The sequence below is a fragment of the Protopterus annectens genome, chromosome 15.part0 (assembly GCF_019279795.1).
Source record: "Protopterus annectens isolate FY-2018-M chromosome 15.part0, PAN1.0, whole genome shotgun sequence".
NCBI classification, from domain to species: domain Eukaryota; kingdom Metazoa; phylum Chordata; order Ceratodontiformes; family Protopteridae; genus Protopterus; species Protopterus annectens.
The window spans coordinates 727,489,120-727,561,208 of NC_056749.1; positions in this window are offsets into that span (position 1 = coordinate 727,489,120).

Here is a 72,089-nt window from a genome sequence, read left to right on the forward strand (position 1 = left end):
TTATGGTGAAGGATAGTGTTAGTAAAAGAGATTAAGGCAGTGGTGGTGGTGCTATGGTTTGGTCGGAAACCATGTTGAGTATTAGAAAGGAGGTTGTTAGCAAGGAGGTAGTCTGAGATGTGAGAGTGAATGCATCTCTCTAGTATTTTGGAGAGTGGAGATAGAATCGCTATGGGGTGCTAGTTGGTTAGTTCTGTGGAGGGGCCGCCTTTGTGGAGGGGAATTATGTGTGATATTTTCCATAGTGCAGGGATGTAGCATTCTGACAGAGATCAGTTAATCAAGACTGATACTGGGGTGGCCAGGGTGTCAGCTGCAATTTGTAGGAATTCACTTAGGAGGTTGTCTACTCTAATTTTGTGGGTTTAAGTTTAGTTAACAGTTTTCTATTTTGGAGCTAGGAATGGGAGAAAATGAGAAGAATGCACAGTTGATCTCTAGGTATGCCACCTGTCTGTCCATTTTTTAAAACCATGGCCCACCAGAAACATGTGTTACAATAAATAAAGATCTGAGTACACCAACATTCACTGTAGCTAGATGAGCACGATGTTGCATTTAAACCTCATTTGTATTACAGTACACCTCTCTAGTGTATAGGAACTAATCATTTACAAAGTCTGTTGTATCTTAGTGCATGTTTGGTGATGAAGCAATGTCAGTTGCTGAACAAGCAACACACTCATCTTTGATGGAGAAAGATCATGAGTCATACCTCTCAACTGCACAGATTTTCACAGAATGTCCAGGTTTTTGTCTCATATTTCTGGCCTGCTCCTCATAAAATGCGTGGTTTTCTGGAAAAATCACTGAGGACTGAAGTCATTAAATAATGACTACATTTCAGACTTCATATCCTTCAGGAAAAATACATGTGTCCTATTCTGGGCCCTTGTCACCCATTATTTTTGTCTTGGTCCAGAGTTCTTGTGTTGAGAGGTATTATCAGAAGACTTTGGGTTCTATTCCCACACTGAGTGTTTGGCTTAATTTTTCAAATAATGTTACTGTAGTGCAGTAAAATGATAGCATTTCACTCCCAAGGCACTTACCAAAAAGGGCAGGGGTAGCTTTATTACATAAACTTAAATGGAATGTTCAGTCATATTTATCGTTTAGATACCCCAGTCTTAAATTCAGTGTTCAAGTTAACAGTCACATATGCTGGACCACATTTCTTCATCTACCAAACCCTTTTGCCATCACCACAGTTGAAGCCTGTGTAAAATAAAATCATCCCATAAATTACTATACATAAATGTTCACATCTTCTCTTCCACAAATGTCAAACTGCACTAAATAATTCAGCTTTCTCAACAACATTTTACTCACATAATATCAAATTCAATTTCAGAGTATTAAGCCATTGCAAGCCATGTACTTTGGGAAAATTCTGCAAGAATAATGTAAGTCTTTCATAGTCTAATAATGCATGGTCCATCATTTCCTATACTTGCATATATTAAGCAATCTCAATGACTGTGATGAAAGAAAGGAAATAAACATGTTAGATGATCCATTAACATTGAATTAGATTAATTATTGTTAACAGAAGGATTATGTGAAAAGTAGGAGAATGTGTAGCCGGAACGCTTTTCTGACCATAAGGCTATATGGGCTGTAATAGGGAAGAATGCTTATATAAAGCGTAGGAAAGAGATGACAAGAATGCAGGTAGTACAGTCACTTCAAAGCAATTGAGCAAAGGGGGCGTGGCTAGCCAAAGTGGATAAACATATAATCCACAGCTCTGCACAGCAAGGTAAAAAAAATTATCATTACAGGACATGGAAGTTATTGATATACACTATCCAGAATGGAAAATTTGAATGACATACTCTGCTAGACCAAGAAAAAACTGCCTGATTATTTCAAAAATGCTTTCCAAGATGAACAGTTGCTCATTCTGTTTGATAGAATGGTGTTAGACCTCTCAGATGTAGAAGCCAATCAAGGGGCTGCCTCATAGCAACAGTAAAACCTAAACATTTTAGCATATGGCATAGATCAATGAACTAGTAAAGTGAATATCCCATAAGCTGGTCAGGAAAATGCACAGCGTGTATTAAACACGTCAGTAAAGAAAGTGAAACTTCAGATTAGCAAAGTAGATGATCTTGGGAGCCGATCCAGTTGTAGAAATAGGAGGGTTAGTAGAATAGTGGAATTAGTAAAAGACAGCGAGTTAAATATATATATATATATATATATATATATATATATATATATATATATATATATAGATATAGATGTATATATATATATATATATATATATATATATATATATATATATCGATCATTTAGAATGTCGACCCAAAATGCAGAATCTGGAATGCCGAAAAGTAAACCAAGGTGAAAATGAATACATCGATAACCTTGGTTCGATATATTCAACATAGCAGGAGGTGAAGTCAGTTACCCATGCTATGCATATTAATATACCGTTACAATTCACAGTCAACAGTACATTAATGCAACTATTTTGCAGGGGGGGTCTATACCCCTGCACCCCTCATGTAGGGGGCTGTGACCCCCCCCATACCCCCTGCGCATTAAATATACCAACTCCTAGAGTGCACTACAGTGAGGAAATGGGCTATTTCCTTGTTCCCCACTGAGCCACAATCTCCCAGCATATCGAATCATATATGATCAAGTGTAAAGTGTCACTCAGTAATTCAAAATTGAGCACTTTTGGTTCAATTCACTGCTGTTTTGAAAACAGTGATTTGACCGGGTGTCACTTGATACCCTGTACTTGAGAAATTTCAGTGTAAACCTATATGCTAATGGCCCTGGAGCCTTTACAATCTAAGCCCATAGGATTACCCTGGCATTGTGCCACCCGACTTTAGTTCCAGGTGCCTCTGTCAAGTAAAACCACTGGAGTGATCCCTGGGGGTGAATTTTCTATTTCCCATCCACTCATCAAGATTTCTCTTGAAGAGGGTCAGTGAGGTGCTCTGCTTGACATGTATGGGAAGTCTATTCCATAGTATGGGCAGTCTCTGGGTTATGAACCTGTCCCTTCAGCATGTTCTGTTGATTGTGGTAATGAGGTTGAGGTCTCTGGAGTGTGTGGTGCAGAGGCATTGGGATTTCTTTACATGTAGCATTTCTAACAGAGCTGGGTCAAACAGGTCTATATTATAACATCGAAGTCTTACAACTTCGAATGTTATAATATCAAACCCAGTAGAACAAAACAACAGAAAAGCGAACAGTCAGAATAGCAAATTTTTTCCCAGGGAAAAAAATTGCTGTTCCGACAAACATACACACAACACAAGCACACCAAAATAAATAATCCTCAAACGCACTCTTCACAAAACCTTACACTAAACCATACAAACACCACTAGCTATCCACTTACCTTAACCCAACCTTAACCCAAAGGTCCGTCACTATCGCATACTCACCTTACCCGCTCCCTAACCCTAACTCACCTACCCCACCCTAACCCTCATGTCCACACAATCACACACTTACCTGACCCACGCCCTAACCCTAACTCACCTAACCCATGCCCAATCGCACACTCACCTTAACCCTCACTCCACAGTCGAGGAAATAGTGAAGCTGCAGAAACTGCCCACTGAATACTTTCCCTAGGAAAGTATTCGGTGTTCTGCAGCTTCGTTATTTCCAGCATTCACTCTATTGGGTTTGATATTATAACATTCAAAGTTGTAAGACTTCAATATTATAATATAGTCTTGGGTCAAACATGGCTTTGTAAGTCACACAGAGATCACCTCTAAATAGGCCATAGGAGACAGAAAATAGTTGGAGTTTTTTTAGTCTGTCCATATAGGACAAATGTTTAAGATCTAAGATCCTCTTTGTGAGGTACTTTTGCAGCTTCTCCAGTTGTTGTAGGTGTTTAGTGAGGTACATGCCAAATGAGGCATTGTACTCAATGATTGGCCTAATGAGGGAAGAGTAGAGGGAGACAATGACCTCTTTCTTCCTGGATGCAAAACCCTTAGTAATGAGATGTGCCACATAGAAGGACTTTCTGACCACAGTGGCAATGCGGTGATCAAAAGTGAGGTTGCTGTCAACCTGTGTACCCAGATCTCTTCTAACACCTTCTGTGTTCAGTGGACAATTATCGATGTGGTAATTCATGGAAGCTGGGTTTTTCCCAAAGGGGGTGATGACACAAAATAACCAGCCCTGTTAGGTCTCAAACCCAGAAACCTATGCACCCGAGTCACAGCAGCATACCACTACACCAAATGAACTGTCTGCAATTTATTGTGTACAATATTTCAGGGATTTGGTTTTGTTATAAAATAGAACACAATCTTTAAGATAGGGATATAAGAAACTGAAAATAGTTTTATTTTCTTTCAGTGTTAATATAGCTTGAAGTTCAGTAATGCTAGTATGTTTTGGTAGTGAGAACTTAAATATTTTAATGATGTAATGGATTATCATGAATGGTTAATCAGTTATAAATAAATAATGAATTAAAAAATAAATGGACAACTAAATGATGTGAATGGGTAATTATGAAAAGGTCAAGAGACAATGCGGCTGTTTTTAAGTGCATGGTCAAAATGGTGGATGATGGTCTACATTAAATACAAAAAAGGTCCTTTTAATAGTGAAAGCTGAAGTCTGAACACAAAAACATACAGAGCATTGAAAGATTTTGAAGGTATGCAAAAAGCAATTAGGGCATGCAGGGTTGTCTTATGTGCAGCAGAAAGAGAATAAATAAAAATACAGAAGAAATCAGAGATATGATTAATAGTCAATCCCTGCGGTTCATTAACAATCATGAAGGCTTCTGGCAAAGCGTACATAATTTAAGTTCATTAGGGTGATAAGCAGCAGTGCTCATTGAATATACATGTGGCTCATCTTGCTTACATGTTCATAAGGACCTTTTTATGGCCAGCAGGTTGGCAACCATTCAAAGGTGCTGGGAAGCTGAAGCATGCAATGCAAGCAAAATGTCTTGCCTGTATCAAACTTATTACATGAGCAAGTGCAGAGAGCTTATACAAAGTAAGGGCAACATTATTGAAAGAATTAAATGCATGGGAAAATAATAGGAATAATATGCACAGAATTCAATGGGATTAGTGCAGTCAAATGTACTTATGCCACAAAAAAATTAACAGATATACTTCCATGTTGATGTAATAGTTATTAATCCTGTTCACAATCCTTGACCCATGTGCATAAATAAAAATGAACATGCTAATAAAGGTTGGGAGAGGAACACAAAGTAATAGTGTAACAAAGGGGAGTAAATGTGATATAAATGTTAATAAGATGCTGAGTTGAGATAAGAACAAGGTCAGTAGATACATCAGGGGTCATTTACATATACTGCAGTTATTGAATAACACACACACACACACACACACACACACACACACACACACACACACACACACACACACACACACACACACACACACACACACACACACACACACACACAGGGAATGTATGTGTGCTATCTGACAGTACTGCTGCATTGTCCACATCATCATACTTAAACAACAGTTTGTTACCATTTGCATCCATAACAAAGTGGTATACTACCTTTAAACATGTATTAGAAAAGCATGTGTTCTATATTCATGTAAATCTCAAAACAGTAATATAACACTCAAAACATACAAGTGACAAATGACAACACAGATCTGATGACGTTTCATTACTTCATGGTCTCCATTTATAAATGAAGGGCATCTAATATAGGATTATACTGGGCATGCTCACAAGAAATTACAGCCATAACAACAGGTAATCAACAAAAACACACAAAAGTGTCCTAACACAGGCCCAGTCATATCATAGGATAATATTGCATCATGCCATAAAGTAAGAAATGTTATGAAAGCCCTCATGCCCTGTAAAGCTTTACAGTGTAAAGAAAAATATGTAAATGTTTTGATGAAGGCATCAATATAAGGCATTATTATTTGGAAAATATATAATGACTGTGAGCAATCAATGACATACTCAACATTTGCTTCTTGTCAGATGCATAAGCATGCCAGGACAGATTTCAGAATATTACGTATTAGCCACTGATGTCACAGAAATAGGCATGCTGTCGATGTCATGAAGGGCTTACAGCTTACACTATTTTCTTTTCATAATGGGTATGGAACTCCTACCTTGGAGCATGAGGCCTTAAAATGTGGACCTCTGACTGTACCATAACTACTTCCTTTGCCTAAGCCACTTCTGACACAGTTGTCTGACATATGTTATCAGACGAGTTTAAGTACTTGGGATCAACAGTTCGGAGTAATGGTGAGTGTGGAAGAGAGGAGAAGAAGAGAGTACAGGCAGGATGGAGTGGGTGGAGAAGAGTGTCAGGAGTGATTTGTGACAGACAAGTACCTGTAAGAGTGAAAGGGAAGGTCTACAAGAGGGTAGTGAGACCAGCTATGTTATATGGGTTGGAGACAGTGGCAATGACAAATAGGCAGGAGTCAGAGCTGGATGTGGCAGAGTTAAAGATGTTAAGATTTGCACTCGGTATGACTAGGATGGATAGGATTAGGAATCAGTATATTAGAGGGTCAGCTCATGTTGGACAGTTTGGAGACAAAGCAAGAGAGACGAGATTGCGTTGGTTTGGACATGTGCTGAGGAAGGATGATGGGTATATTGGGAAAAAGATGCTAAGGATGGAGCTGCCAGGTAAGAGGAAAGGAGGAAGGCCTAAGATAAGCTTTATGGACGTGGTGAGAGAGGACATGCAGGCGGTTGGTGTGACAGAGCAAGGTGCAGAGGATAGGAAGAAATGGAAAAAGATGATCCGCTGTGGCGACCACTAACGGGAAAAGCCGAAAGAGGATGATGATGTTATCAGATTGCAGCCCCTACTTATCACAACACACACTCTACAGACCTCTGTACTGACTGCATCTGCCACAGGAGATAATAATGAGGCTTGCCACAAATAACTGAAATTAATGCATGAAGGAAGGCAGGACTTTTCATGATAATTTGTACAATATTAATTCATCAGAATGACAACAAAGATGCACCCGTGTTAATATTCACACAACTGTGAGCAGTCCATAAGAAAACACAGGAATGGAGATTCTGCCAATAGGGATGACTCCAATTAGGAATACAGACAAAAGTCAAAAGGAGGCTGGAACTTATTGGAGAAAATAGGCAATGGAACCAAGGTATTGGAGCAAATAATTACAGAGGGAAAGGTAATAGAATCGGAAAAGGCCAAGAATTTATTTGGACAGCAGGCAACAGATCACCTTCCCTATCAAGAATTGATATCAGAGTATAGGGAAACAGAAAAAAAATAGGGGGATCTTAAGTGAAAGACCAGCACTGGTAGAGTTTTTAGTAGAATTTAGAACAGAAGCTGCTGTTAAAAAGGGATAATTAGTAAAGCACATAAAATATTGCATGATAACTATAAGAATCAATCAGAGGAGGTTAGAAAGGATTGGGAAGAGAGACTGGATAAGCAACTCACAAAGAAATAATTGGGGGTATATATTTGTCTCCCAAATATGCAACAAAGTCTAGAAGATTAAGGATCTTTGCTTGGAAGTGTTTACATAAGCATTTTTATATCCCAAATAGACTCCAAAGAAATTTTCCTCAGGTCAATAGCAAATGTTGGAGGTGTGATGGGAAAGAAAGAGGTAATTGGGAACATATTGTTGGGAGTGTAATACGTTGACAAACATTAAAAGTTCCCTGCAGACTATACTTTCAGAAATACTGGGTGCGCTAACTAGTATAACTAAGGAAATTATTTTTTGAGCTAAGATACAGAATCAGAATTGCCTAGACATAGTAAGGCCTCACTGAGTCTAATTATGGTGGCTGCTAAAAAAACAATCACTAGAAAATGGAAATCATAGTCTATACCAACTGTTCTAGCAGTAGTGAATATAGTAACAGAGATAAAACAACTGGAAATTTGATGTTTAGAAAAAGATAGGAGTAAATTATATAGACAATGGGAATTGTGGGAACAATACATGCAGAATAACATTCTGGAGGAGGAATGAGGGCTAAAAGATTGCCGTAAAGGTAATGTGCTTGTGATGTAAACAGTGATGTAATTTAAATTGTGGCGGTTTTTAATTACAAGGACTTCTGAAGACGTTTGCTTTAGTGCAAACGAAAAGCACTTTAAGCCTTGTATGTACTTGTCTTTTATTTTCAGTAAATTTTGGAACTACCTTCTCGTCAGCTGTTTTTTGTTTTTACAAGTTTTTCAGTCGTTAGTGAATTTGAGGTCTAAAAGAAGGCAGGATTTGAATGGGCTTTGTAATGTTTGACTGACAATGACTGGCTAGATCATAAATGATGCATAATGTTCACAAGAAAAATATGTTAATATGGTTTATTTTCATTTATAGGTTCATAGGTTCATAGGTTGATACTAGGCTACCTGCCCTAGGGCATTTATAAGCCTAGCCAGAGTGCGTTTGGCTATCGCCACCCTTTTAGATTTGTATACTGTGCCTTTGAATAGTAGGTCACAGAATATAGCCCCTTTACGGTTAGATTATTTTGCTTCTGTCTAGCAGAGACCCAGAAGAGATCCCGGGGGTATACTTATGATCACCCATCCACTCATCAAGATTTCTCTTGAAGAGGGTCAGTGAGGGGCTCTGCCTAACCTGGACTAGGATTTTGTTCCAGAGTGAAGGGAGTCTCTGGGATATGAATCTGTCCCTCCAGCATGTCCTATTTATTTCTGTGCTGAGGTTTAAATCTCTGGAGCATGTAGCTCTAAGGGATTTAGATTTCTTGGGGTGGAGCATGTCCATTAATTCAGGGTTGGACATGGCTTTATATGTCAGGCACAGATCGTCTGTGAATAGGCGGTAAGCAACTGAGTAGAGCTGGAGTTTCTTTAGCTTAACTGTATAGAGCACCTGTTTGAGTCCCTTGATCCTCTTGGTGAGGTACTTTTGTGGTCTTTCCAGTTACTGCAGGTGTCGGGTAAGGTACATCCCAAATGGGGCATTGTATTCAATTATGGGCCTGATGAGTGATGAATAGAGTGGCACAAAGACCTCTCTTGATCTAGATGTGAAACCTTTTGTGATGAGGGGGGCTATATGGAAGGTCTTTCTAACCACTTTGGCAATGTGACTGTCAAAGGAGAATTTACTATCTACTTGGGTCCCCAAATCCCTAATTACTTCCGCCATATTTAATGGATTGCCTCCTATGTGGTAATCTGTGGGCACTTTGTTTTTCCCAAAGGGGATGACTATGCATTTTTTAGCATTAAGCCTCAGGCCATGGCTTTGGCACCAGTTATCTGTCTCTGTGAGACCTTTTTGGAGGATGCTTGTGTCAGCCGGAGAGTCTATTATGGCACCCAATTTGCAGTCGTCTGCGAACTTGGTCAGCCATAGTTCTCCCGTGTTTACCTGTACCTCAGAGAAATAAATACTGAACAAGAGAGGTCTCAGGACTGAACCTTGTGGGATGCCACTTGTGACTGGTTTAGAGTCTGACAAGGCACCTGCAATTGTGACCATGTGGGTTCTATCCCTGAGCCAGTTCGCAACCCATCTTGTGACATAGGGGTTGATATTTAAGCTAGTGAGCTTATTTATGATGCCTGAGTGGGGTATTGTGTCGAAGGCTTTTGCAAGGTCCAGGTAGGCTGTGTGGACTACCTTCCCTTCGTCTGTGGCCCTGGTGACTGTTTCAAAGAAGTCAACCAGGTTCAAGATGCAAGATCTGCCTTCAACAAAGCCGAATTCGGTAGGATCCAGTGTCTGAAGGTTCCTAATGTCATTGTTTATGAGTTCCATGATGATACGCTCCATAGCTTTGCAGACCAGGCTAGTCAGGCTTATAGGGCGATAGTTTCCGGGGTCTGTTGTGGCACCTCCCTTGTAGAGCAGGACCACCGTTACTGTACGCCATTCCTTGGGTACATATCCTGTAGTAAGGCTGAGTTTGAACAGTGACTTAATGTGAGGGTTAAGTTCATCTTGTAGCTCATGTAAGACGCAGCCCGGGACACTGTCCGGTCCCATTGATGCTGTGTTTTTTGCTTTGGAAAGGGCAGTTCTCACCTGTTCATCTGTGAGGTCTGGGAGGCTACACTCTGTTGGGATGGAGATTTGCTCTTTTGGGGGGGATGGGGGGGAGAAATTTGCACTGAACCTGTCTGCCAGGATGTTGGCAATGTCTGGGGGTTCAGTGTATTTTTTGTCATTTTACACTAACTCAGAGCATATCTGGGAGTTGCCGCCCAGGTTCCTGACATAACTAAAGAAGGCCTTGTGATTGTCTTTAGTATCTTGTGCAAATTTTTCTTTCGAAGCTGGCCTTAGATGATTTTATGAGGGATCGTTGCTTCTTGCTAGTACTGATCAGAGATGCCTTCCCTTTTTGGGATTTTGCTCTATCATGTAGTAGCTTCCTCCTTTTGTTGTATAGCTTATTTATGGCCGGGGTCTGCCAGACAGGTCTCCTGCCTTTGGAGGAGTGAGTCTTGGTTTTATTTGGGATAGCATGATCAATACATTCCTGTAGGTGTCCATAGAATGCGTTTGTAAAAGATTCTGTGGTTTGAGCCAAATTTTCCACTGGCCCAGGGGCTTTGAAGTTTACAACCTCGGTTTTGAGAAGTGTGAAGTTTGCTTTTGAGAAGTTCTTCACCGTGGTTACCTTGGCTGGGGGTGGGGACCAGATATGGATGTCCAGTGAGATTAATTTGTGATCTGACCTTACCAGTGAGGGGTATACCTCTGGTGTGGAACATAGAGTCCCTATGTTTGTGATGACCAGGTCCAATATGTTTTCCCTTCTTGTGGGGGTGGTGACCAGTTGTTCCATAGCATTTGAGTTTATAAATTCTAGGAACCATTGGGCGAGGGTGTGTGGGCTTCAGTAGTTTACCCAGTCAATGTTTGGGTAGTTGAAGTCACTCAATTTAATGGTGTTTGGAGAGACCTTCATGTTCTCCAGTGTTCTCAGGAAAGCCGAGTGGGGTTCCTGAGTTTGGGAAGGTGGTCTGTAGCAGGCTATAAACTGTAAGGCAGTTTTGCCCACTGTTAGTTGCACATGGATGGTTTCTGTTGCTTTGTGCAGTGCTACTAACCTGGAGGTGTGGGTATTTTTGACGTATATGGATACTCCCCCTCCTTTTGTGGTTTGGTCCGAGTTTTGTGGCCGAAAAGCATGGTATGAAGTATAACCTGGTAGTGCTGGGGTGCTTTCAGGAGCCTTGAACCAGGTTTCTGTTACTGCACAGACATCGATGTTCTCCATACTGAGGAGGGTTTTGAGTGCATGCTTTTTGATGTTTAGACTTCTGGCATTGAGCAGCATTACCCTTAGTTTCTTTTCCTTGTATTGTCTAAGGAGGTGGGTTTGTCTTTTGAGCCTTGCCTAGAAAAGGCACTATGGGGGTGGCAAGAGCCTTAGCCAGTATTTGAAAGCCCAGAGGTGACAGGTTAAAGCCATCCCTAGTGAAGCAACGTGGCTTGTCGAGCTTGTCATCCCAGGCTGACAGACACTGGATCCCCCTTGACTGACACCAATACTTTAGCCAATTGTTAAAACTTATCATTTTGTCTTTATACTGTGGCATCATTCTTGGTGAGGGTAATATGCTACTCAAGGTCAGGGTCATACCAGCCTGGGCCACATGACCAGAGAGCTCCTCTATGTCTCTTTTCATGTAGTCCAGGGAGGTACGTCTCGGGTCATTCACCCCAGCATGGACAATGATGGAGTCATATTTGTACTTGCTTTGGAGTGACCTGAGTGTGTGTGTTATGTGCTGGTTCCTGGCACCCGACAGACAGCTTACAGTGACATTCTCCTTGTCCAGCCTGGTGAGTGAGATGTCAGTGTGTCTAACTATAGAGTCACCTGTTACGAGTGTATTAGGTGTGTTGTTTAGCCTTAAGGGCTGTGTCGGTGTGGCACACTGACTTTGTGGACTAAGTGACACGTGGGTATTGTTGTGGGGTAGCAGTTGTTTGGGTGTCTGCTTTGGAGGTCTCTGCTGCTTAGGCAGATTTTTATTTAGAGCCTCCGGGTATGTTTTTGTGTATTTATGTGTTTGGTTTGCTGTTGCTATAGGTCTATGTGAGACTGGATTGGTGGTGTGTGTGATTACCTTCTCCTCCTGATTGACTGTGCCAGTCATGGGTCGAGAGAGCTAAGCCTCCAGTTTGGCAATATAGTTGCATCTCTCACATATATTTGAGTTTGTTGGGAGTAGGAGAGGGTTGTCTGTGTACATAAGGCAGTTGTAACATTGCCTTAAGATTCCCATATTCACCAGCTGGACTGGAGAGTTCACATGAAACAGACCTTTGGACATGTCAGGATATTTATGATTACTACTTTTGAATGATCTAGGAGGATCAGTAGGGTGTTTAGTATTTAGAAGAGTATAAGAGAGGTTTTAGTACTTTAAAATTTCTTCTAAGTGCAAGTGGAAGGCTATAAAGTGAAAATAGAGTGCTTCCTTTGAGATACAGATCAGTTCCAAGGGAAAAAGTGAAGAGCAGACTCTGTGGAGCCGGTAATAGTTTAAACCTGTTTAGGAGGCACTGCCCGATGCCGCGCTATGCGCAAAATCACGCAAAGCCGCGCTAAAGTAGGTTTTTAAACAGGGGAATTGAAAGAACTAGGAATTAGCCCAAAATGGCCAATAAACAAGATTCTGTGCTGAGATAACTCCTCCAGGGACAGATAGGCTGTTCAAAGCTCCCCAACCCCATTGGTGAACAAAGAAGCTTCCTTCTATCCAAGTAAGGATATGGGCAACACAGGAACTATTCTAAAGTCCAGAATACAGCAATACCTGTATTAGGGACTATTCTAGCTCAGAAAAGGCAGGAAACAAGGATTTTTTTGTTTTTTTCTTTTTTTCTAAACAGGTAACAGAAATTGCACAGTAAATACTTTACACAGGCTAACGCACTTGAGTGAGCAGCCTCAACAGTTAAATCAAACAAAAAGACAAACTTTAAAGTGCAGGTATTAAACAAAGGCAGAAAACAAGCTTAATTAAAGCAAAAGAGCAGTTTTAACTTGCTTTTCAGTGAGAATAGACAGTCGCAAAGGTAAAGGCAGTAAAAGTTACTTAAATCAGGTAGCAGTCACTCTTTTTCATCTCTCTGCTGCTAGCACCACTCTGCAGGACCACGAGGAGCTTTGCTGAGTCAGAACAAGCACAAAAACCGCGCCAAAGCGGGTTTTTAAACAGGGGACTTGAAAGAGCTAGGAATTAGCCCAAAACGGCCAATAAACAACAAGATTCTGTGCTGAGATCACTCCTCCAGGGACAGATAGGCTGCTCAAAGCTCCCCACTTCCACCGGTAAACAAAGAAGCTTCCTTCTATCCAAGTAAGGATATGGGCAACACAGGAACTATTCTAAAGTCCAGAATACAGCAATACCTGTATTAGGGACTATTCTAACTCAGGAAAGGCCTAAACAGGTAACAGAAAATTATATAAATGTATGATTGCCTATGTCATAAGTGATAATTTAATACAGATGTTTCAAGTTTAAAAAAATGCTTATTGGCCAAGGAGTTTTTTTTTTTTTTTTTTGCTGTTTTGTGAACACACTGTCCCAGACATGAACACCACTCAATCTGTGTAGATTTGCTATACAAGTCAGTACTCAATGCATGCACCACAGGAGCACTTGCACCACAACATTCACAAAACTATCTCACTACAGTGAAATTACAAAATCTGTTTATAGGTTCATACAAACATAGTTTTGTAGGTGTCTACTAGGCTAACAATCACAAGGGCCTTTTTAAGCCTAGCCATGCATCCCAAATCTTTGACAAGTTCTGGTACCTTTGATAAGTGTAAGTAGGGGGTTGGGAGATTAAACATTTACAAGCAGGAGCCTAGGAGATGAACCATTTACAGGTTGGCTGTGTCCATTAGATATATAAGTGCCAAACCAGGGATGAATTTCCTTTTCCCCATCCAATTGCCCAAGTTGCACTTGAATTGGGTTATGGAGGAACTCTGATTCACATGGATGCCTGTTCCATAGACAGGGTAGTCTCTGTGATACATACCTGTCTCTCCAGCAGGTCTTATTTATATCACAGGCAAGGTTTAAGTCTTTAGAATGGGTAATTATGGTGCTTTTTGTTTTGTGGATATGCAGGAGGTCCATCAAAGTGGGGTATGACAATGCCCTTTATGCCAGGGATAGATCTCCCCTCAAAAGCCTGTAGGAGACAGAATACAGGGATAGGGCCTTGAGGTGGTCTGCATAGGACATTTTACTTACACACTGTATTTTTTAGCGAGGAACCACTGTGGACATTACAATTGCTGGAAATGCCTGGTTAGGTACATACCAAAGGGGCATTGTACTCGATGATAATTCAGATGAATATCGGATGCAGTGGAACAATGACTTTCTTGGACTAAGATGCCATATCTTTGTTTATAAGTTTTGCAACAAAGAATGATTATTTCACTACTGTAGACACATGATGGTCAAAGGCTTTACTATCTATGTGTGTCCCTAAATCCCTGATTACTGGTTCAACTCTGAGGGGTGTGTTGTCAATATTATAGTTACCAGGGGTGGATGACTTCCCAAAGGATACTATTATGCACTTCCTGGCATTTAGTTTCAGTCCATGGCTCTGACACCAGTTGTTTGTCTCTATCAGACCCTCCTAGAGAACATTTATGTTGGTGTGGGATTCAACGACAGCTCCTAATTTGCAATCATCTGCAATATTAAAAAGAGAGTTGAAGTGAGTTAGTTCAGAGTCATTGGCCTCTCCTAGAAGGGGATTTTTGTGCCTATGGCAGAAATTCTGTGAGAAGCACTATAGAGTAAAGAGATACCTAGAAGAAAATGCAGAAAGAACTTGGACATTAATGACCCAATGAAAGAGAATTGCTACTTGTTACTTGTCATTTGCTAAATGACACTGCTGTTTTACTCAACAGAACTGTGTTTAATGGTACTTTAACTTGTTTTGACATTCTGTGAGATTATTTAGGAAAACCTGCATTTTTCTTTTATAATAATAAAATCATGATATTTTATAAGACTAATGGTCTCTGCTGCATTCTATCTATCTATCTATCTATCTATCTATCTATCTATCTATCTATCTATCTATCTATCTATCTGTCTATCTATATGGGCAAATTTAATAAAGCCTACACTTTGTTTTCCATGTAGGCATGAAGCCATGCTGCTTACACGGCTGGAACATTTTACGATTCAGTAAGTGCTGCTGAGCAGTGCACACGCACGTGCCAACAGGGAAGCTTCTTTGGCATGCAAATCACCTCATAAGCAGGTTAATCTCATGCAAATGAAGGTGGTAGAGCAATCTAGCAAGCAGATAGGCATCTCTTCATACCCCATGTCAGTGTCTGTAGTGTACACTGAAAAATTCCATGAACAGGAGTGTAGACAGAAAAAAGGAGTTGTAAAAATGTAGATATTTGGACAGAAATGTTGTACCACATACATATATAACTGAAATTATCATCCTGTATGTCAGAAAAATTAAAGGAAATAACTTGAATTACTTTTATTTGTCAATAATCTGGGCATGTTTGCATGGTGCACCATAGTGTGCAAACATGCTTTATAGAAAAATAAAAAATCTGGAAATAAACAAATTAAGTAGTATGTGATAGAAATGTATTACAGGAGTTGTGTGGACTCCCTACACTGATACATTCGTACTGTTGCTAACATGGTTGGGCTCTGAAGCATGTAGTTTCCAGGCTGTGAGCATGGATACCTATGCAAATGAGGTAGAGGTGCTGAATAGCAGAAAGGAATACTATTGTCTGCATATACTCTTTGTGTAGGCATAGACCCATGATGTTGTTTACGCAGAAGGTAGCTGACATAAGGGTGGGTGTGTCTACTGACTTTTAAGTTCATTTCAGCTAAGGGGGTGCATGCTTGTGTGGTATGCCACCTGGCTGAGCATGTCCCTATGGGAGGGGGGGTGTCTCCACTAACTTCTAAGCTTTGTTTACCCTTCCATGCACATGTTTGAATGGCAAGCCACCAGGCTGAGCATGTTTAAAAAAAATATTGAATTAGTTTTTACCCTTGTTTAATCTAAAATGGGACCATTAAATTATGTCAATTATATTGTAGGCAGGTGGAATGCATCATAGTTATCCAATCACACATTCTGCACCTACAGCAGAGCTATATAAAGTTGCACCTACAGAAGAGCTGTATAAAGTATGCACACACCCTACGTTCTGATTTTTCCTCAATACTCTGCACCATTGGAGTACAGACGTGGGGAATTTTAACTGAGAGAATGCTAGCTTGGGGCTCCTGCAGGTCTGCTGCACCAGTATGTGCTAGATGCTGAAGTCAATGCTGCTGCTGCTGACAACAGGCATAGACAGAGAAGAAGAAGAAGAAGAAGAGTGTTCAGGCCCAGGGTAACCTTCCAGAAGCTATATAAGCTGGAGATTGTAGAGCTCTACAGGGTGGACAGAGACATACTACAAAAACTCACTGACCTCTGCCACCATCAACTCAGACCCAGAGCCAAGAGAGGGGGATCGCATCTCAGTGGAAACAAAGTAAAGTGTAGCCCTTAGGTTACTAGCTACAGGTACTTTCCAAAGACCAACTGGGGACATGATGGGGTCTCAAGGCATCAGCATCCAGAGTACTCCACCAGTTCCTGGATGTCATGCTACCACATGCCAGTGAGCACATTTCTTTTCCCCTCACCTCTGAGGCGAGGGCCAGCAATATGCAACACTTCTACCATGTAGCACACTACCCTGAAGTACTGTGTGCCATAGATTGCACTCATGTATACATCAAGGCACTACCCAATGAGGATGGTAGAATCTACATCAACACAAGGGGTACCACTCCAACTGCCAGGTCATGTGCAATGCCCAGGGGATTACCATAAATGTATGTGCTGGCAGCCCTGGCAGTTATCATGACTCCCATATCTGGCAGACGTCACAGCTGTACCAGATATTTGCTAGGGGGGACATCCCACATGGCCATATACTGAGGTATGCCCTTGAACCATGGATTATGACACCCATCAGAAATGCACACACACTCACCAAAGAATGCCATAATAAGGCACACGCACAAATTAGGAACATCATGGAGTGTGTGTTTCAGCTTCTGAAGTCACAGTTCTGGTGCCTCGATAAATCTGGTGGAGCCCTGCAGTACTCTCCAGCCACACATGCACATATGTTCACAGTATGTGCTATGCTACACAACATTATCCTTTGGAAACACCGACAGCAGGATCAGCAAAGGGAAGGGATATACAGCCACCCACCCCTGTCTATGCCAACACAGCCAGTCACCAGAAGACTCAGAAGAGGAACCCCCGATGATGTCCCTGTAGGCAGGTATGCCTTGGCTTTGGCTAAGAGACAGTGTATGACACATTTACTGACAACCTAGGGCCCTAGGAACTGACACCTTACTCCTACTCACATACATATAGTAAAATTGATGTAAGGCATCCCACACAACCTGTACCTATCCATGTATTAGTTGTGTACTGCTTGTATCAGACAGAGTCAGCCATGAACTAGAGTTCTGCCAACTACTGTATTCGCAAGGTAAGTCCCTAACCTACACACTACTTCTAAGGATTATTATAATATGCTGTTGTATGTATGGATTTGCTGCCTTTATGCAAGTAAATATAGTGGGCTATTTGGACACAAGTAACATCTGCATTGGACTACAGTTACCCAGTCCACTAGTATGTGTTCCTTGACATTCACTTGTCCTCATGGTTAGAATATGCACTACGTCAGTCAAGGGAGATGTTAAACAGTGGGATCATATATTTGGGCTACTGTGTACCCAGCAGAACATCTGGTGTTGCTCCCCAACACATAATACAGCAGTTTCCCCATATAACCTCTTCAACAGTAGGTCACCATTGGTATGTCAGCAGTCTAGGCAAACTGAGGGCACTAACATAGAAATCGAGCACACACTGTATGTCTCACTTAACACAGGAATAGCAACATACATATGTATGTCTTTTTGTAATGAATAACTACTCTCTGGCTGGTAACGTGTGGCTCAATGGACAAGGGAAGTTAGCATGGGAGATGCAGTTGATGATTCAAATTTGGAAGTATCCACATCTGCTGCATGTGAGGTATTATTATGTTGGTGTTGTCACAGACTGTCAGTCTGTGCTTGGTGAAACATTATGAACCTCTGTCACATATTAATTACATCAGACAGCTGGATAATGACATGAACATTTTGAGTGAAGTGTAGCACTGCAGAAACAGGGACAGATGTATGTGTCTGTAACACACAAAATCCTGCACTGGAGTGTAGATAGTTGTGGCCTGGAGTCACTTTACAAGGACTGACAGGTCCACTGGACATGCCCTTGCACTTAGTTAAACCAAATGCAATCCTGTTGCCCCTTGATCAAAATGACCTGTTATGTATAGATATGTGTATAGAAACACACATATATGTATACATATCCATCTGTCACTATCTCTCTCATACATACATAGTATATGTATTACTATGTATGTTCAAATAGATGTATACCTATATATATATATATATATATATATATATGTGTGTGTGTGTGTGTGTGTGTGTGTGTGTGTGTGTGTGTGTGTGTATTGCTATATACATATATAAAAACATACATCTCAGTCTCTCCCCAAATATCTACATATCATACACATATACACACACACACACACACACACACACACACACACACACACACCTACATTTATATATACATCCCTGTTATATACAGAAATATGTGTTTGAATGTCTGAATTGTCCTATATATCCTAATAATGGTGAGTGAAGCTGTTCTATCACACATCTATAATGTTGCTCAAAGGATAGAAAGGAAGGGCTCAACAGTACATAATGCACTTATGTATAGAACCCTGTGCCTGCTGGGAGTCACCACATAGACAGCAACAGGATAGTAGGTGGTGTAATGTATAATATTGTCTATGCACTCAGGGACAGGGCACACTGTCCCTGCTTACATGTTTGCCCATCCAAGTGCAAACAGCCACATATGACACACGCAATAAGTATTGTGATCTGTAGTGTATAACTCTAGATAGGTAGGGGTTCTAATCTCACTGCAAGACACTTGATGCATATGTGTGTGTGTGTGTATCCCCCTGCCACACAACTGAAAAACCTTCATTGGCTATCAAAATCCAATGTTCATGCACATTTTGGCCTTGTAAGTCGCTGCTGGCTTCCAAACTGCCCTCTTCTACAAGGCCTGAGGACATCATCTACCTTAAGATTACCAGCTGCAATTAACACATCCAACTTAAACTGTAGCGCATACAGTAAGTACTATAATCTAGAGAGATAAGGGTTCTAATGTCACTGTAGGCCACTTAGTATGTGTGTGTGTGTTCATATGTCCATATGGCATAAATATGAGTTACAGTTTTGCAGAATTTTAGTTGCAGCAGGTGATGTTGTCCCCCAAATGCCTGATCACAACTTGGCCTGCTGATGTCATCAAGCATAATATGTTCTAAACTGACAGTACTTTCAGGCATGAAGTGTGTTGCATGCATCACATACAGTGATCTGTACTGTGTACCATTACATAGGTAAGTTTTGTAATCTACATAGAGCCAACTTGCACTATGTGTGTGCCATGCCATGCCCTTGGTCCTATCCTCAGTGTAGCCATGTTTGTGTTTGTAGCTGTTAAAGCAATTTACATCAGCTTGCGGAACTATAGGACATTTGAACCTCACTTGCATAATGGCCATACAGCCATCACAAGTGTAGACATCTGTATACCCTTTTTTACATGATCAGCCCATATTGCCCCGAGTCCAAGAGGGATACAGATCAAAGCCCTGTGGTGAAATGATGGTCACCCAGCCAGTCATACAGATGCCATGTGCTGAGGTGCACTGAGGTGCTCTGCTTGCCGTTAGCTAGGGCTCTGTTGCAAAGTTGGGTTAAAGTCTGCTAGACAAAGCTCTCCCACCAGCATGTATTATTAATGTCACATAATAGGTTAATGTCCTTACAGTGATTAATCCATGCACTATGCCACCTACAGATATGCAGCATTTACAACCAAGCATGGTCACACATTGCCCTATATGCAAGGCAGAGATCACTGCTGAGTAGTCTATATGCCACAGGCTACAATGACACTCATTTCAGATGATCCCTATTGGACACATGCTGAAGACATGGAGTTCCCTTGTGAGGAACCACACTATTTTGTGCAAGTGCCAGTACTGCTTGGAAAAGGTCATTACCAAATGGTCATTGCACTCAGATATTGGCATGCTGAGGGAAGAATACATGGAGGTTATGATTATGTCAATTATGGGTGACTGTGCCCTCAGCTATGACACATAATTCCCATCATACCACTTGAGAGATATGGTGATCTCAGGCAAAGTAGGTGTAAACCTGTCTGGCCAGGTATATATGCCCCTGAATATGTACATCACATGTTGTGTCTGATGTGCTACTTATCGGGTATGTAGGTGTTAGTGGTAGAATTAATACTACATATATATTTGCATGCAGTTTATGGCCATCACTATGTCAACAGACATTTGTTCGTCACTTCTCTCTTGTAGGATATTGATATAACTTGCAGACTGCATGAGTGCACACACTTTACAGGCATCAGCCAACATTGCTTGCCACAGACAGATGGTATTCACCTGTATTGTTGTTAAATCGATTCCAAGCAGTAGAGGATCCAGGGCTGAGCCCCGTTGAACACTGCTGCTTACAGAGCAGCTATTGGAGGTGGATTCCCCTATGTTGAGTATGTGTACAGTCAAAGGGCCACTAAGTGACCCCGACCATGATAGTATCATGGATGCCTAAGTGGGTGCTTTGTAAACAATGCCTGAGTGGGAGATGCAGTCAGATAGCTTGGCTCATTCCAAGGGGTTGTATGCCCTGATATCTCCTCACCCAGGTCCTTGGTCACTGCCTCTGAAATGTGCACCATGTTTAACAGTCATGTTCCCCCAGTCAGACATCCAAACCTTGTACTGCCAACTATGTGTAGATCACATATATGTGTGCTGATCAGATCCATGATGATTGCCCCTGCAGCCATACAGATATGGATACTCAGACAAATAGGTCTATAGTTCTGGTTGCCATTGTCCAGTCAGCTGGGTCTAGCCAGTGGTTTCAGTATGATTGTAAGGTTTTCCCAATGGTGTTAGTAATCCATAAAACATCCCATCTAGGATGCAGCCTAGGATGTTAGCATGTCCAATAGATGATGTGTATCCACCATAGAGAGGTCATTTATGACCTGCTCTGTAGATATGGAAACAATGAGACAGGTTGTAGGAATGTTATGTGTCACATGTGGTGGGGACAGGGGAGGAAAGTTGATGCAGAACATGGGGGCTATAGTTTAGCTATGGGCACAGACCCATTCTATATGGCATCATTAAGTATGAGTTTGCCAACAATCTGGGGCTGTCCTTTGATGTTACACATGTATCTACACTGTGTGTAGAGGTTTTGCTTTGTGTGCGTGGCTAATTTGGCACTTACTGTGTCTACACAGCATCACAACAACACTATGTGGTTGTTGAAGCTGAGGAGGTTGTGTCACCATTTTAGAGGGGGCACCCTCACCGTAACTGTCACATAGAAATGTCCATCTCCTATTGTACAGCCTGATAATCACAGCTGTCCACCAGGCAAGTCTGCTGTGCCATAAGAATCCTGTGTTCCTCCTGACAGGTACAGTCAAGTTCATGCAATTGTAATGCTGCTGCCATAATTCACGGGTGTACAACTCTGCATACTTGCTGTCCCATCAGGGAAGGGAGGTGCAGTCACACTATGTAAATCTTCCCACAGGAGGTAATAAATGGCTTTATTGAAATATATATCTGTATTGTCTGCAAGGGAGGGTTAGTGTTGGTAGTTTTAATGACACTGATCTGTGGTTAAATACCTCCAGGGATGATGACCTCACATTGGGGGCTGCAGTGGTCACCCATACAGGTAAACATATGCTGCAATATGATGGTTCCCCTTGGGAGGATGTCACGGCACTGCTCCTGCACATTGTACTTAAGGACATAAACTAACCTTTGGGCAAGTGAGCTGCAGCACAACTAAGCAACACAGTTGGTGGTCACTTAATACCACCCCACAACATGGTGTAATGATATATTTTGATAGACACGTATACATACAAATACACACAATGGGTGTCTGAATACATGGAGCTGCTCCTGTAGCCAGCTATTACTTGATTATATGCCCTTCCAGTACTGAATGGCACCAGCATTGTCTCCAGGACATCGCAGTATTTCACAAAATATGGATGTGTATCTATCCTTAATGAGTATTTATACACCACCTTCATTACCATGAACACTGTCATTTTGAGGTGTGAAGATGTGGATGGACATGTAGTCTGGTATGGCTGTGGTGCTGTCCACAGCCTTGAACCAAATGTCCTTGACTGCACATAGGTATGCATGATCCAGGGCGGGGACACATTCCGCAGAATGGGGTTCAGTGTTGCCATGCCCACGGTGTAGCAGTATAACCATGATGTTGCATAAAGATGGTGTTCTCATATCCAACTTTTTCCCTGAATAGTGCATCTAAGATGAATTGTGGAGGTGTCAGAAGCTGTGGCCATTACTCCAAATTTCAGGAGTGAGAGATGAATATTATCACCAGCATATCTAAACAATCCTATCTTGGTTTGTGATTTACTGTGGAGTTGACTGGTAAGAGAAGTTTTATTTATATTTATATTGCATTTGTTACAACTGTTTTTCACTGTTTGTAGGTAGGAAGGGACTGCTTGTTAACAAGACTTACTTTGATTTATATTTTGCTGTTTTACCTTTAATTTCACTCTTGGTTGTTAGAAAGGCATAAGTTTTAGACAGGCAACCTCTAGTCACCCCAAGGGGCCTAGACAGCTATAAGTTTACACAGACTGCAGAGAGGAAAATCCTGAGCATATCTAAACAATCCTATCTTGGTTTGTGATTTCCTGTAGAGTTGACTTGTAAGAGAAGTTTTATTTGAATGTATATTGTATTTGTTACCACTGTTTTTCACTGTTTATGGGTAGGAAGGGACTGCTTGTTAACAAGACTTACTTTGATTCATATGTTGTTGTTTTATATCTAATTTCATTGTTAGTTGTTAGAAAGGCATAGGTTTTAGACAGGCAAGCTCTAGCCACCCCAAATGGCCTTAATAGCTACACATTTACATAGACTGCAGAAAGGAAAATCCTGAGCATATCTAAATTCTGTCTTGGTTTGTGATTTATTTAGCTTTACTGTTAAAAAGAAGTGCAACTGTGAGTGATAGTGATGTAAAGGAAGAACAACTATTGTCTGACTTGTAGAACTTCTATGGTCAGAACAACTTTGCTGTACTTTATTATTTAGTTGCATATTGATGATGGATTTTTGTCATATAAGCTGATTTAAGTTCTCATTGAATTCTGTGGATACTGATTTTGATTTTTTTTTTTGCAATATTTTATTTATTTGAAGCTGAATATAGATTTCTTAAGTGAGTATGCAATTAAATTACTAATGCACAATTATCTTGTACAGTGTAATGAATGCTATGCATATTTAAAGGTAACAGCTGATAACCCTGGTGATCTGTGTTCCTCGAGTCAAAAGTTGGATGATTTGCTTACCATTGTTAGAAGGAAATCTAGACTTAATGATAATGATTGCACTTGTGCAATTGGCATGGCTTGGAGAACTGTTGTTTTATATATTAATGACTGGACTGATGAACTAAATAATGTTAGGCATAAAACAAATAGAGCACATTTAGGAAATGGTACATCTATTTTCTGCAAAGATCATTCAACCTCTATGAAACAAGATGATGCCCTTGACAACTTTGGAATCCTTGATGCAAGTATTCAGCAATCTGAGGATCCAGTTTATTTAGAAGGAAACAAAAAAGAAAGAAAGAAGTTCACAACAAATAACAAGGAAGAATAAGAAACTGATTAATGACTGTAAAAGAAAGAGAATACGTAGTAAAAAGGACACTGCTTTGTTATGTAACACACTGGTTACAGGGAATAATTATATTTTTATATCAGAAAACCTTCAGTCTACAGAAAAAGGCACCATTCTTTTAATGGAGAAAGTAGAAAAAAGAGGCAAGGGGAAGGTGAAATGAAAGAAATCAAAATTGAATGTGGAAGGATTGAAGGACATTATGGTAAGATAAACGAAGAGAAAGACAGATGTCGACCAGATGGCTCAAGCTATGGATTTACAATACCAGCTAGATGAGAATTTAATACACAGGGAAAACAGTGGGATTAATAAGACTAATAGTGATGAAGATCTATCCTTCCTAACAATTGACAGAGCAGAAATGACTTTATTAGAAGCTGAAGATTCTTTAGAGCTGGCCAGCAAAAATATTCTTGTAATTGGAAATTCAATTATTAGAGGAACTGATACGTATATTTGCAGAGATAATAATGAACATCAAATAGTGTTATGCTTGCCAGGAGTAAAAATAGAAGATGTGAGACAAGCCTTGGAATGCCTTAATGTAAGGAAGTATGGATTTGTTTTTAGTCATGTTGGTACACATGATGCCACCTGTAAGGATTCCCTGACTGTTAGTAGTGAACTGACAGCCCTCTTCGATAGTATAGCTTGTACTGGTGTTAGGACACATTTTTCACAAAACATCTATATAATGGATAGTCAAGTCACTGTGAATGAAAAGATTTTGGGGGCAAATACCTACATGGAAAAATGTCCTGTTTTAAAAAATGGAAATGTGTAGAGCATCCAAACCTAGTTTTGGGCACACCTGTTCAGACAGGATGGTGTGCATTTGTCAAGATCAGGGAAGAGAATTTTTGCAGCGGATATTTTGCAGCACTTGACAAACACGAGGCAGGAGTTTTGCAAGGTCGAAAATTTAAAATTCACAGCTAGCAAAATTTGATGCATCTCTGATGGTTGTTAATGCTAGGAGCATTAACAATAAATTTTTTTATTGGAAAATTTGCTATGTTCCCACAAAATTGATGTTGTTATTGTTTGTGAAACATGGTTAAAGAACATTGACTGGAAACCAGTTTTGCCAGGATATAAATGTTTTTATTGTAACAGACATTCTAACAAAAAAATCAGCTGGAGGTGTTATGATAGGGATTGAAGATAGCTATGAGGCCTGTGAATATTACATGTTCAATAATAACACCAATACTATAGACTGTGTAACTGTGACAATAAAGAGAACCCTGGAACATACAACAATTGTTGAGCGTATAGACCACCAAAGTCAAGTGCAGATGACCTAGAGGAATTCATACATTTCTTACATGAAACACAGGAGTGAAGAATAATATTAGCTGGGGACTTAAATTTACCAGATATTAACTAGAATAATATTGATTCAACAATGTTAGTAAGGAAATTATTCACAGCATATCTTCAGGAACAACAATTGTTTCAGATTGTTAAATAAGCCTACCAGGGGACGGAAAATATTATACATTGTTTGTATTCCCAAAGACATTACTGTAACTTCAAGTCAAGTTTTACCACCATTAAAGTGCAGTGATCATGGGGTTATAAAGGTTAATTTATTGCTAGATAATTCTGTCAAACTGAAAACTAAGCCAATGCACAAAAGGTTAATTACAGATTATACGGTAGCATTGTCGCCTCACAGTAAGATGCTGTCTGGTTCAATTCTCAGCTAGAGCGTCTTCTGAGTGGAGACATGCGTGAATGGGCGTACCTTCGTTGAAGGTTATGCATCAGACCTGGTAACTCGGCATGTAAAAATCAACTATCAATAATTGGGTCTATGTTATATCATCGAACGCTTAAAAAAGCGAACGCTGATTGATTGACCTAATTTAAGCAAAAGCTTACAATCTCAAACTGTCAGATCAGCGATTTTTTTCCCAGGGAAAAAAATCACTGATCCAAAACACATACACACAACACAAGCACACCAAACAAACAGAAATCCACACACATGCACCTAAAATCTGATACCTAACCCTACACTAAACTATGCACACACCACTAACTGCCCAATTACCTTAACCCAAACCCTAACCCTAAGGTCCGTCACTATCGCACACACACCTTACCCGAGCCCTAACCCTAACTCACCTAAATCACCCTAACACTCACATCCACACAATCGCACACTTACCTGAATCCAACTGGTAACTTTCTACCATAACACTGAAAATACCGAAGCAACAGAAACGGACAACCAAATTCTTTCCCTAGGAAAAAATTTGAGTTTCTGCTGCTTCAGTATTTTGCAGTTTCACGAAAATAAGTTAGATCAATCAGCGTTCACTTTTTTAAGCGTTCGAGGATATAATATAGACCCCAATCATTAGTGGACCGGAGTCCGCTGTGGCGACCCCTAACTGGGAAAAGCCGAAAGACACAAACAAATGGAAGCAAAACAGTCACTATGTAAAACTAACTGGAGTGAGGTGTTCAGTGGAAAAACTGCAGTTGGAATGTGGAAGGCTTTGAAAGAGAATTTGTTTGAGTGCAAAAAGTCTAAAAAAATGTTTAACATAAGGATGTAGGCATACAATATCAGGAGATTATATTTCCATAAGAACAAGATATCTGATTAAGGTGAGAGACAAAAAATATAAGAAATCGAGGACAGGTCGAACTACAACTTTGAAAACTGAAATAAACAAGCTGGACAAACAGGTTAAGCATAGTGTGAGACAAGATCAAGAAAATTTTGAAGAAACATAAGACATAAATTGAAAGATAAATATTTAATACAACACACAGTGATTGAAACTGTAGACTCATTTAAGGACCTGGGTATATGGGTAGATTCAGCTATGAGGTTTTCTAATCATGTCAACCAATTGGTTAATGATAGTTATAGAACTATAGGTTGTATAAAAAGATTTATAAAATCTAGTAAATAAAAAATAATGAAGTCATTGTTTGTCAGTTACATTAGACCGAAACTTGAGTATGGAATAACAGTATGGAAATCCTATAAGAAAACAAGCATGAGTAAACTTGAAAGAGTACAGTGGAAATATACCAAGTGCATCCATGGATGTGAAAATTTAAGTTATTATGAAAGACTAAAATATATGAGCTTGTACAGTGTCTATTATAGATATCTAAGAGGAGATCTTATTCAGGTATATAGGGCATTTAGGGATAACTACCTCTGGGTATGTTTGGGGTTATCAAAAAGTACTAGAGAATCATCAGATAACCTATGTAGAAGATTCTATAGGAATGAGAAGTGTACTAATTGGTTCTCTGACAGAGTAGCTGATGCATGGAACAGACTACTTAATTACATTAAAGGAAGTACTAGTTTAGATATTTTTAAGAACAGCCTGGACACTTATTATGGGAACAAGTGTTTTGGTATATTGGCAAGCTAGAAGGTCATTAATGCCCGTACTTGAAATATTTGTATTATGTATGTATGTATCACTGGTGAAGCATTGATGTCTGTTGAGCAAGGCATCCCAGGCAGGCATGTAGCAGATCCCCTGACAATGGCACCACATGCTAAGGCAATTATTGACTTCCGTCATTTCCCATGTGTATGGAGCCATCATCCCAGGTGAGTGTCAACTGCAGCCAAAAGGTATGCATATACCCGTGAGAGATACAGACTAGCTAAGCACAGTCATGTGTCTGCATATAGGTTGGTGACATATGTCCCTAGCTGTACACACCTACAGGAACTGTGATGTCAACATTGTGTTAACTTATATCCCTTGATTTGCGGCAATGTATGGTAAGGCCTACTGTATCAAATCACATACAGCTATCTGTGATCTGTCCCATATCTAGCCACTTGACACAGACATCAGTGTGTCTCACAATGCAATAACCTCTGACTAAGAGGTGTGATTATGTGTTTTTGCCTGGGTTGTTTGACTGGTGAGAGAGTGGTGAATACAGTATTATGTGTACTGTGCACTCCAGAGGCAAGATGCTGTGTGATGTCTTATTAGCAATGTGTCTGGTAAGGAGCTGCACACATGCAAGTGTGTATAATGTGAGTGTATGTAGTACAGGTTGTCACCTGTGCATGTTAGCATAATGCTCATTGCCATATGTAATGACTGCTGTTGGAGGCACCATGGCAGCAAGGTTTGAAATGCAGTCACATCTGTCACACATTGTGTTTGAGTGTCATAGGAGTAGAGGGGTGGGACCTGCGAAGGTAGGGTCATGCTGCCACACCCTTAGGGTTGAAAGCCTGATGTACAGTGTTTGTAGGCACACCTCGCAGTGAAGATGTGGATGCCTGTGCATGCATAGCAGACTTGTTCAACTTTGCTGACATAACATTGGCCTTGCAAGTGTGCAATGCCTGTCAAGGAACTAGACAAAACACTGGTTGTTGTTTGACATGATGTGGGAACACAGATATGTGTATCAGATACATAACTGTATAGTATGACATGCCGAGGACATGTGTCATGTGGACACACATTGGCCAAAGGTGGCCACTCTGCTGAAGTTGGCCTTACAGCCATATCATGCAGATATGCACCAGTAATAATATGTTGAAGGGCAGCATGCATGAAGTGGTTCACCTACGATGGCTCACCGGCACTGTGCTGATAGTTACAGCAAGACTGGACATGTATGTCAATGCATACAAAGCCCAACTGATTGTCCAAATTGCTAATCAAGGCATCTACTTGAAAAAGGGTATGTGAGGCTTACAGAGCCTTCTGTGATGTGGGATAGCTATATGGATGAAAAAAAGGCTGTGTCCTGTTTGTCATCATGGGCTTTGTAGTACCATTTTGAGTGTGATGACAAAAAGAATATAGGAGCATAGTATCCTATGTGAGAGTGGTGTCGGTGAGACCAGCATTAGTAGTTGCCAGTCACTAGCAATTCTGTGGACTCCCCTGCTTTCCACAGTCTTCACAAGGTAATTGTGTCCTTCCAGAACACACTGTGTGGGTAGTGTCCAGCTGCAGAATACCTGTGCAAAACCCCACCTAACCTTCAAAGGGTATATTACACTTCCCTAATGTGTTTGAATGCACTCTAACACACACCTTGGATAAGTCTCTTTCTGGAACATGCTGGAAGCAACTGCAGCACTTAGTTGCAGAGGACAACTAGCGTGTAGTGCCAAGCAGTGTCTCTAGATCCCTGAGTCATGTAAAATGGAATGCCATAAAAGGACTTAGCATGGATATGAGCAGTAACACTGTCATACACCTACTGATACTGGATCACACACTGTTTGTTATGTTCAAGGCCAAATCATGCCTACTGACTCTAACTGGTGGAACCCATTGAGTGTTACACTATGTAATGGATGACAGGAATATTACTCACTCTGTCTACCATGGCCTGACAAGGTGTTTGACAATATTAGGCCAGCAGGCTGTGTTGGAAACTGTGTAGGTTATCTATGGAATGTTATGTCAGCTGGTTGGTAGGCAAATGTCTGACAGTCATAATCTGGGAAGATAGCATTTGGAGACCTACGTTGTAATGATGCCGGTCACCAGTGGATTTCCGCAGACCATTGCTGACATACCCCTTCTAGCAATTCCTTGTCTGCAGTTACAGCTACTGGCAGTGCCCTCTGACGGGCTATATTAGCAGGAGATTGCATATCAAGAGCTGTCACTGAATCTCACACAGAACTAACAGTTAACCAGGATGACCTGTTACACACATTCAGTTGATCTCTGAGCCACTGACACATAATAAATGCCAGTGACTGCACAATACTATCCTTTGGAAAGTCATCCACCCCTGGGAAATAAAGTAGTTTCCACACACCACACAGCTGAGCCATTACTCATGGATGTATGGAAACAGGGATAAATGTAGTCTTTGACTTTCAGTTGTCAGTGAGATTTGGGGATGCATTCAGTGTTGTAGAACCTACATAGACAAGTCTGTCATGTGACTCCTAGACTGTCACTGCCATACTGAATATGGCACTCATCACACCTATCATTATGTACAATGGGACCCTCATTATGTCACTACACAGGCATATCTTGCAACTGTAGCAGCCACACAGGTTCCATGGTACTGCAATACACATTGCAGATAACATGTCCTATGGAGTCCATGTGAAGACCGTACATGTGTAATCTGTCTCATAAATGCTTGGGAGGGGATGTGTAAGGCTGCCATACAGGAATATGTCAGATCCCACTGTGTACCTCTCATGCATCCATGACAGGACTAACACATGTCTTACCCGACCTGCACACCTACATCATCACTGTGGTATAAATACTACATGTTGGAGATGTCACACATACAGTACACCCTATATGTAACAGGCCCCCCAATCATGTGAAGCACACATCTGTTGTGACACACATCATGTTCAGGTTACACCATGGGATGCAGCACATGACAGTCATAGCTGTTATCAGACAAATGTCTGTACTGGACACAGAAAATTTATAGATGATTCATCTTCAGCACCACAGCTTCTAGATGTGTTAACTCCCAAAACCCTGATGAAACTTATCAAGGGTAACAGACCTTTTCACAGATTAGGGATGAATGAGTATGCTGAATGAGGCCATTGTCATTTTAGCCTGGTACACACATATGGACTTATAGAGCCATGCACCTATAGTGCTGTACCTCACAGAGGACATATTTTTTTCTGTGTTGACATTCTATCCTGTGGTGTGATGTCTTTGGGTGTCTTGCTGTTGTGTGTCCATAGTTGTCCCCAACAGAATCCTGAAACAGAAACATAAACAGGTCTGTGGCACACCTTTAATTGTGTAAGTATACAGCCATTACGACATCATACAACATCATACAACATAAGGTACACAAATTTTGTGGCTTACTCATTACAAATGTCAGCATACAGTATCTGCCAGTAACCACTACAAATGGCATGGCTAAACAATGCATTACACAGATATGTGTTAATTTATATAGTCACCCTGTGCATCAGACACATAGCTACATGTCTCTGCGTCGATGATGAGGAAGACAGGGATGTGGCACAGATATTATCACTTGCACAGGGTGTTGTTTGGGTGAAAGAGGCTTAGGCTGACCCAAAAGGTTGACACCATGTGTGTGTGAGTCAGGAAGTGAAGCAGCCAAGATGAATCATGGGAATTGTGTTATGTGTGGCTGTAGGTCACCTGCATTTGACAGTGGTGTGTAATTGTGTGCATGTACACAGTCAAGCTCAGTGCTAGTCCTACATGTGTGTATGTTGGACAGCTTTGAACCATGCATGGTAGACCTGACAGTTCACTATCTCCAGGCCTGAACACAGGAACTGGCTGTGCCAGGAGTTGCACTGACAACTCCTTGCCCAAGGTCTGAAGCTGTGCTACTACCTGACAGTGATTGCTGTCCTCCACAGGAATTCCCAGGACCATGAACCCATGGCCTGCCAAGTCTTAATGTGGACAGCACACTCCCCTCTGTAGCCCTGGATGCACTGCCGCTAAGGGATCCTCATTGTGCATGGCCACTTGGACACTCAGCAGATGGGGTTGCTGACATACATCCATGAGTGGGCGATGGTCAACTCCAACCACACGTTCCAGTACAGACACTGTGTGTTCCAGGGCAGGCACTGTCTCAGCCCACCTTCTGTCCATTGCATCAGTGACCCAATCCAGGGTGTCACCAATGTGGTGGAGGCAGTTATGGATGTCAGACTGTGCTGCATCTATAACCCTGAGCATATGTCTATATTTCCTTTCAGAACATGCCTGTGCCTCCATGATGGCCTGAAACATACGCCAAGTGAACTGTGATGTGACACCTGCAACAGGTAGTGGAAGGAAAACAGGCCTCCTTCAAGAACCACTATCAAACCACCTGTGTGGAACCTTGCCAGCTCTCTGGCTATGGCCATTGTCTACACTCACTGGGGCCATAGTTCCCACACTTTCCTGTTCAATATCCCCACCTTCTGACTGTCCAATATCTGTGGCCTCTGGGGACTGGGTATGTGTAGGCATACTGACTGTGTCAAGTGACAATGAGGGCAGAAGAGTGATGTCAACCCCTGGACATATTCATCCCCTGAAATGCCCACCTGTGCCTCACTGTGACCACCATTATCGTCAGAGTCTGAAGAAACACTGGCATCAGGTTGTATATGGGACAGATAGCAACCCCTCTGGTCACCTGTGATAAGACAGGAAAAAGCAGTAGATTAATACCTACACTATTGTACTCTGCAGTACTATGTTGCAATAAATGTACAGCTCTGTACGCTGTTGGCAATATTACAGACCTTTTGAAACTCCAACCTTATATAGTAAGACAAGAAGATATTACTATTCCCACAACCAGCTGTAGTTACTTGTAAATAAAAGCTCTTTACACAGCAATCTCATCAGCAAAAATTAGGTACACATTTTGACATTCGTGAAGACTCTGCACACTTGATACATATGGCAATCTGCTATGTCCTGACAATACTGCCAATCTATCAGTGTGGTAGCACCTTCAAGGCATACGTATGACTGTAGTATGTGTACAGTCATAAAATATCTGTGCAACTGGCAATCATACCAATAGTACAGCACTCCAGGCAGCAGGCCTGGGATGACATTTTAGGGATTGCATTGCTGTAAGCCTACATCTATAAAAAAACAGTGCCATGCTTACCAGGAGCAGGACTATGGCCTTGTCTGATACCTGACAGACCTGTGAAAAGTAGAGGTAGAGATAATATCAGTACCACTGCATGTTTCACATTTATAGTATCTTCTATGTTAATTATTATATCAGTCAACATATGAGCAGAAGAGTCCAACTGCAGTTAAACCCTCCCCCAAAGAACACTGACCTGACACCCATGTAAGAGTATGTACACCCTGACACATTAAATACTACAGTATTCAATGGTGATCAAACTAAGATATCCTGCACACTCTTCTGCCATGGTAACTGTGGCAACCACATTAACGATGTATGGTGTGATGGATGCCTGAGACCTGTCATGTGTGCCTAGGTTCACCAGTAATTATTCAGTGGGTAAGAGTGGTTTTCTGCTGCAGGCCCTCCATTGGTGATAACATGATCCCTGGCTACATCTGCTGCTCTTCTGCGTGCAGCATTGATCATGTCTGTTGCACGGTGTCAAACCTGCTCATACATCCTGCTCCACTGACCTGCTGCTTTCACATCATGGACAAGATCAGCCCACAATGCTGCTCCCTGTTCCCTGTTTTGCCTTAACCTGGACAGTAAGAGTTCATGGTGTTACCAGAGGACTTCAAGTATAATTGCATTCTCCTGCATCCTTGAAAGGTGCATGGTGTCTTGGGTAAATGTGTCCTGAAAGTCAACAGAATGGGAACACGTATCAGGATCACATACTTGGAAGTAGACTATCTAGAGATACAGCAAGAACAGAATGGCTGGCAGTGTCCACTGCTTAATCACCCATGTCATATTCCACTATGTGCAAATATACTAAGTGTATGGATACCACTAAGATACTAGTAATAGTCAGCTATTCCCATGCGTGCCATGACAGATGCTGCTATATGATCATACACCCAACATTGGAGTCTATTATAGTGTGTCCCCTAGGGGCAACCCTTCTGATAACATGTCAAAACAAAAGTAACAAACAAATAGCAGTCTGCTAGTAGAACCACTGTAAAGGGACCATCCATAGAGTCCACTGTGCCTCACTGGCAAAAAGCATTATACCCTTGATGTTTTGTATGTCTGCTGAAGCTGTAACAAATCTGGATATCAATGACATCAGTGGTTCTACTAGCACACTGCTATTTGTTTGTTACTTTTGTTTTGACATGTTATCAGGGGGTTTGCCTCTAGGGGACACACTATAATAGAGAATGGCCTGCACCTGTCACCCCTGGGATTCTGGATACTGGCTAAGCCTCTTGATGCCAATTTAGTGCCTTTTTTAAGAAAGGTTGAAATGAAAAATTCACCACTGTAACAGGAACAAGCAAGCAAAAACTAAGGGCAATGCTACTCATTGCTGGAAGTCTAAATCTCAAAATGCACTCCCTTGAGGCATTCCTTAAACTGGAGAACATCAATATCTGTGCAGTGACTGAGACCTGGTTCAAGGCTCCATAAAGCACCCCTGCATTACCAGGCTATAACTCATACCACACTTTTCGGCCACCTAACCTGGACCAGAACACCAAAGGCGGAGGTGTGTCCGTATTCATTAAGGATATTCACACCTTCAGGCTATTTGCTCAGCATAATGCATCCAAGGTTATCCAAGTGCAACTAACTCTGGACAAAACTGCAATCCAAATTGTAGCTTGCTACAGATCCCCCACCATTCCCCAGGATTCCCACTCCTCTTTTCTTGATATACTGGAAAATATTAGGGTTCAACCAAACACCCTGATTATGGGCGATTTCAACTACCCGACCATTAACTGGGAAAACTACTGATGTACCAACTCCTTCACTCAACGCTTTCTGGAATTCATAAATTTCAGGGCCCTGGATCAACTTATCCACACCCTCACCAGAGGCAACAATATCCTAGACATAGTCATTACCAACATGAGTGACTGGTGTTCCACACCTGAAGTTAACTCCTCATTGTTCAGATCCGACCATAAGCTAATTACCCTAGATATCCACATCACACCCCACCCCCCAATAAGGAAATCACGGTAAAAAATTTCTCCAAAGCAAACTTCATGCTTCTTAAGACAGAAGTGGTGAACTTCATGACACCCATGCAGATGGACAATGCAGTTATGACTGCTGAATCCTACACAGATGCACTCTATAAGCACTTACACGAGTGCATGGATCATGCTATCCTAAACAGAACCAAGACGCTATCCTCCAAAAAAAGGAAGCCAATCTGGTGGTCCACTCTACAACAGAAGGAAGAAACTGTTGCAAAAGAGAGTAAAATCCCATGAGAGGAAGAGTTCTCTGGCCTAGCCTCAGTAAGAAGCTGAGATCCCTTATAAGATCCTCCAAAGCTAGCTACAAATACAAAATCGCCACTGATTCTAGAGACAACCACAAAGCATTCTATAGCTATGTCAAGAATCTCAATGGCAACACCCAGATCTGCTCTGAGTTACAGCACAATGGTATGAAAATTACAGAACCAACTGATATTTCCAATGTCCTGGCAGATAGGTTCAGTGCTAACTTTACCCCCTCTCACTTCCTAAAAGGCCCATAACTATACAGGAAGAATGCAGAGTCCCTGTAATCACAACTACACAGGTAAAACTGCACTCTCTAAAGCCAAAAACACAGCATCCATGGGATCAGACAACATCCCAGGCTGCGTTTTACCAAACTCCAGAACGAACTGGCTCCCCACCTAAGCACCATGTTCAATCATAGTCTCACATCAGGCTTTGTGCCCCCTGAATGGGACACAGCAACAGTTATCCCACTTCACAAAGGGGGAGCCACCACTGATCCCGGGAACTATCATCCTATTAGCCTGACAAGCCTGGTCTGTAAGGCCATGGAATGTATCATCATGGAACTCATAAACAAAGACATTGGTAACCTCCAAACTCTGGACCCCACCAAGTTTGGGTTTGTGAAAGGAAGATCATGCCTTCTGAACCTGATTGACTTCTTTGGGGCAGTCACCAAAGCTGTAGATCAGGGCAAGGTGGCTCACACAGCTTATCTTGACCTCACCAAGGCTTTCAACACCATCGCCCATTCTGAAATTATAGCTAAACTCACTAAACTAGGTATAAATCACAAGATGGGTTGCCAATTGGTTCACTTAAAGAACCCACACTGTAAAAGTTGCAGACTCCAAATCTGACTTCAAACCAGTGACAAGTGGAGTACCACAGGATTCAGTCCTGGGACCTCTCCTGTTTGGTATCTACTTCTCTGAAGTACAGACTAACACAGAAGGCCTTTGGCTAACGAAGTTCACAGATGACTGCAAACTAGAAGCTATAGTTGAGTCCCCAAATGATGTGGACATCCTACAGAAGGCGCTCACTGAGACATATGGCTGGAGTCAGAGCCATGGCCTCAAGCTCAATGCCAAAAAGTGCATTGTCATCCCCTTTGGTAAAAACTCTGTACCCATGAACTACCACATAGGCAGCATTCTATTTAATGCCGAATGTGTGATAAGAGACCTGGGGACCCAGGTGGACAGTAGTCTCTCCTTTGATAATCACATCACTACAGCAGTCAGGAAATCCTTCTACATGGCACACCTCATCACAAAAGGATTCTCATCTAGGAAAAAAGAGTTCATTGTTCCCCTCTACTCGACACTCATTAGACCCATTATAGAGTACAATGCCCCTTTTGGAATGTACCTCACAAGACATCTGCAGCGCTGGAAATGCCACAGAAGTACCTCACAAAGAGGATTACTAACATCAAACAGATGCCCTACACTGACCATCTCAAAAAACTCCAGCTTTACTCCATAGCATATCGCCTACTCTGATGTGATCTCTGCCTAACATATAAAGCTATGTCAAATCCAAAGCTGTTGGACATGCTACACCTAAAGAAATCCCAATCCCTCTGAGCTACACACTCTAGGGACCTAAATCTTGTCACCACAATAAACTGGACATGCTGGAAGGATAGATTCCTATTCCAGAGACTTCCCATACTCTGTAACAGGCTACCCACCTATGTCAAGCAAAGTTCCTCATTAGCAAAAACAATCTTGATAAGTGGATGGGAAATAGGAAATACACTGCAGGGATTACTTCTGTGGCTCTGCTTGACAGGGGCACAGGAAAATAACTTTCTTGGGTGATGTAAGCCGGTGAACCTTGTTGGCTAGGCTTACTTAGGCCCTTTGACCGATAGCCTAGTACCTACCTATGAACCTATGAACATGTCATTATCGCAGTCCTAGGAAAGGCATAATGCTGTAACAACTATTCCCTGTAATTTTATTCACATATCTGCATCCTGTTGTAAACAAAAAGGCTACATACCTGCTGGAGTGCAAAACTTTTCTGATGATATGTGGTGATATTTCAGTTTTTGCAAATGCATGTTCTATGTGCAGAAAATCTCATACAGAATGGCTCCCCTTAGCCAGCACAAGATGTTTGCCTTTTTAACATGCTTCTCATTACCAGGTGATTGCCTCTTAACCAATCTGTGGTTCTGAAATGCTAATTGCAGGCAACACAGCTGATTTGCACTATTATCAGCCAATGACATGCATCCACTGTACAAGATATAAGGCCTCCATGTAGATTAAAAGCCCTTTCTGATATGTTGTGCTGGACATTACTGGGGTGAGGAGACTACGTCATCAGAGAGGGTAGGTTTGTAGAAGCTATTGTTACATAGAGATGTCTGTGGTACAGGCTGCAGCTGTTGCTGCAGGTAATAGGCCTAGGAGACTGTGGACAGGATGGAGGACAACAACCTGTAGGAGTAATTGTGGCAGCTGTGGCAGCCTTGTAGTAGAGGCAAAGCCAGAGTAAGGGCAGCCATTCCACTCTAATTAAGGCATGTGTTTAAGGTAAGTATGTTAGGCAACAGCATAATTAAAAGAGTGCTAGGCTACATGTTTGTTGTGTCTTTGAGCAACATAGGGGATAAATATAACCTTATGTCCACCATTTGGGCAAATGTCAGGCCACATGTTACAGTCTGTTACTCATTTGGAGCGTGTATGCTGGCAGTCCTTGTTACAAGCAGGGGTGAATGCATATTAATGCATGATGTGACACTTTATGCATTTATAGTTTTGCTATAGGGATATGTAAAGTGTGTTCCTATCTGTGGGCCTGTGACTTCAGTCAGTGACAAATGCATTGTGTGGATAAAGAGTAAATAACTCAGTGATTAATTGGTGGCTTCACAATAATGTTATTTAAATGCTACACACCACTGAAACACGCTTAATGACTGTAACCTGCAGTTACTATGTCACACTTAAACCACCTGTTTTAATTAACAGCTGTGTGGGGTGGCAGGTTATGAAATGCCCTACAGGTATGATGGTCTTGGGTTCAAAGTAGGGGAGAGGTGTTTATTTTGTACATGTTTATTATTTAAAACACATATATTAATATAGCTCCATTTAGCTGAGCTTAGCCAAGCAACACGCTCAGCATTGCTCTGAAAATATATAAAGAAAAGAAAAATTATCCAAATACATATTAACGTATTAAAGTATATTATGTGTAACACAGCATTAAGTAAGATAACGGTAAGTATGTTAACAGCAAACCAGTATGAATTAAACCAGAAGGCCAGTAAAGCAGTTAGTATAACAAAATATGTTAATATTAAATCATAATAACGACTACGACCAAAAAAGCACAAAAGTCCACAAACTGTAGGAAAACAAAGTCAGAACTCCTGGAACCACAAACTTCAGCAACTCAAGTAAATCCTTGAAGTAAATGGCCACAAAACACTTTGGGAGTGGTAAAAACACTTTTTATTGAACCAAAATAACAAAGAGATAAGCGCTTTAATCAAGAACCTTCTCAGCTTCATCAGAAAAGAGCAAGTCCAGAAAAACACTTTTAAGTACATTCTGCAAGAGCATTAATTAAGTAATAAATAAATCTCATCACAGTGACTAAAAAGGACCTCCCTGAACTCATAAATATTCATGAAATGCAATCATAAAAGTATTCTTAAAAATACACTCTTACAAACCAGCATTTAAATGTCATTAACAAATGCAAAAATGCTGAAAATAAATATAAATATACACACATAATGTATCAAATCTATAAAATGGTGTTTATATAAAAATGAAACCTTTGACGGGTTGTTTCCCTTGTGGACATTGTACTAATTGTGTATGTGTACAGAAATCCAAACAGTTTTCTAGCAGAAATTGTGCAGTAGTTTATGATGTCCACTTCTTTGCCAATTGTAGTAGTGATTGGCTTGTAGTAGTGATTGGCTTGTATATTTGGCCACATGCAATTGTGGCTCATTTTATATTGGGCGAATTTCTCGTCCCATTAGATTAAGAATATCAGAACATAATAGCAACATTAAAAACAAAATAGCCAACAATGCACTTTACAAGCACCAATTGGTACACCAAACAGCCAGATTTTCTTTTATGATTATTGATATTATCCAAGGTAACCGTTCTAATAAAACTGGTTGGCACTCAATTTTGAATGCAAAAGAAAAAAAGTGGATAATTAAACTAGGGGGATTATTCCCACCTGGTCTAAATGAACAACTTTAGGGATAATCAATAAGCTTCAAGTTGTGTGTATTTAATAGACAACAATTGTTTCATTTGTTTAACACTGAGGAAGGCTGTCATCAGATCCGGCCAAAACTGGTCTGTTTTTTGTTGTTTTTATGATTGTCCAATAAATATGAATTCTCAGGTCACTGTATGCTGGCTCTATCATTTTGGAGTTTCTGATCAATTGTTTTGAGCCGTGCATTTGCCCTCACGCAGGAAGTCATTTTTAGTTGCTGCAGTTACTATGTCACACTTAAACCACCTGTTTTAATTAACAGCTGTGTGGGGTGGCAGGTTATGCAATGCCCTACAGGTATGATGGTCCTGGGTTCAAAGTAGGGGACAGGTGTTTATTTTGTACATGTTTTTTATTTAAAACACATATATTAATATAGCTCCATTTAGCTGAGCTTAGCCAAGCAACATGCGCAGCATTGCTCTAAAAGTATATAAAGAAAAGAAAAATTGGGAGATAGGAAAGTGCTTAAATGGGGTGCAAGGAGGAGAAAAACATAATGACAAGCAGGTAGGTGTGTGCAGGAAGGGTGTAGGAAAGAATCATAGCTATCCATTTCTTGTACAATAACAACTATGCAGTTTGACAGAATTTGTAGATGACTTTGTACTCTAACCCCCAAAGAGTTGACTGAGGACAACATAATTGCATTGTTAAGCCAATTGGACCAACTTATGCTTGTCCAGTGAACATGTGTGCGAAATAGAGAGCTATGTTTGGGACGATATATATATATTTTTTGTGACAGGTGCCCATTTTTTTTAAGTTGAGAGTGGAATGTTGGGGAAGGGACATAGGTATGTGTGGGTAGGTTAGGAAGCTTTTGCAAAAAGACAAGACAGACAAGACAGCGGACAGGGGTGGTGTGTGACACAAGAGGGAGATAAACACCTTGGCTGTGGAGAGTGTAGTGGAATCTCAGTCCAATGTGTCTCCGCAAGGTAGCATTGTGAATCACATCCCCACCTATGGGACTGTCAACACCGCTCCGGCACTGCCCCAAGGGTGGCAGTGGTGGACACTTTGATCTGGGGTGAGCCTGTCCCACCAGGGTGGCCAGCATGCTTTCCATACGACACAGTCATCATCCAAACCCATGGTAGACAATCCTGTGCACCAAACCCATCAGTTCATCATGAGTGACAACTCCCACTCCACCACCTCTCCCAGAGGGGGCCTGTCCCATGGGGTGGCACCATCTGACACCACAGATAGTGCAGGGAGAGCAGAGGGGGCACCTCCAGACTGGGCTCCAGATGTGCTGGGCACCAGTGCCATGGCTGGAGAAAGAAAGGTAGGGGGATCACAAGGAACTGACAGACCTTGATGCACTGTAGTAAAGTAGTTATAACAATATGATAAAGTTAGTGTTAGCCAAACCAATGTTAATATTAATAGAATGGGCATGATATTTATTAATCCAAATACATATTAAAGTATATTATGTGTAACACAGCATTAAGTAAGATAACAGTAAGTATGTTAACAGCAAACCAGTATGAATTAAACCAGAAGGCCAGTAAAGCAGTTAGTATAACAAAATATGTTAATATTAAATCATTATAACAATTACGACCAAAAAAGCACAAAAGTCAACAAACTGTAGGAAAACAAAGTCAGCACTCCTGGAACCACAAACTTCAGCAACTCAAGTAAAGCCTTGAAGTAAATGATCACAAAACACTTTGGGAGTGGTAAAAACACTTTTTATTGAACCAAAATAACAAAGAGATAAGCGCTTTAATCAAGAACCTTCTCAGCTTCATCAGAAAAGAGCAAGTCCAGAAAAACACTTTTAAGTACATTCTGCAAGAGCATTAATTAAGTAATAAACAAATCCCATCACAGTGACTAAAAAGGACCTCCCTGAACTCATAAATATTCATGAAATGCAATCATAAAAGTATTCTTAAAAAGACACTCTTTAAAACCAGCATTTAAATGTCATTAACAAATGCAAAAATGCTGAAAATAAATGTAAATATACACACATAATGTATCAAATCTATAAAATGGTGTTTATATAAAAATGAAAGCATATATAAAAATGTATATAAATATTTTTTATATTTTTTTATTTTTTTATATATTTTACCTTTCCATTGCTTTTAGTTTTAACAGGCAAGCAATGGAGAGTGAATCATTTAATCCTGGCCATTGCCCTGCATTTAGGCAGTCCTTCCAAATTAATTATTTCTTTTCCAAAAGCAGCCCCCATGGGCTACCACGTTTATCCAAGTCAACAGTGTCCACACTGAAAAATTTGAAAGAGTGGTCTGATTTTTCTGTGCAGTGTTTATTCAAGGCATTTGTGGATTTTCCAAGTCTGATATCCCTTAAATGCTTATAAATTCTGTTTTTAAATTTCCTCTCAGTCTTTCCAATATAGAAACATTCACGAGTTACACACTGCACAATAAACAACTCTTTTAGTATGACAGTACACCTTCTTATTCACCTGTATTTTAAAACCATTCACCAAGAATTCATTGCCTTCCATCACAAAACTACACTGAGCAGAGGAATCACATTTGTTCATAGACCCTGCATGTACAACATTTCTGTTAGACTCTAAAATGCATTTCAGGTTCATCCCTCTCTTAAAAACAATATTTGATTTAGTTCCAACACATTCTCTGATTTCCCTATCATTAAGCAATATAGCTCAATTTTTGAATAAGATATCCAACACATCCTTACTATTACTGTGAAAAGTAGTAATAAAAGCACATTTAAAATTTGAATTCTGTTCAACATTGGATTGGGTTAAATCAGTTCCTACTCCATTAACCAAACAACCATCAATAGTGGGCATGCCCTGTTCAGGTATCACCTTCTGCTGACCTAACAAGGGTTTCTCTTTTGTTGACCGCCTCAATCATGATTTCATTAAGGAGCCATAATGGGTAATTCCTCTTGCAGAACATAGCTTTCAGATGGTCACACTCATCTAAGAAGTTATCAAACAAACTAGCCATCTGGGCTGCCCTTACAAATTGGCCCTTTACTACCCCTCTTTTTTGTTTAAATGGGTGTGCACTATCAAGATGCAGAAATCTGTTTGAATAGGTTGCTGTCCTATGAATTTATGCTACAAAGGCCTTCAACTGACACTCTTTCTTCAGTAAGACATCCAAATACACTATTTGTTCACTGTTAACCTCATGTGTGAACTTTAAAAAACTGGTTGTGCCATTGATATATTCTAAAAATGGGGGCATCTCTTCTCTAGGAAGATTCCAACAAATAAAGACATCGTCCAAGAACCGTGTATACAATGTACAGAACTTAAACCATGGGGTATTTATTAAAAATCTCCTTTCCCATTCCAGCATCATTATGCTGGAGCAGAAAACAAATTCATAGGAAAGCAACCTATTTAAGCAGCTTTTTGCATTTTGATAGTACACACCCATTTAAACAAAAAGAGGGGTAGTAAAGGGTCAATTTGTAAGGGCAGCCCGGATGGTTAGTTTGTTTGATAACTTCTTAGATGAGTGTGACCATCTGAAAGCTATGTTTTGCAAGAGGGATTACCCAATTATGGGTCCTTAATGAAGTCATGATTGAGGTGGTCAACAAAAGAGAAAGAGTTTTTTTCTAAAACCCTTGTTAGGTCACCACGAGGTGATACCTGCCCAGGGCATGCCCCCTGTTGATGGCTGTTTGGTTAACGGAGTATGAACTGACTTGACCCAATCCAATGTTGAACAGAATTCAAATTTTAAATGTGCTTTTATTACTACTTTTCACAGTAACAGTAAGGATGTGTTAAGATATTTTATTCAAAAATTGGGCTATATTGCTTAATGATAGGGAAATCAGAGAATGTGTTGGAACTAAACCAAATATTGTTTTTAAGAGAGAGATGAACCTGGAATGCATTTTAGAGTCTAACAGAAACATTATACATGCAGGTTCTATGAAAAAATGTGGTTCCTGTTCTCAGTGTAATTTTGTGATGGAAGGCAACCAATTATTGGTGAATAGTTTTAAAATACAGGTGAATAAGAAGGTGCACTGTCATATTGAAAGAGTTGTCTATTGTACAGTGTGTAACTCATGTGAATGTTTCTATGTCAGAAAGACTGAGAGGAAATTTAAAAACAGAATTTATGAGCATTTAAGGGATATCAGACTTGGGAAATCCACAAATGCCTTGAGTACCACTGCACAGAAAAATCAGACCACTCTTTCAAATTTTTCATTGTGGACACTGTTGACTTGGATAAAAGAGGTGGCCCATGGGGGCTGCTTTTGGAAAAGAAAGAATTAATTTGGCAGGTCTGCCTAAATGCAAGGCAATGGCCAGGATTAAATGATTCACTCTCCATTGCTTGCCTGTTAAAACTCAAAGCAATGGAAAGGTAAAATACATAAAAATATTTATATGCATTTTTTTATATATACTTTCATTTTTATATAAACACCATTTTATAGATTTTTTACATTGTGTGTGTATTTGTATTTACATTTATTTTCAGCATTTTTGCACTTGTTAATGACATTTAAATGCTAGTTTTAAAGAGTGTATTTTTAAGAATATTTTTATGATTGCATTTCATGAATATTTTTGAGTTCAGGGAGGTCCTTTTTGGTCAGTGCGATGGGATTGGTTTATTACTTAATTAATGCTCTTGCAGAATGTACTTAGGAGGGTTTTTTTCTGGACTTGCTTTTATCCGATGAAGTTGAGAAGGTTCTTGATGGAAGCGCTTACCTCTTTGTTATTTTGGTTTAATAGAATTTTTTTTACCGCTCCCAAAGTGTATTGTGGCCATTTACTTGAGTTGCTGAAGTGTATGGTTCCAGGAGTACTGACTTTGTTTTCATAATAATAAATAACAATAATAAATTAAAGAAGATAAGGGGTGGTATGAGAGAAAGCAACATACCATTAGTTACCTCACAGGTAATATTACTACACTGAGTACAACTACAAACTTCTACAGGTATGCAGGTTCAGTTGTGAGTACAGTTGACTACAATTTTTCTATAGCTGATATAGCAAGTACATACCTCTAAAGCTGTTAGCATATGACATTATGGGCCAAGCAGTAACAAATTCAGATACAGAACTACACAGGACAGTTGCACATAATGTGGACTTACATAACTACCATGGTGTTATGTAACTGCATTTGAAAATATATAGCATTCCAGGTAATCGTTTATATGGTAATCATGGAACAGACAGATTAGGCATTTGTATTTACATTACAAAAAAGCATGACAGCTGAGAGGCATGTTTGTGTACATTAAGTAAACTAGACAGGCCTCATGCCTTAGTTGGCAGGCATGGGAGTAGAACCCAATAGCTGTGACTGCAGGGGACATCTGCAAATAATGTAACAATTGAAAGCAGCAACTTAGAACAGACATGCAATGACTACAGCCCTATTGCAAATATTAAGACAGATTTATTTAGGAACCCACAATGCTGCTTAACACTTTTTTGGTATTGCTGATAATTCACTGTGAAATCTACACACACTATCTGCTCATAAAGTGGGCTACCTCAGCCGTATACCTTTTGTTCCTGGAGTGGAAGAAAATGAGAGCATTATGTGACTGAAATTAGCCTGGATACAGCACTGAACCGTACTATGAATTGATAAATACATATTTCAGTCCATTAGTTTTGCATTCTACAGTTATTACAGTTGTACACATGACTGCAGCAACCTTATCCTAGACATGCAATGCACAGAGCTCTAGTGGAATTGTGTTATGACACCACCATCCTGCTTTACACCGTTTTGCTTACTGCTACTGGTACTGTTTATTGCAATACAGTTGTTATTCTTCATTTATTGCACTACAGTTTTTACTGTTTATTCTTTATTGTAGTACATGTTTTTATCCCTTATTGCTTATTGCACTAGCGGTAGCATATTATATCAGTACTCACCATACTCATGGCGCAACCTGGCCAGGCATGCAAAATAAGGCTCTTAGCTGCAGTGGTTGGGAGAGAAGCACACCATTATGCAAACTGGTTTTCATACATTCAGCTTGCATTTTGGTAAAACAGTGGAAAAAATATTTACATATTTGTGGGGCATGCCCAGCCCTAGCATCTTGGACCCAGGTGTCCAATGTACCCCTCTTTCTCCACTTCAGGTCATGAAAGTGGTGAGGTGATGACAGTGCTCTCCAGTGCAGAGGATACCAGTAGCACTGGTAAAATCTCTGTCCAACCAATCCCAGGCCTCAGCCTTACACTATGAGCCCTGGTAACCAACCTGCAGCAACCTAGATTCATAATTGAATATGGGGAGCCCAACAAACACCTTGGACTCCTGCAAACCCCACCTCTGCACCTGAAACCATGCCCCTTCCAGAAAAAACAGAGTGACATATCAGCAGTTGAGCAGACTCCAACAAATGATGCAAAATTTCCACTTTTTGGCATTAATATAGGCTGTTTTCCTCCCCTTGCACATTATTTATCAACATTCAAAAAAGTGCTGCTTAGCATCACACAAACCAGCTAAGTGAAACTGAGCAGCATGAAAACTGACAGAACTGCGGTTTAGCGAAGCTTAGCTACAAACAAACAATATTAGCCATTAATCACATTTAAGCAGTGCTTAGCATCACACAGCTCTCCCAAATATAACAATATTGATTTTAATTTAAAAGACATTTTAAGTTGCATTCAACAAATGATATGCGTACTAGGGACTCAAACCTAGGACTTACAAAACATTAGACAGTATTTAGTTACTTGAATAGTATATAAAGTAGTATGCCTTCACATACACTACTAATCAATGGTGATGTGCTACGCAAATGGGCTTAAACGGGTGTAAACAAAACCAGAAATAAATAATTAATTACATCCAGTTTATATTTTTAGGTGTCTGGCAGGTGTCTGCTGCCTATGTGTAAGTGTAGCCTGGCATTGCTGCACTGTGCACTGCGCCACACAAATAGACATAAAAAAATAAAAACAAAACAACAACAAAAAAAAAAATCGGTAATAATTAATTACATCCGGTTTCTATTTTTAGATGTTTGGCAGGTGTCAGCTGTCTATGTGTAATTGCGGCTTGGCATTGCTGTGCTCCACACCATGCCGTGCAAATGGCCAATCAAAAAAAAAACATAACACTTTATTCATTCAATGTACAAACTATTAGTACACAGCACATTTCACCAGTAGCACCGAACATTATAGAGAGCCTCACCTTGTACAAAACATCTGACCAGCTTCTGCACTTCTGCCTGCACAGATTCAATATCCCTGTTACTCTGCTCTCCCTCGGCAGCACTCCATGATTAATGCACATAGTGTGCTGCTGAGGAGGAACCATGGCCGTGTACATGGGTACATTCCATGTAGGCTCTACACGGAGCCTACACAGATTTTATTAAATCCTGGGGTATATGTGTATATGGATCTATGTCACAAATTTTTATAATGGAAATATATAAAACTCAACTGTCAGAATATTGAAAATAAATAAATATATATATAGCAAAAGCATCTTTCGGGGAAGCACCTGCACCCCATGCCTCCTGCCAATTATATATACTAACTCTCCATTTGCACTACTGTGGGTAAAGGACCAAATAATCAGACTACAGTGCGGGTAAGGAAAAATTCCCTTTTTCCCACTGTAGTGCGATCTCGGAGTGAGAATAATAAAGTGGGGGCATGTGGGGGTGCCCCCCTGCAGAAGCGTAGATTTTTTTTTTGAACTACACATACACGGAACCACTTTTCGATGTTAAGTGCTTTTGTGTATGTGTGTTCGATGTTTTGTGATTCGGACATATATATATATATATATATATATATATATATATATATATATATAGAGAGAGAGAGAGAGATACAGATATATATATATATATATATATATATATATATATATATATATATATATATATATATATATAGGTCCCCTTCATAAGATTTAAAGTTCAAAAGAGTGAAAAATCAGAATATTTAAAACTCAAAATATCTAAAACATTTTTAATGCAGGGGCAAGCCTCCCTACATCCTTAATATAGTGGCACCCTATTAATTATATATACCATATATATATATATATATATATATATATATATATATATATATATATATATATATAAAGTACCATATATATATATATGTATATATATATAGATATATATATATATATATATATATATATATATATATATATATATATATATATATCTGAGACTGCACAGCAGTGGAGAAAGGACAAATTCTATTTTCAATATATTGAGTTTTAGATATTTTGATTTTCGGTCTTTTGAACATTCAGTCTTCTGAAGGGAACCCAGATATATACATATATAGATATGTATATATATATATATATATATATATATATATAGATAGATAGATATATAAATATACATATACATATATAGATAGATCCACAATACATATATATTATTCATACACTCTCACCCTAACCATGCCCCTACACAGTAACTTATGATACCCCCTTTCTCTAATAGTACCACTACACAAGAACTTGAACACACACACACACACACACACACACACACACACACACACACACACACACACACACACACACACACGTTCCATCAAACATGCACAGCACTAACTGTGTCTCTTAACCAAGACAGTGCCCTAACCCTAACCAAAACACACACACACACACACACACACACACACACACACACACACACATACACCATTCCTACTTATTCTAAACACATCCACTTGAACTTCTTGTATTCAACAAAGTACTCTAGCCTGAGTGCTTTCAGCACATCTTCCCAAAAGCATTTCTCCTCCTAAACCTGTCAAATACATTATTATTCATTATTTTATTTCACAAAAAATTTACTCTGATAAATTAATGGTCAATAACATAAGTGCAGTCTGCTCCTTTGCAGATGTCAGGTGAACTTGCTCTGCCATCATGAGAGTTGACCCAATGTCATTCACCATCTGCTGCAGCTGGTATGCATGTTTTGCTAAGCAGTGCCCTGTTACAACATGTAGAACTCCTGTCAGCAAGCAAAGAGGGAAAGTCCTGGGTAACTGGAGCACTGCAGTTACTGGAATGAATTATGGAGTTTCTTGTTCATGGCTAGCATATCTCAGTGTGAAGAATCAGGAAGCAGAAACTGCACACCATGAGACTACTGTCATGCAGTATCTGCATAGGTGCAATGTTACCTTTTCTAGGCTATGCAGGGAGCTTCATGCATGGCACACTGCTGCCCATAAGCTGGTGCAGCTACAGTTTACCAGGCCGAAAATCACCCATTTCACATCATATACATATCTGTTGATGGTTGTAGTTCAAAAACTCATCTTTGGCTTACTTGCCAGTCAGCACGTATCCACTACCCTCACCATGGCCATATGGTATACCACCATGCTTGGGCAACTCATCACCTACCATGTGTAGTGTTGCTACTGATGGCACCCCAGCCTGACCTCGTAAAGAATGGCCACCACATATATCAGTAGCTCAGAGGAATGCACCCAAGGGACATAGATATGGCATTACAGATGCCAGTAAACAGCAGACTGGCATTTTTTAGTATATTTATTTAACATTTGTTAACCGGGAAAGTCTGACTTGGAATGAGCCAATTTTCAATAGAGGGGAGAAATGCTCCAGACACATGTTTTTGTAAGAAGGGGGAAAACCGGAGCACCCAGAGGAACCCTACACAAATGCAGGGAGAACATGCAGACTCCACACAGAAGGCACCCAGCTGAGAATCAAACCAGAAAACCTCTTGCTGTGAGGTGACAGCACTAACTACTGCACCACTGCACTGTATAATATAGAGAACTACAGCAGCTACCTGTGAGTAGGGGATGACAGAGAACTATAGCAATTTCCTGTGCCTGGGGGGGATGATCACCCCTTCTGAGGGGTACATTTATTTATTCATTCAGTCATTCATTCATTTATTTATTTATTATTTACTGACGTGATTATTGGGGAAGTCCAGCTGGGTAGAAGCCCATTTTCAGGGGAAGCCCTGGGAGAAAAGTTCCAAGGTATTACAAAACATTTTAAGAATAATAATTTTATAGTCTTTAAAGATAATACAAAAACAAATACAGTTTAAATAATCATACCAAATTTGACATAATATGAAAACATTGGTTAGGAATAGATACAAGTTATATGCCAAAGATTTAAAACTTTAATAGCTGGAGAAATGTTAACATTTTTAGAGAAAAATTAAAAGTAAGTTGGTATAATACAAATAGGAATTTCAATAAGAAGTGAAAAAAGAGCAGGCTTATTGTATATTTAGAAAGAAAGCCAGAGGAGAGAAATTGAGAGAATTAAGGAAGTGAGGGAAGAAGCTAGCATAAGGAGATGTAAGGTATGAAGAGGTATTTGTTCACATTTAGGGATATAGTTTTATCCTGGTGTTATGCAAGAACAGAGCCAGCTTTTGGCTAGGAAATGTTTCAGAATGGTTTTGAAGGATTACAATTACATTGTTGAAGAGCTTATAGAGTATCTCTCCATATTACCTTGGAAGATATAAAATGGTATCTGTGATCTATTTCATTCTGTTTCCATATGCGAGTTCTAGTTCATTTTGTTATGGTTCTTTATGGAGTCATAAATGTTTGACATATTACATGGTTGCATGCATTCTAATCTGTATTAACAAAAGCTGAATATGTTCCATGCAAGCACCCACAAGATTACTGTATCATGGATACCCTGGTCTCAGCTCTGTTATTCTTGTTGGCAGCTTCTCTTGGAGATGGGTGGAGACCCCTCCACCCCACCTAATCCCATATAAGTCCTATAACTGAGACTAATATATCTACTTGCAGCTAATCCTGAAACATTTCTTGACATAGTTTATTATATCCTCAGGCATTATGCAGTATATATATATATATATATATATATATATATATATATATATATATATATATATATATTTTTTTTTTAAGCCTCCAAAAAATTACACTGCTTTATGTACCTCCAATTGGCGTTGATTTTTCTTTGCATGGATTTATTATCCCAATGTAATATGCTGTATTGTCAGTACTCTGGAAATAACTGTATTGCTTAATTGTGTATATAATTGTCATTAATCTTATTGTTTGGGTTTAGTACTCCAATGTAATATGCTGTTATCTTCAGCACTCTATAAATGTTTGTATTACTTAATGTTTATATGAGTGTTAATGGAGTTTTTCTCCCTGGGCCTCCACTGAAAACAGGCTCTTCTTGGCCCAATGGACTTCACCGGTTATCAAATTGAAATAAATAAATAAATAATAAATAAGATTTGATTGTGTTGCCCTTGCTATCATGCACAGTCATCAGGGATAACTGGGCAGTAGGGTTATGAGTGTGTGGTTGTGAAAATACACAACAGGCTGTATATATCCCACAAGTCTTTGCAAGATTGCATAGCAGGGATCCTCTGGTGGTATTTTGGAGGTAGAATTTTATTTCTGAATTGAAAATACCTATTTAATTATATTATTACCTCTCACTGTTGTGTCTAGTATTATAGCACCTCCTGTAGTGTCTGTATTGATCTGATGGGTGTTAGCAGCCATAATTCACCAGAATCTGGAGTATAGAGAAATATAGCAATGACCACAACTTAGTCAACTGAGGTTCATGTGGAGGTTGTTGCACTGGAGGTCCTAATGAGGAGTTTTCAGGAGCAAAATCCTTAAAGGAAGTCAAAGCAATTGACTTGGCCTTCTGTTTAACATCTTCAGAAAATGCTGAGTAGGTATAGTGTGAATAGCCTTGTGTTTTTTTTTTCTTTAAATCATCTGGAATGTCTTGCAGTACCAAACAATCTGCATTATGACTTTAACTTGCTCTGGTATATCACTTGAGGAAGTTGGAGTTCTTCATAAGGAGCACGGTAGTAAGCAGGAGGTGTAGCCTGCTGTTTTCGATCCTCAACAATCAAGAGTTATCTTACAACCCTCTAAGCTCCATAAGAGCTTCCCTTGGCAAACATAATATTTCCTTTCATTGAACACACTTCTCCATAATATGCAAATAGCAATCATTATTTACCTAGTCTACTTTATTTATTTATTTAATTATTGACACTTGGTTACTGGGAAAGTCTGACTGGGTCAAAAAAGACCCACTTTCAGTACCGGTCCGGGGAAAAAACTCCATTATAAAAGCAATGAGAAACATTAGATAATTACAAAAAATATATATAATATAATGTACATTTTTAAGTTATTAAACTGTATCAGTTAGTACTTACTAGTAAAATTTTATACACAAGTTTAGCAAAGACTGATATTTTCAATGTTAAGATGAGGGTAACGTATGAGTTAAAAGTACGAAAGATGCCAACAGTGGCCTAGTGGCAGAGGCCATGGTAAGCAGAGGTACAACTGATGTGTTTTAAAGTAGACAATGGTAATTTCGTGTAGAGTCTGGAGGTTAGGTGAGCCAGGAGAAAGGACTAAAGGAGGGTAAAGTAGAGCAGAGAACACAGACATTTAAATGTTTGGTTGGTAGAAAGAAATGATGAAAGAGGTGGTGACAAAAAAGCAAGCAGAGATTTATATAGTTTAATGAGGTGAAAGAGGTAGTAGAGGGGAGAGAAAAGGGATAAAGTATAGATTTTAAAGTATAAGAAGAGAGAATAGAGGAGTAAGGGGAGGGATCCTATGTTTTTGGAGTTTAGGTGGAAGTGAGTTAAAACTAGTGTGTGTGGTGACAGAGAAAGGGAGTAGTGGGGAGAAAACAGAAAAAGGGGAGGGAAGAAGCTTTGAAGTGGATATGGGTAGGGGGTATAATGTAAAAAAGAGGGACCATGGGAAATATTTAATGCTGAAGGTGTGGGTGGGGGTGGGTCAGGTGGGATGGTGAGTAAATATTTTAGGGTGGTTTAGTGCACTGGAAAATAAGTTTGATGATAAGGAAGTTTTTTAGAGTACATTTGAATTTGTTAAAATTTGTTGTGGCTCTAATTTCCAGTGGCAGCACATTCCACAGTTTGACTATATAGTAGGAGTATAGGCACTGGCCTGCTTTTTTTGTTTGGTCTATATAGACTTAGAAGATGTTTATCTTTGGCACGCAGGGTCCTAGTTGCTATATAGCTTTGGAGGGTGGATTTTAAATTGGGGCAGTTTTCAGGTATAAATATTATTTTGTGGGCAAAAGGTAGTAGGAGGTAGTTGAGTTGATGAGGATTTCAAGTCAGTTGAGTTTTGTGAGTGTTGTACAGTGGTGCTTATAGAAAGGTGCAGAGGTTGCAAATTTAGTGATTTTATTGTAGCAAGATTCTAGTTTGTTTTTTTGTGTAATTTGAAGGTTTGTAAATACACCATATAATAATAAGGGGAGGAGATAGATGGTAGCCAGTGTCAATTTCATAGTTGTATTCATACATTTCTTGTGGTGGTAGAGCATACCTAGTTTGCAGTGGGTTTTTTGATTACATTGTTTATATGTTGTTCATAAGAAAGTTTGTTGTCTATAGTAATACCTAGTAATTTTGCCTGTAAAACTATTTCTATTTCTGTTTTATTTAGTGAATATATTTTAAATTCTTTTGGAGAGTTTTTCGATGTAAAAAAGAGGAGTTTTGTTTTGTTGGGGTTGAGTAGTAGTTGTGCACTGCTGAACCAGTTTTCTATGCGGGTGAAAGCATCTTGGGTTATTTGCCTGAGTTCTTCAAAATTATGAGAGGAAGAGAGGATGGTAGAGTCATTGGCATATTGTGTCAGTGAGCTAGGGAAAGAGGCAAAGTGGAAGTTGTTTGTAAGGATATTGAAGAGAATGGGTCCCAGGATAAATCCTTGGGGTACTCCTGTTTTGTGTGGGAGGTATTATGAGAGACACCCTTGCCATTTTACAGATCATTGCCTATTTGCTAGATAGCTATTAAACCATTGTTGAGATGATGGGGAGAGTTGAAGAATGACCAGTTGCTGTAGGAGGTTTGGGTGAGAGATTGTATCAAAGTCTTTGAGAGATCAAGAAGCAGTGCAGACGTGTATTGGCCAGTGTATCTTTCCTTGTTTATTTTTTCTGTGAAGGAGACTAGCATTGTTGATGTACTATGTCAGGGTCTAAAACCATGTTGAGTTGGTGTAAGTTTTTGGTTATGAGGTGACTGACTAGTTGTTCATGTCTGCATTTCTGTAGGACTTTTTAAAGTGGGGATAGAAGTGCAATGGGTCTGTAGCTTGCCAGTTCACTTAATTTGCCTTCTTTGTGTAGAGGCATTAAAATGGATTTTTTCCAGAGGGTTGGGACATAGGATTCTGTGATAGATCCTATGATCAGTATACAAATGGGATATGCAATGGCATTGGAGGCAAGTTTTAAATATTCTTGGAGGAGGTTTTTAGCAAAAGGAGAGCATGGTTTAAGCTTGCTCAGAAGTTTGCAAATGTAGTTTGTTGGTAACAAATTGACTAGAGAGGTAGGGAGGGTGGAAGCTGGTTGAGGAGGTGTTATAAGTGGATAGAGAAGAGATGGGAGTTTGTGTTAACAGGGGTTGGAAAAGTGGTGAGTGACTAATGCTGTGGATGTTAGGGGTGCTGCAGTTGGTGTGGTCTGATAGTAGGCAGAATATACAGCCTATGAAATGGGTGTTGAAAGGTACAGCTATTTGTGATGGAGTTTTCTGAATAGAAGGAGCAGGGTTTTGCTTATTACCAGGTATAAGTACTGTGGAGATGGTACTCCAGATTTTTTTGGGATTGTTTTTGTGTTCTAATAATTGTCGGGAGAAGAAACTTTTTTTGTGATTTTATATATATATATATATATATATATATATATATATATATATATATATATATATATTTTTTTGCTTGACTATGTAGGTATCTATAATTTCGAAAATGTACATCATTTTTATTATTATGTAGGTCTCCCCAGGCTTTACCTTTTGTTATTAGCATATATTTTGTGGTTTTAATTAACCAGGGTATGTGTGTTTAATTTTTTTCTTTTGGTCCTCACTGTGGCAAGGCTGTTGAGTGTCTCCTGGAAAAGTTTGTTGAAGTGGCTTACTGCATTGTCTAATGGTAGAATTTTTAGTGAGCTCCAGTTTAAGAAAGTTAAGATGTTACTAAAAAGTTGTGGATTAAAGTTACATAGAATGCGTGAGGTTTTGTTTTTGTGGATTTTTTTTTGATAACAGGGTAGATGACCTGTAGGTGTATGTGGGTAAGTGGTCACTAAGGCTATCAGGAAGAGTTCCAGAATTGGAATTGTCACATATCTTGTGTATTCAAATAAGACACTGGGGCATGGGATGGGTTCAAGTCATTTATTGTACATAAACACATCAGGAGCTGTAACTGGAACATATACTTTGCATTTCATATGCTTAATGACTGACTCATTGCTTCTAACATACTCGTGTACTCCTCCAGTCAAGCTTACAGTCACACTGACTGACTATACAAAATGGCACTGATCTCGCACATGCACAGTAACTTATATGCACATGATGTCTGAGTACAGTGGCTGACTTGGTACAATATACACACTGATCTACATCCTCCCTCTTTAATTTTGTTTAACATCCAAAATAGGAGAACAAAGGCATTTTGAGAGCTAAACATTATATCAACATTTTAACAAACAAAACTGAGTTTAAGTCCATGTTGCTATGTATTTTGGATTCGGTCTGGAAATTCTACCTGATCTGGTAACATAGAAACTTTGACTGGGTTTAGCAACAGGGACAGTATCTGGGGATTCTTTCAGCACACTATCCTTTTGAATTCTAACATGTGTAGAGTCAACCTGGGAATTAGAGTCGGCACAGGCAATCTGCTGCATCACTGGTTTGGAGACAGGTAACACACGTCTTCAATTCCATCTGAAATGTATTCCTTCTAATTGTATGATGTAAGATCTCAGTTCCTCACCAATGTTCTTCATGATTCCCTCTCAGTCATACCCTTTAGATGTTTGCATTCTCACAACTTCTCCATGTAGTAATGGATCTGAAATTTATTCCTTCTAATTGTATGATGTAAGATCTCAATTCCTCACCAATGTTCTTCATGATTCCCTCTCGGTCATATCCTTTAGATGTTTCCATTTTCACAACTTCTCCATGTAATAATGGTCTAGGGGATTTACTGGTCTTATCAAAATACAACTTTTGTGACTAATGTTTTCTCAAAAGTTGAGCCTTTACCACTCTGTTGTTCTTTGTATTTGGTACTAACAATTGTTTACTGATTGGTAGAGTTGCTCTGGACATTAATCTCTGAGGAGGTGAACCAAGCATGCTGTCTTGAGGAATGTTTCTGAGATTGAGTAAGTTAAAGAAAACATTGGTTTCATTTCTCTAGGATTTCTCCAACAAATGTTTTGAACTCTGAACTGCACATTCAGCTAACCCATTGGATTACAGATACTCTGGACTACTGGTAATATAGACAAAGTCCCAAGATTCAGCAAATTTCTTAAACTGCTGACTAGTAAACTGTGCACCGTTGTCAGACATGACTTTGTGTGGACTGCCATGGAAAGAAACATGTCTCTTCAATTTTGTAATGACTGTGCTGGAGGTCAAGTTAGGAAGTAGGTCAATTTCAAACCAATCTGAGTAAGAGTCTACTAACACTAAGTAATGTTGACCATTCCATTTGAAAGTATTTGTAGCAACATTCAACCATGGTAATTCAGGACTTTGGTGTAGCTGAAGTGGTTCTTTTTGTTGATGTGGTTTGGTGTTGTTGCAAATTGAACATGCTAGAGTTTCCTTCTCTATATGTTTAAACATAGAAGTCCAAAATTCAATGGGTTTTGCCCTTCTTTTGGTTGAATCAGTACCTGAGTATATTCCTCTTGTAATGCTTTAGGAATTACTATTTTTGTACCTTTCATGATGATTCCATCTTCCATCATGAGTTTATCTCAGTAAGGAAAATACTGCTGAATGTCTAGTGGTAAACTTTGTCATATTAGCTATCCTTGACTGATAACGTTTTTAAGCTTCTGGAGAATTTGGGTCTGACGCTGTGTGATTTCTTAGTTTATCAAGCCACAATGATGAAAACATTCTGACTTCCATGACTTCAAAGTCTGCTGTTTCATTCTCATGCTGCTCTGTATTTTGTCTAGGTTTGCATGAGCAAGCATCAACAAGGTGCAAGTATTTTCCCTTTTTGTAAACAATATTGAAATTGCACTTTTGCAAATTTAAGATCATGCATTGCTAGCATGCTGGAGTGGTATGCACTGACTTTTGCAAAATTGCCACTAGTGGTTGGTGTTCAGTCTCTATTTGGATAGGTCTGCCATAAATACAATCACTGAACTTCGAACATGCAAACACTACTGCCAACAGTTCTTTTTTGTACTTGTGCATAATGCATCCCTGTTTGAGTTAAAGTTCTTGAAGCATAGACTACTGGTATGCCTTCTTGAAGGCATGCTGCACCAAAGCTATACTTTGAAGCATCAGAAGAAAGGGTGACAGGTTTGTGAACATCGTAATATCTCAGTGTGGGTGGGCTGGGAATTCTCTTCTTCACAATATCAAATGTTCTTTGGCTTTGTTCCATCCAGGCCCAGTTTACATTTTTACATATCAGCTCATATAATGGGGCAGAAAGCTCAGTCTGGGATGAGCTTTCCTAAATAGTTGACCATACCTAGAAAATATTGCAAAGATGTGACATTCTCTGGAAATGGCATTTCAAGAATTACTATTTGATTAGATGTATGTGGTTGTAAGCCAGAACTGGTAAACAAATGTCCCACATAAGTAACTTCTTTCAGTTTGAATTTGCTTGTCTGAGAATTCAATTTAAGATTTACTTTACATGCATGGTCTATAACTTTCCTTAGATTTCTATCATGTTCATCTTCACCATTGCCTCCAACAATAATGCTATCTACTATAATAGCACATAGATAACCAGAAATAAATTGCTGCATTGCACGTTAAAAGACTTCACTGGCAGAGCTGATTCCAAATGGCATTCTCAAAAATCTCTCTCTACCAAATGGTATGCTGAATGTAGTTAACAATGAAGATTTGCGATCCAGCAAAATTTGCCAAAAGGAGCTTTTAGTATCGAAGTCTAAAAAAACAGTGGAATTTGGCATGAGAATGGCTACTTCTTTCTACTGTATTTTATTTATTTATTTATTTTACATTTGTTAACCGGGGGTGTCTGACTGAGCCGAAAAGGCCCTTTTTCAGCAGAGGCCCGGGGAGAAAAGCTCCACAAAGAAAAATTACAGACACATTTAGTTATTCAGACATAATCAGTATACACACAAATTACAAGAGACATGTTTTTACAGTGGTATGCGGCACAAACAGTTACAGTGGAGAGAACAATCAAAAAAGATATTAATTTTAAAAATAAAGGTAAGTAATAGATTTGTGGTGTACAGCTGAACTTTGGAATGTAGGTAGAATACATACATAGTACACAGGTACAGTACATACATTGTAGATTAGCCAGTGTTTGTGAGTAAGATTGAAAAACTATTATCAATTGCTCTAGATTTAGTATGCATATGTTATCCGCTTTCACTAGCCTGGGGAGCAATCATGGCACTGCCAACTTTGCTTGAGATGTTGCCTGATGAGGTCTTTAAAGGAGGCTTTGGATGATGTGTTTTGAATGCTAGTAGGGACAGAGTTCCATTTTGCCACCAAACTACTATATAGTGCATCTCCAAAGCTATTGTAGCTGTTGGTGACTTCTAGTAGTAGTTTGCTTGATGATCTAAGAGGCCTTTTGGCTGAGTGATGTTGTACTAGGTTTTGAGGGCAGGACACTTATTGGGGAGGTAATAGATAGAATGACAGAGGCAGAGCTGATTGTAGGTTAGGAGGTTGGGCAGTTCAAGCCAGTGGAGCTGTCTCAAAGCAGTACAGTGATGAGTTCTATATGAGCAATTTGCAGCAAAACGGGCAATTCTGTTATAGCAAGCTTCCATTTTGCTTAGTTCAGTTTTGTTGAGATTAGTCAGAATGGGAGATGCATAGAGTAGGGTGGATAGAAGTTGGGAGCGAGCAATGGCTGATCTTGTGTTGTTGGTAAGAAATGGTTTGATACGGTAGAGTGACCCCAGTTTGGCATGTACTTTTTTAATAGTTAAGTTCAGATGACTATCAAATTTTAGGTGGGAGTCTATGGTTATTCCCAATAGCTTAGCCTGTGCCACTGGAGCAATTGGAGTAGCATTTGTGGAGTAGATAGTGAATTGACTGTTAGTGTTTTTGTTAGAACTGGTTATAACCATAAGCTGAGTTTTCTTTGGATTGAGGATAAGTTGGGCTTTGGTAAGGTAGTTTTCAACGTCAGAGAATGCTAGTTGAGTTGTTTGCAGGAGGGTGGGAATGTTTTGTGCAGCACAGATTAAGGTAGTGTCATCTGCATACTGAATTATAGATGCATGCTGTGTGGAGGTGTGGAGGTCATTTGTGAAGACTGTGAATAGTAGTGGTCCTAAGATAGAACCCTGTGGGACTCCTATAGTTATGGGCAACTGAGGAGAGAGAGAATTTTCCCATTTCACAGCTTGGTACCTGTCAGTTAAGTAGCTTTGGAACCAGGTAAGAGTGGAATTAGATAGATGATATTGGTTTAGTTTGTTTAGCAGGATTTGGTGCGAGACTGTGTCAAATGCTTTGGACATATCTAAAAAAAGAGTTGACACTTGCAGGCCTGCATTTTTGAGACGGTTTACTGTGTCTGTGAAGCAGAGGAGAGCTGTAGTGGTACTATGGGCAGGTCTGAAACCATGCTGAGTAGGTGACAGGATGTTGCAGTCTAGGAGATAGTTTAGCATCTGGGTATGGATGCATTTTTCTAGGATTTTGGCCAGGGGAGAGTAAAGCAATGGGTCTGTAGTTATTAAGTTCAGTGGAGGTCCCACCTTAATGTATGGGTGTAACATAGGATATTTTCCAGAGTTTGGGCACATAGTTTTCAACAATTGATCTGTTTATGAGAGTGGAGACTGGGATAGCAATAGCATCTGCTGTGAGTTTCAAGAAATAGCTGGGGAGTAGGTCGGCTGCTGTTGATGAGGTTTTTAGTTTGGAGAGCATGCTTTTGATTGAAGTGGTGGAAACTGTTTTGAGGGTAAAGCTTGTATTAGTGTTATTTGTGTTGGGGGGGATAGTGAGGAAGGAACTGTCCTGTGATACTAAGGATAGAATTGAGTTCACAAAGTGGGAGATGAATTGTGTTTCGATGGGAACTTTAGTGTCAGGGTGGTTGGTTTGGGGGTAGCCTTTTGGGTGGATTTTAGTAGCTGGTTTACATTTTGCCAAAATTTTTGTGGGTTGTGTTGGTATTTAGTTTGTAATGTTGTGTAGTAGGATTTTTTGTCCAGCCTAATGCATTTTTTTTGCACGGTTGCGCAGTTCTTGGTACTTAGTTAGGCTTTGTGTTTCTTTGTTTTTTTGATAGTAACGCCAGGCAGTGTCTCTGGACTTGAGGATTTGTTTGGTTTCTTTACTGAGCCATGGGTTTGTAGAGATTCTAACCTTGATTTTGCGCAATGGAGCGACAGTGTCTAGGTGTTGTAGAAATGTTTTGTTGAAATATGCTACAGCCTGGTCAAGTGGGAGGGTTTTTAGGGGGGTCCAGTCACAGTTACACAGTAAAGTGTGGAGGACCTCAGGAGAGAATTGTTTTGTGTTTCTAGTGGATATATAGTTAGTGGTTTTGCATATGCTTGTTCTACTACGTATAAAGTATATTATGTTGTGGTCACTTAAGGTGTCTGGGAGACTGCCTGTGTGAGGGTACAATGTGGGGTTGCTAGTTAGGACCCAGTCAAGGATGGATTCCCTTTTAGATTTTTTATCACACCTAGTTGGAATTTGGACTAGCTGCTGGTAGCCATGGAGATTTATTAGATTACTTGGTGGTTCTGATATACAGGTGAACCAATCTAGGTTGAAGTCCCCAGAATAAGGGTTTCTTGTGAGTATGTGGAAGAACACCAGGATAAGAAGTCTTCAAGGCTAGCAGGTGTATTACCAGGTGGAATATAGATCACAATTATGGTGATGACCTTTTAGGGTGAAGTTGAAGTTGTGAGATAAGTATGTCCCAATTATTGGGGGAGGGGTAGGAGTTTGGTAATTGACGGACAGTTAAGTTGGACTTGTAGAGTAAGGCAGTTCCACCCCCTTTACGAAGTGGTCTGTCTTGTCTAATGATACTGTAGCCGGTAGGGAGAACGTCTGAGTTAGCTATGTTTTTATTTAGCCAGGTTTCTGTTAAAGCAACTATGTCTGGGGAGTAGTGTGCTATTGTGGCCTGGAGTTCAGGTATTTTATTTTTGATACTTCTAATATTAATATTTAGTATTAAAAGATGGTTGGTTTTGCTGCTGTTGTTGATTTGCCCAGGGATGAAGAAAGTGGGGGTGTTATGTTCTGACATTTGTGTTTGAGCAGTTTGTGTTGGACAGGATGGATTTGGCCCTGGGTTGGGGTGGATATCCCCACTTATGGTGAGCCTGGAGTTAAAATGGTTATACAGATGTTGGAGTTTGGTGAGGAGTGTGAGAAAGTATTGCGTTTTTTTGGAGTAGGAATGAGAGCATATGTGTTTAGTTCTGAATTGGTCCGTTATGCAGTTCTTGAATAAGTGTGGGCAAATATTATTATAATGTGCGGTGCCTGTGTATGAGAGTGCATAATGCAGTGTTGTGCTACTAAGTTTAGGGATATTGCTAGAGTGATAACTTGTGGTGTTGTAAAGAATTATGAGAAGACAGACTAGATTTAGTTGTGTGATAGTCATGGTTATAAAGTTTATGTTGTTTCTAGGTGGGGGGGTCTGAATAGGAATTATAGGGTTGTACTATATGTGGATGGGGAAGTAATGTGGGTGATGCAAACAATGCCTAGTGGGAATGAGAGTGATTGGGAGTATTTTGTGTGGAGCAAGTTGGTGGGGTTTAATGTGATATGACTTGAGGAGCTGTGATTGGTGGAGGTGATGCATCAGATGATAAGGATGCTTAAGTGCTTTGTTTATGTCTCTTGGAACAATACATATTCAAGTATCATCTGAGCTTTTCTTATGAGCTATGACCATGGAGGATACCCATTCAGTCATTTCTTCTACTGGAGTAAGGACACCTAAATCCACCATTTTGTCTAGTTCTGCTTTCACTTTACTCTGCATCACTACTGGAATTTTCTATGCTGGTCTAACAACTGGACTTACTTCCTGGTTTAACATTATGGAATACATGAATGGAAGTTTACTAAACTTGTCTTTGAAAATATCAGCATATTCACTAAAAAATGCTCTGTGTAAAACTATCATTGTTGTTCATGCTTATATGGTGAACCTCTTTATTGAATGAAATCAGTTCCATTCTCAGACTGTCTTTGAGGCCTAACAGTGACTGCATGGGTCTTTTGACTGCTTAAAACTGCAAGTCATATTTGTTTCCAGCAGAATGGCATGAAAGAACTACTGTGCCATCAGTTTGAATCTCTTCACCACCATAAGCAACTAGTTTTGCACACGTTGCTGAATCAAGTTTCTCACCAGCTTACCTTAGCAAACATCTGTGCTGATATAACATTGCACTTGGATCCAGTATCTACTTTAAGCTCAATAGGTTTCCCATTAGTTTGTATAGTTTTTATTTATTTTATTTTATTTTACATTTGTTGACCAAGCTAGTCCAGCTGGATATATGTTCATTTTCAGTGGAGGCCCGGGGAGAAAAGCTCCACATACATCAAAATGTTGACAAAGACAGTAGTATTTACAAAGACATTGGTACATTACAAAGCTTAGGCATACATTACATTTCATAGGATTTAGCATTTGAATATGTAAAATCCTAGTGCAAACTGTTTTGGATATTCCTAATAAAATATGTCTAAAGACACTATTAATTATAAAGTCGCATACACAAATGTCACACAAAAATGCTAGTGTCTAACAGCAATGGATATTCATACAAAATATGTACAAGGACATTCTTATTCTGTAAAGTCTCACCAGAAGTCCTAGCGTAAAACGGCTATGGATAATCATTCAAAATATGTACAGGACAATAGTCCGCTGTATAGTCACATTAACTTTATTATCAATAGAGAAGACACAAGATTATACTCATAAGAAGATAAGTGTTGAGGGAAGGGTTTGGTAGTTAGTCTTAGTATAGCACAAAATATTTCAATCTTTGCTGACAACTGATAGTCTACTGTATTAACTGTTTCATCAATCACAGAGACACCATCAACATAGAAAGTTTGCTCATAGCCCTTTGAATTTGTTACATTCTCAGTTTGATCCACTTGCTTCTTTGGATACTCTTTTTAATACAAGTTTGCAAAACTTTAGACTTGCAAAGCCTTTTGAAATGATTCAACTTTTCACATTTGTGACATTGCTGACCAAAAGCTAAACACTTTTCCCACTTAGGTTCATGGCTGCCTCCACAACTGGGACAGTTAACAATGAGGATGAGAGCCACACCCTTTGGTTTATATTTATTTTTCATCTTAACTTTCTGCTGCTGCACACTATCGACATTGGCATTAACAGATACTGCAAACATGCTTTTCTCATTTGTAAGCATATTTGTATGTTTTTCTGTAATCTCATGTATTTGACAAATCTCAGTGGCTTTGCTTAATGTTAATTCACTATCTCAAAACAAAATCTTTCTCACTGCATCATTAACAGCACATACAAGATGGTCTTTCATCAATTCATCAAACAGATCAACAAATCTACATGTTTTGCTTTATTTCTTAAGTCAGCAATATAAGTCTGCAATAGTTTCACCAGGCTTTTGATTTCTTGTGTAAAATTTATGCCTTTCCGTTCATTTCAGGGTTACCCATTTCTCTAAATTTACATTTTAAGCACTCAGGGTCTTCCTGCATTTCAGTCTGTATCACAATATGACAGTTTTTTTTCCTCTGCCCTGCATACACAGCAGTTGCATACACAAATGAATGTTCTCACTCAAGGGATTTTCAGCCAGCTAAATTGAAAAGTATAAATGCTCTTGGACATGTGTCTTTATCAGAAAATGCAGCCTGTATGAAAATATCATATTCTTGTTCAAACACTCACCAGTTCTCAGCAATATTATTATCAAACACCAGCGGTTCAGGTCTATGAAATCCATCTGTCATAACAACAAATTGCTTTTAAACATAAGTATAGACCTGGTACTTGCAACTTTGTGCAAATGCACAACAATCTCTCTGAAAATGCTTTATTTTTATCCCTGCAAATATCCCAAATACTCCAGACACTTTGGACACTTCAAACAATCTTAGTTACTGCCAAAAAAATAATACATTGCAAAAAAATCATACATTTTAGCCTTTTCAAACATTTTAAACACTTCTGAGATTATTTCAAATACTTCAGTCATTATGTCACTATCTTGGACATTTCAACTAAGTCAGTAATTATTTTTAACACTTTGATTGCTATGCCACATGTTTGATGACTGAAAATCATTTGAAATTAATTGAATTACCTTCAAATAACGACTTACCTGTTTGCAAGTTCACTCCTGGATATTGTTCCATTTCTAATTGTGTATCTCATGGTTTGTGAGCTGCTTCAACTTCGGATCTCATTCTGACACCAGGTCACATATCTCGTATTCAAATGAGACACTGAGGCACGGGATGGGTTCAAGTAATTTATTGTACATAAACACATCAGGAGCTGTAACTGGAACATATGCTTTGAACTTCATATGCTTACTGACTGACTCATTACTTCTAACACACTCACATGTGTATCTCCATTCAAGTTTGCACTCAGATTGACTAACTATACAAAATGGTGCTGATCTTGCACATGCTCAGTAACTTATATGTACATGCTCTCTGACTACAGTGGCTGAATAGGTACAATATACACACTGATCTACAGGAATGCTTGTTGGGATCGATGACTAAGATCCAATCTAAGATGGATCCTTGGGAGTTGTTCTTTGGAAATCTGGTTGACGTTGTGATGAGTTGAGTATATCCATGCATATTTATGCTATTAGCTGGGAAGTCAGACATGAGAGTTTGCCAATTAATATTGACATCACTCATTATTATAGTTTTGTTTGATATGTTTTGCGACATCCAGGATAAGATGTCTTCTAATGTTGGAATATTATTACCTGGAGAGATGTAAAGTACAGCAATGTATAGGTTTTTTTTGTGTGTGTTGATGTTAAGGTGGGTTATGAGAATTTCTGCATTACTGAATTTAGGAATAGGTTTAGTGTAAGGAAGCACGATGTTGGGTTGGGGTAAATTAGGGCTACCCCTCCTGCTTTTCTTTCAGCCCTATCTGCTCTTATATGTTCTAACCTGGGGGAAGTTTTTCATTATCTTGGATGTGTTCACTACTTATAATGCTTTTTATGTCATTTTTTTCTCTCACTTGCTGATCATCAAGCCACTGTCAATTACAAATGACCCCATTTGTTCCTCAATACAGTGCTGAAAGCTGTCCATGGCACTCATGTTCAAACACATATGAGGGTGGTTTGCACATCTTACTGTCGGGTGTGGGAAGGGGATATTTGTTCCATTACTAGGGATAACCTGGCTTTCAATCAGGCCAGGGCCCCTATGACATGTATAGTGTCCCTGGACATGGAAATACATGATAACTCACTTCTCTATTAGCACCTTGCCCAATATGATATATAGGCTATGAAGATCTTTTTCCTTATTAGCTTAATCCCAAATCATGGTAGTTGATATGCACCCCTACAGGGACTTATTTTTCTCTTTTGCTGATATGTGCATGTTTCTACACCCACAGCCTTCCCACATTACTGGAAGGATTTCCAATACCCTACCTCTGATATGTACATGCCCCCACATACATACATATTTGAGCTATTATCACTAGCTTTTCAGTACCAACCCTACATGTCCTCATTATAACCACCGATATCCTACAAGCAGAGAATATTGATCTTCCTGGAATGACCACTCCATCCTCCAAGGAGGGTTAAGTTGGTATAAGCTGCTCATTCCCACCATTACCCCACCTGGCTCTTTCATTACCAAAGCTGCTGTTCAGACTTGGTTAATCTGGGCCATTGTCAGGGCTTCATCATTCTTTGTCATTGAGTTAGGCACTCAAGTTATTTATAATATGATTCTACAATGCCAGGGAATGTGATTGGGTCTCTGATCATAACCATTTTATTGTGCTTTTCAGAAATGAATGCCAGTAAATTCAACTCTTGAGCAAAGCTCAAGAGGTGACTCTAGGCATGCATAACAAGAACACATAATAAGGGTTATGAATTGTGAGACCTGATAATAATTCTTTATTCAACTACATAAAGAAGGAAAAAAGTTTGGGAGCATGAAGTGGTTTTGCCAGCCTTCAAATTGGCATCAGACAGAAATTGTCTGTCAAAAGAAAGAAGAGTTGAAAAATATATTATACACTTTATTCTGCAATAACTGTAATTCATAATAGTGGTAGAGGGAAGTATCTAATAGATTTTAAAACTCTTTATATTCATCTAGTGCTGCTTGCCTGCTGGCAGGGTCTACTGTTAGTGCTAAATCAGAGACCCACCATTAACAGTGCTTATGGGAGTTAATAATCTGACTGGCTATGAACTCAATCCTTCACCCAGGAAAATCTGCTACACCAATCCCAAACATCCACAACAATTCTGATAGCATAGCTACCATTTTTAACAAACATTTTACTGAACCTATAATTGCCCTTTCAAAGCAGAAACCCCCTACTCCTGATACCAAACCAGCAAGTCTACAACCAGCAATGCCTCATTCTCTTTCTCCCCAGTTCCTACAGCCACTATAAAAAAACTGCTCCAGTAAATAAAACCTATTACACTTGCCTTAGATAACTTACCCCGTGAATACCTCAAAATTGGAGCTGAATCTATAGCCTTCCCATTACCAATCCTTATAAACAGATCCATTCTCAAAAACAAGGTCTCTCAACTGTGGAAAATTTTCCATGTAATTCCACTTAATAAAGGGGGACCTTTCACAGTACTGACAGCTTGGCCAGTTGCTATTTTTTCACTTCTTTCTAAACTACTTGAAAGGTGTATTCATCTCCAGGTCATGAAATTCTTACAAACAAATAACCTTCTCACAAACACTCAGCATTGGTTTCACCCGTCACATAGTACCACTACAGCTCTCTTATCCTTCATTAATACCATAAACTATCACAGGAATAACAACAACTTTGTATCTGCCATCTTTCTAGACCTATCAAAAGCTTTTGATATAGTCTCCCATTCCAAACTAATATATGTATTAACTGAACTATCCTTCTCACGATCTGCCACAGCACAATTTCATAACTATTTATCTGGCCGTCAACAATCTGTTCTATAGCAGGGTGACCTATCTCCATGCCTTCCTTTGTTCATTGGTGTCCTCCAAGGCTCTATCTTGGACCGTCTCCTTTTCTCCCTCTTTACTAATAATCTACACACAGCTACTCCACGTGGTTCTATAATATGATATGCAGATGATTCAACACTTATCTGTGCTGTCACTTCTCTATCAACTCTTCATTCTCAAACACAGGAATCTTTCACTTCTGTTGAAACATGGTTAGCCAATGCCCATCTAATGCTAAACCCAAACAAAACTAAATTATTACTCTTCCAGCCAAACAAGACATCTAACTCATGCCAAACATTTAACATAATAGCCAAAGACAATACGATGATCTCCCCGACAACCCATACAAAGCTTATAGGAGTGGAAATAGACAATACCCTAAAATTTGACTTGCATGTCTCCCTAACTATAAAAAAAGGCCATAAGAATCTTGGACATCTATATAGGCACAAAAGGTTCCTGACCACGATGGCCAAAATTACATTAGCACAAACCCATCTGATCTACATTCTACTATATGCCTCTCCAATTTTAACTAATCTAAGGAAAACTGACTTAGCTAAGTTAGAAACATGTTATAATAAAATTGCTAGGTTTGCATCTGACTGGCCATATAGAACACATCATTGTACAGCTTTAAGGATACTAGACTGGCTTGAGCTACCCAACATTATTCTTTATAACCAACTCTCTCTAACTCACAAAATTGTAACACAACCAACTAGAACCCCTGCACTACAAAATATCATCCTTCCTTACAGTTCCAGCAGACCACTTCACTCTAACAATAAGAACTTACTCACCATCTCCAAGGCCAACAACACTGAAGGAGTATCTTTATTTTCCAACTATATATCTCGTATATGGAACTCCCTTCCTAAATATGCTCTCTCAATCTCATCCACTAACCACTTTCAGCCATCACTTAAAGCTTATCTAAAAATAAGTGGCTATGTTCCTGTACTAACCCCTCATGAATGTTCTAATACATCACAATATACGTCAATCATTTCCAACTTCTTCCCCAGTGTTTAATCTTTTATTCCAACCGACCTGTCTTAACCTTATATCTTGACATAAGTCATACTTTACAAAGAGTACTAGCTATCTCGAAAGCCTAGGTTTTGTTGTCAAGATGTAACAAATTTGTATTTTCTTATGTATACTAAATTTTATTTACTTTATACTTTACTGATTATTGTAATGTGTGCAATAAAATTTATTGTTACTCATGGAGCTTTTCTCCCCGGGCCTCTACTGAAAAAGATCCTGTGTCCAGTCGGACTTGCCCGGTAAACAAATGTTAAATAAATAAAATAAATAAATAAAAAAACTTTAATAAGCACCACTAAGTGTTATCGATATCAGGTTTCATGCTAGGCACTAAAAGGTGCTTAACAAGTTAATCTCTTTCCTAATTACACAGTGTGATCAGAGCATTCCCTGAGCTGCAACAGTGTTATGGTATGACAGTAGCTATTCGGTGTGTAATCTGAATCCAGCCAGTACAGACCCAATACCAACCCATGCAGGATGCATACCTTAAAATAGGAAGGAAAATTTAAGCTAGCACAAAAATGTATGCACAGTATGTGGAAGAAAAAATTATGTTAAACAGATGTGCAGAGTATTATAGTGGTAATAGATTTGGAAAATAATCATTGAAATGTAAAATCTAAAGTTTTGACTGGTGGAATACATACACGTTTTACTTTGAAACAAAAAAAACTATTAACACCTTTAATATAAAAATGAACATTGCACTGCAGAGAACAAAAAACTATTAGCACTTGTGATACAAAAAACAAACACCATACCAGAAACCAATGTTGACTTACATAGAGTCCCACAACCTTTACTGTTGTGGTAACATGGTTTCATCTTTGGCATGGTGGACTATGCACCAGGAACACAGTCATAAATAGCATGCTCTGTTTATTTTTGCATATATACCAATGAGATGTTGCAATTTTGTATATTATGATAAAGAGTACCAGCTTTCCTGTCCCATAAGACTTGCATGTTTCATCACTGCCGTGCATTAGAAGTGCAATTATATAAGAGACTGAATTCCACAAACGTCTGAGTGGTGGAGCAAACAGATGCCATTATCCTGCTCTTGCTATACTGAACTGACTTTCCTACTCTGGCACCTCCGTGACAATATCATCCTGGGAGTGGGGTTTGCAATACCAAGGCACGGAATGTTCGAGAGGCCTGGTATGCCAGAAGCAGGTAATGAAATTCTGTAGCATTTATTTATTTGTTTTCATTTCTTTACTGGGAAAGTCCAACTGGGCACAGGTGCCTTTTTTCAATGGAGGCCAAAGCAGAAAAGCTCTAAGGTAATTAAATACAATCAATATTTACAATAACACCTTTTATACTGAAGTTTCAGTGAATACATAGTAGTGAGTATGATAAAATTTGTACTGATATTTACAATGTTTTAAGAATGTACATATAGAAGAATGGTGTATAAGATAGGTAGGGAGGAGTAGTTTTAGGAAATATATTATAATCAGGTATTAGAGTTGTTAACAGAGCAGTAGTGATGGAATAGTAATGTGGTTGTGCTAATCAGAAGTAGGTATAGTGGTTTAAGAAGTACAAGAACGTGAGGTATTAGAAGGAAGTAAGCTGGTTAAGTGATTTAGTGCTTTAAAGGGGGGAGGTATAAGAAGGTGAATGAAGGAAGTTAGGAGAATCTATGTCCCAGATGAGGAGAAGGAGCAAAGCCAGGAGGCCGAGAGGATATCTTTTAATAATGGTTTGTAAAGATGTAGGTGTGAGATAGACCTGACTTATATAGGAAATGTATTCCAAGTTCTAGCTACATTATTGGAATGGATTATTAGAACAGAGGTTGACCCTAACAGCCCTTTGTGGTTTGTAGATGTTAGGCAGTTGTTTATCATTTGACAGAAGGGGATGGTTTAGAATTGTAGTACGTAGCTATTTCAGGACAGGGAAATGGGGTAGAGATGATTCTGAGGGTTACGATGAACTGAGTATGGATATATAGAAGGTGTTGAAGAAGTTTGAATCAGTTAAATTTTTTTTGTGCTAAACAGTGGTGGGTCTGGTATGTTTTTTTTTTTTTTTTTTGCAAGTAAATCTGACAACTTTGTTGTTGGATTGTTCAAATTTAGAATTAAGTGAGGCATGTAGGTTGGTCATGATGGGGGCTCCATATAAGAGGCAGGATAAGAGGTAAGTTGTAGTTAGACTTACCTTGACAGAGTTTGTAAGGAATTTATTTTCTCTTTTAAAGGCACCTATTTTTGATGGGTTTTCTCAATGCTGTTGTTCATATGCATAGCAACTTTAAGACCGGCATCAGTTGTCATGCCAAGTAGTTTTGTGTGTGTGGTAACTTCAATCATGGTATTATTTAAAGAAGAAATTTTAAAGTTGTTTTTTCATGGAAATAGTATTTTGGAAAAAAGAGAAGTAATTTAGTTTTAGGGGATTTAACAGCAGGTGATTATCCTGTAGCCAACTTTTGAGTTAAAGGCTTCTTGAGTAATTCTCTGAAGATGTATGAGGTTATATGCAATGCATTTTGGATAGAATTGTCAGTGTATTGTATGAGAGAAGAATAGAGCCCTGTGGCATGCAGCATTGATATGACTGAAGGAAGAAATGATGTAGAGCTATAACAGACTGGTCTCTATTGGCTAGGTCATTGTCAAACCATAGTAGTGTGGCTTCTGATAACCTTAAGGGGGACAGTTGACAGAGGAGTTTTTGGTGAGATAAAGGAATACAGAGGAAACAAATTTGCCTTTGTCTCTAGTTTTGTTAATAGTATCTGTGAAGGTTAATACGGCTGTGGTAGTGCTATGGGCAGGTCTGAAACTATGCTGTCAATCAGGAGCTTCTCCTGAATGATGTGTTTAAGTAGTTGTTTGTGAATGTACTTCTCCAGAAGTTTTGACAAAGTGGATAACATGGCAATAGGTATGAAACTGGTTATATCAGATGATGTCCCTCCTTTATGAAGGGGAATTATGAAGAATTTTTTTCCATAGAGAAAGAACGTATGATTCCTTGACAACTCTATTAATTAGGATAGGCATAATAGAGGCTATGGAGCTGGCAGCTAACTTGAGGTATTCTTTTGGGAGATTATCTGCTAAAAGATAAAATGGTTTCACATTTAAGCAACAGCAATTTGACATAGGAGGTCTGGATGAGTTTTAGGGTGAAACAGGAGGTGTTTACTGTCTGAGGAGAGGCCATGTCAGAATTGTTAGGTGGAAAATCTTTAGTAAGTGATTTAATGATTTCTATAAAATGCATTTTAATTTGAGCAGCTGTTTTAGAGGGAGTGTTTGTTGGGTCAGGATTAGAAGCGGTGGTTGCTGCAGGATGGACTTTATTATTAATAGAAGACAAGAAATTTTTAGAGTTTGAACAGTGATTTAATAAGGGGTTACTGTAGTAGATTTTCTTGTCTGCATGAATCTGTATTTTAGTACAGTTTTATAAATCTTTAAAGTGTTGTAGGTTTTGGACAGATCTATGCTTTAGCCATTCTTTCTGGGCACTAAATCTTTCATCCATTGGGTGCCTGTTATGAGTGGATAAACAAGGAATTGGGTCATTCGTAACATGGTTATTCTTTACTCATTTTGTTGTAGCTGGAGCCAAATTATTGAGGGTTTTCAGGAAATCTGTTAAATTTGTATACATCTTTGTTAAGTGGAATATTTTTCAGGATAGACCACTTAAAGGAGCTTAGGATTCTATTAAGTGTATCAAGGTTAAAATGAGTGAGGTTATGGGAAGTCCAAAGTGATAGTTGTTTGAAATGATGGACAATGAGTCTATCTGAATACACAGGGAGGCAGACACTGAAGAAATCATAGAGGGTGCCTATAGAGACATACTTAGTGGAACTGGACACTAATATCCAGTCAAGAACCTAGCAATGGCATTTGGGATAGTTGTGATGTGTGGGGGAGAAAATGAATTGAGTCAAACCAAATAGTTTGAGGCTAGTTGATGGGTGTTTTGTGCAGACAATCTTCCAATCAAAATTAACATCACCTAGGATTTTCTTTTCATTAGAAATTTACATAAGAGCCAGTTTAGGATGTTTTCTAGGGTTTTAGCATTATTGTCTGGGGGGAATATAGACTAGTACAATAAATAGTTGATTATGGTTAATTAGTTTAAGTTGGGAGTCAAGGAGTTTAGCGTTATGAAATTTCTGAATAGGTTTGTTATACGGTAGGATTTCAGGATAGTCTTGGTATAGTATAGTAAAGTAACATTCTATGTTAATGAGTCTTATAAACTATGACCAGCATGGCATAAACGTACCAGAAGACTGGACACAGTCCTCCCCATTCTAGCTGAAGATGCCCTGTGCCACAGCTCCGCCGGTGTTACCGACCTGGTATTTAGAACTCTTAACCTTCCATCTCCAAAATGTGAAATACTACCTGTCACAATATGGAACAAAGGGGAAAAATGTGGAACGCTA